This window comes from Carassius gibelio, chromosome B21 (genome assembly GCF_023724105.1).
Source record: "Carassius gibelio isolate Cgi1373 ecotype wild population from Czech Republic chromosome B21, carGib1.2-hapl.c, whole genome shotgun sequence".
Lineage (NCBI taxonomy): Eukaryota > Metazoa > Chordata > Actinopteri > Cypriniformes > Cyprinidae > Carassius > Carassius gibelio.
Window position 1 is genome coordinate 27,180,918 of NC_068416.1, and position 70,528 is coordinate 27,251,445.

General features: G+C 38.2%; 6 protein-coding genes and 1 long non-coding RNA gene across 11 annotated transcripts; 3 read left to right on the forward strand and 4 right to left on the reverse strand.

The window, feature by feature from the left end:
* Nucleotides 1-2,987: 2,987 nt before the first annotated feature.
* wdr91 (WD repeat domain 91) lies at nt 2,988-16,236 on the forward strand. The gene is made up of 16 exons (XM_052587996.1): nt 2,988-3,116; nt 3,375-3,540; nt 4,326-4,505; nt 6,019-6,225; nt 6,329-6,412; nt 7,386-7,492; nt 8,018-8,183; nt 8,980-9,135; nt 10,875-11,053; nt 11,160-11,310; nt 12,201-12,295; nt 12,411-12,570; nt 12,968-13,076; nt 14,152-14,264; nt 14,346-14,543; nt 15,589-16,236. Exons 2-16 carry the CDS (start codon nt 3,418-3,420, stop codon nt 15,751-15,753), a joined length of 2,193 nt encoding a protein of 730 aa, XP_052443956.1. The 5' UTR covers nt 2,988-3,116; nt 3,375-3,417; the 3' UTR covers nt 15,754-16,236.
* Nucleotides 16,237-17,194: 958 nt separating this feature from the next.
* On the reverse strand, nt 17,195-20,133 carry vmo1b (vitelline membrane outer layer 1 homolog b). Its single transcript, XM_052587998.1, has 4 exons — nt 19,851-20,133; nt 18,814-18,950; nt 17,903-18,016; nt 17,195-17,659 (listed from the first exon to the last, which is right to left on the reverse strand). The coding sequence occupies exons 1-4, from the start codon at nt 20,049-20,051 to the stop codon at nt 17,476-17,478; spliced, it is 636 nt and encodes a 211-aa protein (XP_052443958.1). The 5' UTR covers nt 20,052-20,133; the 3' UTR covers nt 17,195-17,475.
* Nucleotides 20,134-21,024: 891 nt separating this feature from the next.
* Nucleotides 21,025-34,167, reverse strand: LOC127985824 (vitelline membrane outer layer protein 1). 4 transcript variants are annotated; one of them, XM_052588000.1, is made up of 5 exons: nt 28,883-29,253; nt 28,568-28,701; nt 28,298-28,411; nt 27,896-28,077; nt 21,025-21,294 (listed from the first exon to the last, which is right to left on the reverse strand). In XM_052588000.1, exons 1-4 carry the CDS (start codon nt 29,078-29,080, stop codon nt 27,897-27,899), a joined length of 627 nt encoding a protein of 208 aa, XP_052443960.1. In that variant the 5' UTR covers nt 29,081-29,253; the 3' UTR covers nt 21,025-21,294; nt 27,896. The 4 variants fall into 4 exon arrangements, with proteins under 4 accessions (XP_052443960.1, XP_052443962.1, XP_052443959.1 ...); XM_052588002.1 differs by lacking the exons at nt 21,025-21,294; nt 28,568-28,701; nt 28,883-29,253 and adding exons at nt 27,666-27,824; nt 32,963-33,069; nt 33,279-34,166; XM_052587999.1 differs by lacking the exon at nt 21,025-21,294 and adding an exon at nt 27,666-27,824.
* On the reverse strand, nt 31,385-32,956 carry LOC127985826 (uncharacterized). Its single transcript, XR_008160690.1, has 2 exons — nt 32,785-32,956; nt 31,385-32,253 (listed from the first exon to the last, which is right to left on the reverse strand). It is a non-coding gene; the product is annotated as an uncharacterized LOC127985826 (long non-coding RNA).
* Nucleotides 34,168-36,278: 2,111 nt separating the features above from the next.
* On the forward strand, nt 36,279-39,116 carry LOC127985476 (vitelline membrane outer layer protein 1). Its single transcript, XM_052587486.1, has 5 exons — nt 36,279-36,615; nt 37,535-37,659; nt 37,815-37,928; nt 38,557-38,738; nt 38,819-39,116. Exons 1-4 carry the CDS (start codon nt 36,409-36,411, stop codon nt 38,735-38,737), a joined length of 627 nt encoding a protein of 208 aa, XP_052443446.1. The 5' UTR covers nt 36,279-36,408; the 3' UTR covers nt 38,738; nt 38,819-39,116.
* A 14,091-nt stretch (nt 39,117-53,207) lies between these two features.
* Nucleotides 53,208-54,862, reverse strand: LOC127985422 (vitelline membrane outer layer protein 1-like). Its single transcript, XM_052587427.1, has 4 exons — nt 54,340-54,862; nt 54,038-54,159; nt 53,761-53,874; nt 53,208-53,568 (listed from the first exon to the last, which is right to left on the reverse strand). Exons 1-4 carry the CDS (start codon nt 54,625-54,627, stop codon nt 53,391-53,393), a joined length of 702 nt encoding a protein of 233 aa, XP_052443387.1. The 5' UTR covers nt 54,628-54,862; the 3' UTR covers nt 53,208-53,390.
* Nucleotides 54,863-65,199: 10,337 nt separating this feature from the next.
* LOC127985424 (vitelline membrane outer layer protein 1 homolog) lies at nt 65,200-67,951 on the forward strand. Of its 2 annotated transcripts, XM_052587429.1 has the most exons (5): nt 65,201-65,541; nt 66,226-66,350; nt 66,475-66,588; nt 67,421-67,611; nt 67,709-67,951. In XM_052587429.1, exons 1-4 carry the CDS (start codon nt 65,335-65,337, stop codon nt 67,608-67,610), a joined length of 636 nt encoding a protein of 211 aa, XP_052443389.1. In that variant the 5' UTR covers nt 65,201-65,334; the 3' UTR covers nt 67,611; nt 67,709-67,951. The 2 variants fall into 2 exon arrangements, with proteins under 2 accessions (XP_052443390.1, XP_052443389.1); XM_052587430.1 differs by lacking the exon at nt 66,475-66,588 and having other exon boundaries at nt 65,200-65,541.
* The last annotated feature ends 2,577 nt before the right edge of the window (nt 67,952-70,528 follow it).

Sequence of the window (70,528 nt, forward strand, 5' to 3'; positions counted from 1 at the left end):
CACTCTCTAGCACACACTCTCTAGCACACACTATCTAGCACACTCTCTAGCAAACACTCTCTAGCACATACTCTCTAGCACACACTCTCTAGCACACTCTCTAGCAAACACTCTCTAGCACACCCTCTAGCAAACACTATCTAGCACACACTCTCTAGCACACCCTCTAGCACACACTCTCTAGCACACTCTCTAGCAAACACTCTCTAGCACACCCTCTAGCACACACTCTCTAGCACACTCTCTAGCAAACACTCTCTAGCACACACTCTCTAGCACACACTCTCTAGCACACCCTCTAGCAAACACTATCTAGCACACACTCTCTAGCACACACTCTCTAGCACACACTATCTAGCACACTCTCTAGCAAACACTCTCTAGCACACACTCTCTAGCACACACTCTCTAGCACACACTGTCTAACACACACTGTCTAGCACACACCCTCTAGCACACACCCTCTAGCACACACTCTCTAGCACACACTCTCTAGCACACACTCTCTAGCACTCACTCTCTAGCACACCCTCTAGCAAACACTATCTAGCACACACTCTCTAGCACACACTATCTAGCACACTCTCTAGCAAACACTCTCTAGCACACACTCTCTAGCACACACTATCTAGCACACACTCTCTAGCACACACTCTCTAGCACACACTCTCTAGCACACACTATCTAGCGCACACTATCTAGCGCACACCCTCTAGCACACCCTCTAGCAAACACTCTCTAGCACACACTCTCTAGCACACACTCTAGCACACACTCTCTAGCACACACTCTCTAGCACACACTCTAGCACACACTCTCTAGCACACACTGTCTAACACACACTGTCTAGCACACACTCTCTAGCACACACTCTCTAGCACACTCTCTAGCACACACTCTCTAGCACACACTCTCTAGCACACACTGTCTAACACACACTGTCCAGCACACACACTCTCTAGCACACACTCTCTAGCACACACTCTCTAGCACACTCTCTAGCACACACTATCTAGCACACACTCTCTACCACACACTCTCTAGCACACACACTCTCTAGCACACACTATCTAGCACACACTCTCTAGCACACACTCTCTAGCACACCCTGTAGCAAACACTCTCTAGCACACACTATCTAGCACACACTCTCTAGCACACACTCTCTAGCACACACTCTCTAGCACACACTCTCTAGCGCACACCCTCTAGCACACCCTCTAGCAAACACTCTCTAGCACACACTCTCTAGCACACACTCTAGCACACACTCTCTAGCACACACTCTCTAGCACACACTCTCTAGCACACACTGTCTAACACACACTGTCTAGCACACACTCTCTAGCACACACTCTCTAGCACACTCTCTAGCACACACTCTCTAGCACACACTCTCTAGCACACACTGTCTAACACACACTGTCTAGCACACACTCTCTAGCACACACTCTCTAGCACACTCTCTAGCAAACACTCTCTAGCACACACTCTCTAGCACACACTCTAGCACACACTCTCTAGCACACACTCTCTAGCACACACTCTCTAGCACACACTGTCTAACACACACTCTCTAGCACACACTCTCTAGCACACACTCTCTAGCACACTCTCTAGCACACACTATCTAGCACACACTCTCTACCACACACTCTCTAGCACACACACTCTCTAGCACACACTATCTAGCACACACTCTCTAGCACACACTCTCTAGTACACCCTGTAGCAAACACTCTCTAGCACACACTATGTAGCACACACTATCTAGCACACACTCTCTAGCACACCCTCTAGCAAACAATCTCTAGCACACACTCTCTAGCAAACACTCTCTAGCACACACTGTCTAGCACACACTCTCTAGCACACACTCTCTAGCACACACTCTCTAGCAAACACTCTCTAGCACACACTGTCTAGCACACACTGTCTAGCACACACTCTCTAGCACACACTCTCTAGCACACACTCTCTAGCACACACTATCTAGCACACACTCTCTAGCACACACTATCTAGCACACACTAGTTTTGTTCACTAATCATGAGATCTGTGAAGATCTGTGTTCACATGGCATCAGCGCTCTGTCTCCATGGGAACTGCTAATGTGGAGAGGCAATAGCTTTTAATTGTTTATCAATGCCAATTAGACTCAATGAGGAAGTAATAAAAGTAGAAAGGAAGGGTTTTGCTGGGTTTGTGTCGAAATTGGCTGGAATATTTTTGACCAAAAGAGTAAGATAATAAAATTTACGACATTCAGTGGGTTACAAAATCTGTTTTGCAACAAAAACAGCAACTCACTTTAATGCCTGACTTACTATTATGTGCATAAGCTTTTTGTGAAATTTGGAGTAACTCTTTAATTGGTTGTTTGGACTGTTCATATTTATAGTTTTCAAAGTCGGACATTGCTGTGTTTTTTGAGTGTTTTCATCAGAATAATCTTGTTTCAAGACAGCAGATTCACCAAATTGAATTCAGGACAAGTTAATATAGCCTTCAGCCTGTCTCTGACCCTCCTCTTTCCATCACTAACACTAGCCTTGTGTTTGATTATTCAACCGTGACAGTAAAATGAGCAGCATGAAAATCAGCAGTATAACATCAGCTTTCTATGCGGCTCAAACACCTCAGGTGCTTCTGCTGAATACGTTATTGTTCAGCTTTGCTCTTTCATCATGGAGCCCATTGCTGTCTAGGAGAAACCATTAAGATCATAACAGAGGCCCTATAGGATTTTATGTCTTATGCATGCATGCATTAGTTATTAAGAGTTTTATATAAGTGTCTAAGTAAGGTTATTTTAATAAAGTATTTCAGTACTCTGAGAATAATCTATGAAGACATTTAGAATTAAAAACAGCACGCTTGAGATTTATTGTATTTCATGAGTTTATTAGCGTTATTAAATTACTTTATTGAGGGTTTTTGCTGTATAGCATGCACGGCGCGCGCCCTCTGGTGGCGGGTGTGAACCGCGGCGCGCCCGAACGGCGGCGCGCCCGTCAGCTGACGTCATCCGCACAAGTCGGTCACATGTCGCTTGCAATCACATGACGACTAGAAGCTGAAAACAGGAAGAGTCGCACCAAACATTTATTAATCAGGTAAAAGCTTCGTTTGTTTTAATCCCTGTGTTTATATTCAAAATATTTTAATTGCATTTATTTATTTGTACGCGACTATATGGTTTGTAACGATGTAGTAAACACATCGTGTCATACCCGAGCTCATCTTTGCTGATAACACTATCACCTTGCATATCAACTCATTTATTGCTATTACTCGGCAAAATAATCATGCATGTAAAATGCGGTTTTTATATTGCATGTATTATGCGCATTGTGTATGTTCTGTGTTGCCAGATGTGCATTGTTTAGGTGTGCGCGCATCAGGAGACGTGTGAAGATGGCCTCTGCGGTGGAGAGGACGGATGATCTGGTCCGAGATTATCTGCTCTATCGCGGGTTCAACAGCACACTGAAGCACCTGGACTCAGAGATCAAATCAGACAAAGAGAAAGGCTTCCGAGTGAGTTCATGTGTGCAGATGCATGCATTCATCCGATCTGATCTGCAGAAGCTTTGTGTGCAGGACTGAAGAGCAACAGGACATAATAAACACACATTATATAAGGTTTAGTAGATTAGTGCATTGAAGTATGAGTATGCATGATCATGCAAACGTCAAATGCACATTATTGCTCTGTTAAAGGAATAAGTCACCCAAAAATGTAAAATGCACTCACCTTCAAGCATCTAGAGTTTGTTTCTTTGTCAGATTTGGAGAAATGTAGCATTGCGTCGCTTGGTTGCTCTGCAGTGAATGGGTGCCGTCAGAATGAGACATGATAAAAACATCACAATAATCCACAGCACTCCAGTTCATCAGTTAACATCTGGAAATGAAACAAATCCAGCATTAAGACGTTTTTAACTCAAACACATAGAGTCTATAATCCATAATAACGCTTCCTCCAGTGAAAAAGTGTTCTGGTCTGAATCAGGAGAGAAATCTGCACAGATCCAGCAGCGTTTAAACAGATCTAAACTAATATGAGAGGCAACAAGAGATGCACATTTTCACTGAATGAAGCATTATTATGGATTATGGAGTCATATTTTGGTCAAAAGCAACGGTTTGAAAGTAAAAACATCTTAATGCTGGATTTGTTTCAGCGTTTGTCTTCTCCAGATGTTTACTGATGGACTGGAGTGCTGTGGATTATTGTGATGTTTTATCAGCTGTTTGGACTCTCATTCTGACGGCACCCATTCACATCCATTGCTGGATTGTTGACTGGTGTTTTATGTCAGGTTGATAAGATCATCGATCAGCTCCAGCAGCTGATCCAGAGTTATGATCTGACCGGTCTGAAGGAGTACTGGGCGTATCTGGACCGCAGGCTCTTCTCCAGACTGGAGGACGTCTACAGACCCACCGTCAACAAACTGAGGACCAGTCTGTACCGCTTCTACGTCATTCACACCATTCAGGTGCTCCGGCTCATATTTCACACACAGATCAACAGAGAAAAACAAGAAAAATCTATTCTGCATTTAAAACAATTAAGCCTATTTTGGTCAAATAGTATTGTTGTGCCATTTTCATGACATTACACAGATTTCGCTTCTGGTTTTGTTAATGTTATGCAATAAAGCACTATATTATTTCCGTGTAGTTCTATATTTAATCTATGCAATACTGAATTCATACAGATTTGTAATTAAAAATATAATTGAAAATAATGTACCTAAATGTACCTAATATATAAAAATAAGTTACAATAATATATAATAATAAATAATAATAATTATATTATTTCAGTGTAGTTGAAAATATAATCTATGCTGATAATTAAGTTAATAATTAGCTAAATTATTTCAAGGTGATACTAAATTTAATTAATGACAATAATGAATTTATACTGATCTATAATTACAAATATTTATATGTATAATATCATTAATATTCACTAGTAAGTATTAAATAAATAATATATTCAGTATTAGTATTATTCATCCAATACATTTATATGTATTATGTCATTCATTTATTAATATAATATTAATTAATACTTAATAAATAAATAATATATTAAGTATAAGTATTATTCATCCAATTTTAAATAACAATAAAAGTTGCATTACATATTATTAATAAAAGGGTATTAATATAAACATATCTACTATTAAAAGTGTATGAATAAAATCAGCGTAATAAAAAAGCTATATTATTTCCTAGTATTAAATCTAATTTATGCTAATAATAAATTTATACTGATCTATAATTACAAATATTTATGTATAAAATCATTAATATATTAATATAATATTCATTAATACTTAATAAATAAATAATATATTCAGTATTAGTATTATTCATCCAATTATAAATAATAATTCAAGTAAAATTAAATATTATTAATAAAATGGTTTTCATTGATATAAACATTTCTAATCTAATATAAAATAAATTAATGAATAATAACAGCTTAATAAAAAGCTATATTATTTCCAAGTACTACATATATACTAATAAGGAAATACATCATTAATAATATTAATAAACATCATATTTGAAAATATATGTTTAACATAAAATAATAATACATATTTATACAAATTTAAAATAATATTCGTCAATATGTACTTATATTTTCTCATATAAACAATAAATTAAAAAAGAAACACTAATGATAAAAAATAATAATTATGCAATAAAAAAGCCGTATTATTTCCAGGTAGTACTAAATTGTTGCTAATAACAAATTTATACTGTTCAATAAATAAAAATATTATTTATGACTATAATAGGTAACATAAATAGCATTAAATAACATATGTATCAACTATGAAATAATAATAATAGTAATTTTTAAAATGATAACATTGAATAAAACAATAATAGGAAATGAAAGTGTCCTGTGTCAGTCTGTTCTGCTCAGTATAGTTTCTCAGTGGAGGACTGATGTCTTATATATATATCTCTATATCTCGTGTGTCTCAGACGAAGACTCCGGAGAAGACGCAGGAGTTTTTCCAGAAGCAGGCTCTGGAGCTGCAGACTCAGCCGGAGTGGCGTGATTGGTTCGCTCTGCCCTTCATCCCAGCGCCGGAGCAGAATCCCTCCTTCTCTCCGTATTTCTCCCGGCAGTGGGCCGACACGTTCCTGGTGTCTCTGCACAACTTCCTGAGCGTCCTCTTCCAGTGCATGCATATCCAAACACCTCAGCTCTTTCAATAGCATTAATGTGACCCCGATGCCTAGAAATGACACTCATGAACAGATTGTAGATGTGCATTCCTTAACATCTTCACCCCAGCCTGTGCTCTTGAGCTTCGACAATGAAGTACAGAGAATCAAAACTGTGCAGGAGGAGAACGAGGAGCTCAGGCAGATGGTGAGGTCTTCACTGTTCAGTAGTTTAGAGAGATAGAAGTCCAGATGACTAGAATGAAAGGCAAATATATAACGAGTGCACTTAAACGATGCTGAGAATACATTTATACTGTTCAATAATTAGAAATATTATTAATAATTAATATAATATTCAGTAATATAAATATATAAAAAAACTAAACTTAAATGCTAAATAATTAAATGGTTATATAATTATTATTAATAATAAAAGTGCTGTTAATAAATAGATAAATTATAATAAAAATTATACTGACGATTTGTACTGAATTTATACAAATGTACAGTTAAAAATAACCATTAATATATTAATAAATATAGTATTCAGTGATATGTAAATATATAGATCATGTAATGCAATAGTAACAATGATATAAGCAATAATAAATTAAATAATAATAATACAAATAATAACACCGTAAAAAATATATTAATTTAAGGCAGTCCTACATAATTTATGCTAATGATGTAATTCATATATGTGTTATGTTCTTAATAATTAAATGCATTTTATTTGTAGTGAGCCTTTTTTACACTCAAGACACTAGAAGTATTACATAATTTATGCTAATAATGAATTCAAAATGATTAATAATTGAAATTGTTAAAATATGCATTAATTAATAAATTTGTTTATACATAAATCTATATTTAAAAATAGTCATTTGTAAATATTTTTTAAATAATTATATAAATATTATATAAGTTTTGGTTATTTAAAAAACAAATCATATATATAAGCATATATTATTATATAAAATAAAATAATAATACTATATTATTTCAAGGTAATACTAAATAAATAAAAAATATTTAACTATAACATAATGTAAAATATGATTGTTCAGCTCACCGCTTGGTTTGCAAGCATGTGCAGTGATGCACTCCCAATGGAAACAGGGTAGTATTTGGTAGAGATGCATTTGTGCGTAATCTTATATCTCCATTGCTTCCAGTTATTTGCTCTTCAAGTAGAATGGCGACAGAAGAAAGACGAGGAGATGGTCCATCACAAGCTACCACCTTACGTCCAGCACATGGACCGACTGGGCGACACTGAGCTGTGAGGAGACTTTAGGACCTCAATCATCCGCTTTTAACCACTTCACACAATACAGCTATATTAACTTATTATAATGAGACTGACCGAGTTTGATTAGTGAATAAACGTTCACTTGAAATGTCACTTGATTTGACGTGTTTGTGATCTTTTCTCTGCATTCACTGCGATTCAGATCATCACGGGATCAGTGCATTTGATTTGAGGAAATCATGTGACAGTATGAGTCAAATATGAAATCAAAGCTTCATTGTATAGATTTGAAACAATGTATTTGCACAATAAACATCTAAATGAGATGTAAAGGTAATTTCTGCAAGCTCTTTGTGAAAATTAAATCACATTTTATACAATCAGACTGCAGCGATTCTTGACAAAAAGCCTCTTTGTGTGATTTACTGGAGAATCAAGGCAATGAAACCAGGAACAGGGTAAACAGAGGAGGGGAAGTGAGCGGGAGATCAGCTAGTGTGTGTGTGTGAGTGTGTTTTCAGAAACGTGAGCGATGTTTCGTCTGTTTTCTCTTAGAGATCTCGTGTTCAGTCAGAGGAACGTCAACATGACCACGCCAACCAGAAACTTCTTCTCCACCTTCCTCCCTCAGACCCGACGGGCCCCTGGGAAAACGGCCCCGGGGCCACAATCCTCGCCCACACAGGCCTCGCTGGGCCGGAAGGACCCCACTGCCACCCAGGTAAAGCACAATCTGTATTTTAGAAGCATTGTTGGTTTGGTATTTTCTGTTTTCATTTTAACATATATATATTTTTTTTAAAGAAATGTTGACTTGGGCAATTATAAAGGGTTATTAAAAGCATTATAATTATTCATAATGTGTGTTGCAATACATCATATTGTGCCGTAAATAATTATAACCAAATTTAAAATGCGTATTGTAGCAATGAATTGATAAGTGTTATATTATTAATTGTGGTTACAATTATTCATCCATGTTTAGATGAAGGACACCACTCCTAAAATGTAAAAGGCATATATAAAGATGTAAATAGAACTAATTTATACTGTGAAAAAATATATGTTATACAAATATTATTTAGGAATTATTTAGTTTCACTTAATTAAACTTCATTAATGTATTGTAGTGTTAGATGTACTGTAATTTTTATTTACTATAATCTAATTTTAAAGTTTATTTATTTTAATCTTATTTTATGTATTTTATTTTCATTATTATGAAAATCATTTAAATATTGTTAATTTTTACTGTTAATGATAACTGTATTATTTCTTTTTTTAAACTAATTATTTTTTTTGTTAAGTTACATTATGAAGCTCTGTGCAGTTTTTTTTATTATGTATTTTAATAAAATTTTTATATTTTTTTTAAGTTAATTATTTAGCTTTGCATTACTTTTTTTGTCTGTTTGTTTTAGTTTTTTCTTGTAACTATTCCAGAGAGCCCAGCACTTCGTTGCAGTATGTTTTTCTGCTAATCTGATGGTTTTTCTGTCTGTGTTTTTTTTCACAAGCCTGTGAAAGCAAAAGATCTCCCTTCTGCTAAAGACTTGAAGATGCCCTCTGTTTCCACTGCGACAGTGGATTTGGCCACAGGTCATTCCCTAAAGAGACGACAGCATGACCACGAGAAAGAGAGAAAAGAGCTGCTCTCCAAACTCCCACAACAGGTCTGAGAAAACATCCACCAGAGCCAAACAAAGGCCCTTCTGTCTTTCTGTCTTCAGTGTCTGACACTGGCACAACAGTAGCCACACACTATTTCAGTGCTTTTGGTTTGAGAAGAACATTTCTTGTTCATTTTCTCCATAAGGATGTTAAATGTTCTGATCCATAACTCAAACTAACCAGCCTTCAGATGAATCATGATTGTAACTTTGATCTAAAACAATAAAATCTATTTGAATCTCAATAAAATAACAAAGAACAAAGATACAAGATGATATTTTATGAGGAAATGCACTACTAATCTCACAAAGAAATCAAATTTTTAGATTTTTGGATATTTTGCTTTGATAAAAAATTGTTTAAAGACAAGTGAAAAGAAAACATCCGAAATGCACATTTAAGTGTTTATTTTATTGCACTTTATCTATTTGAGCATGTCAATTTAAATTCTAATCCATATTTTTACAAGTTTTTTTCTCCACTTCAGAACCTACATACATCAAACTTTGCAGTTTTATTCCTCTCTATATTCTGAAGGTTTTTACTGTGGGGTTTGTTCATATATCATTCACACTGATGAATATCACACTTTATTCCTAAAAAAGTGGCGAAAAAGCATATTTTTAATGGTTGTGAGTTTGTGTCTCTACTTTAGCAGATTTTACATACACCAAAACTTAGAGTTTTATTCCTGTCTATATTATGAAGGTTTTTACTGTGGGGTTTGTTCATATATCATTCACACTGATGAATATCACACTTTATTCCTAAAAAAGTGGCGAAAAAGCATATTTTTAATGGTTGTGAGTTTGTGTCTCTACTTCAGCAGAACTTACATACACCAAAACTTAGAGTTTTATTCCTCTCTATATTCTGAAGGTTTTTACTGAGGGTTTTTTTGATATATCAATCAAACTGATTAATATGACATTTTAATTCATAAAAACATGGCGAAAAAACATATTTTTAATGGTTGTGAGTTTGTTTCTCTACTTCAGCTAAACTTACATACACCAAAACTTAGAGTTTTATTCTTCTCTATATTCTGAAGGTTTTTACTGAGGGGTTTGTTCATATATTAATCATTTGATAATTTTTTTTTTTTTTTTTACATTTTATCCCTAAAAACATGGCAAAATGTGTTTTTTTTTTAATGTCTGTTGACAATACTTTCTGATTTATGGAGTGATAAAAATAGATATCCAAAAACCCCTATGTAAAAATCTTTAACTCTTGTCAACAAAATTAAACAAGAATTTTAAGCCTAGGTTTGTCCGTTGTTCAGATTAATTTCCTGGAAAATAACATGCTATACATTGGGTTGAAATATACTTTTATCTTTAATCATTTTTTTAAAGATATAACAAAAACCTAATTAAGTCCTTTAAATAATATTAACAGATAGAACATTTGATCTTAATAATGCATCAGTAGATGTTGAATTTAACATTAAGTTTAAGAAATGCTTTAGAGGTATTTTTATTTGTTAGTAATCTTATGGCAGTATGGACTTTAACTTATTGTAAAGTATTTCCAAAAATATATATTTATAGATTATAACACAATATTAAGATATATACAAATATAAAAGAGGTTTGAGAATGAAGGTTGAACTTTGTTTCTTTTGTAGTGCATCATGGGAGTGCGAGGTCACTGCTGTTATCTCAGGTTGGATATTAAACATGCCAAAAACATCATGCCGGGTCTGTCTAGAACGTTATCGTGTTTCTGATCTCCACAGAGCATGGAGAAGAAAACTGATTCTGATCCAGATTCTCAAACCGAAGCTCTTCCTGATCAAACAGACTCCACCAATCAGACGCGAGTCTGTGAAGTGGGCGGAGCTGCAGTGGAGCAGCCCTTCATTAAACTCAGTCAGGATGAGTACGGAGAGCATCACTCATCCATCATGCACTGCAGGTGAGTGTTGACAACTAACATCGAATATAGCTGTTCATGCAGCAGAAGCAGTTTTTGAACTATGTCAGTCCTTTTTGTTTTTTTAGTCTCATGTTTGTGTTTTCAGGGTGGACTGCTCCGGCAGAAGAGTGGCCAGTCTGGATGTGGACGGTGTGGTGAAGGTTTGGGCTTTCAATCCCATCATGCAAACCAAAGCAACTATCATGTCCAAGTCCCCTCTGCTCTCTCTAGAATGGGCAGCCAAACCCGACAGACTGGTAATTACTTTTTTTTGGTGAACAAACACTGGTAAATAGATTTAGCATTTTTTGATTTTAGCCTTTAAGGAGTGCAAATAAGCATATTAAATATATTTAAGCTGTAAATGTTTCTATTAAATACAATTACACTCTACCAAAATGTTTGGGTTTGATGAGATTGTTTGTTTTTGAAAGAAGTTTCTTTTGGAATAATGTTGTGAAATATTAGTACATTTTAAAATAATGGATGTTTTATTTTAATCTGTTTATTTTATTATCATTGATGTACTATTAAAGTTTTTGTTAACAATATGAATTAGATTTTATTTTTTTACATTTTGTTTAAATTTTTGTTGGTGTTTAGTCATTTATGTATTTTATTTTTTTTAGCTTTTACATTTTTTATTTAAGTTTATCTACCTTTATCTTTTTTAGTTCTTCAGGTTAAACTAAACAAAAACCAAGTGATGAAAATGTGTGTTTCTTCTTTTAGTTGTACTGTTATAACCCTGATTTGAATATATTTTTAAATGTAATTTATTTCTGTGATGCTCTGCTGTATTTTCAGCATATTCCTCCAGTCTTCAGTGTCACATGATATTCAGAAATCAGAATAATATGCTTCTCAAGAAACATTTCTGATTATTATCAGTGTTGAAAACTGTTTTTGTGGATAGCATGGTGCATTTTATTTTTCAGGATTCTTTGATGAATAGAAAGTTCAAAAGGACAGCATTTATATGAAATATTATTTTTTATTTGTAACATTATAGATATCTTTACTGGCACTTGTGCAATTTAATGCATCGTTGCTGAATTAAAGTATTGTTATTATTTTGAACAGTTCTGGTAAAAACTACTAGCATTTGCTTGATTTTATTGGTTTATGTGGTGTTTTCCTCCTATAGCTGTTGCTCGGCAGTGGCGTCGGTACAGTAAAACTTTACGACACAGAGGCCAAGAAGAACCTGTACGAGATGACAATAGACGACGTCCATCCACGGTGAGCCCTCACAGATTACCCATAATGCACCAGGATTTTTGTTTTTAAAAGTAGATGACAGTATACAGTAAACATGCAGTAGATTCCTCTTCCACTGAGCTTCCTGTGTGTTTAGGATCCTGTCGCTGGCCTGCAGTCCGAGCGGAACGTCGTTCGTTTGCTCCGCCGCGGCTCAAGCTGCTCATTCTGGTGTTGTGATGGAGGGCGATGCACGAGTTTCGGCTCCCGTATCCGGACAGCTGCTGCTGTGGGACACCAAAACCGTCAAACAGCAGGTACTGGAGCCAAATGACACTAACAAAGAAATGCAATGACTGAAAACTCAATGTATGCAGGTGCGAGTATGCAACTTACATGCAACTTGTATGTAATTGTAAATTAGCAATATAGCAATGGCATAGAAGAACCATTCAGTCAAAGAACTTTCACCAACATTGGGCTCTTTTAAAAGAAATTTGAGATTGTATTGATTAGAATTAGCTTTTGGCTCAACAGATTGGTCTAGCAAAGGGGTCCTCGTTTTCTCCTGTGATGTTTGTTTTATTTGCTTATTTATTTATCAGTCTTTTTCCTCTCAGAGATGTTGGTCTCATTTTTTATTAGCTGTTGGTATTGTACAGCACATTGGTAAACCTTATGTTGTTTTAATGATGATTTTCTTGATGCGTTCAGCTGCAGTTTGCGCTGGAGCCGGGGCCGGTCGCTATAAACTGTACGGCGTTTAACCACAACGGAAACCTGCTGGTGACCGGAGCCGCAGACGGGATGATACGACTGTTCGGTGAGACGCTGTCTAATTTCAGCTGTTCAGCTCTACAGAAGACAGTAGTGTCATTATTTTTATTTCAGCTCAATTCAGTTAATTGTTAGTGTTCCAAAGTTCCAAATTCTGTTCAGTTCAATAGCAGTGTGTCGATGTTCCAAAGTTTTATAAATTGTAAATCAAATTCAAAAACATTCATTTTTAAACTCAGTGTAGTGACAATGTTACAAAATTGATAAATTATGAAATTGATCAATTTCAGTTTTTAAAGCAGCTCTACAGTAAACAATATTCACTCTTCTGATCAGTTCAGTTCAATTTTGGTTCATTTCTGTTTATTGTTAATTCGGTTGAGTTCAATAACTGTATCAGTCTTGTAAAATTAATCAATTGTGTTGCAATTTTAAAGCTCAATTTTAGCAGTACAGCAGCTTAACGGATGACAATAATTTAATTATTTAGCTTAATTTAGTTCAGTATTGATTCAGTTCAGTTTAATAACAGAGTTGATATCTAAAGTGCATTAATTATAAAACAAATTCAAAAATAGTCATTATTCAACTTAATTTATTTTAATGTTCAATGCTGATTCAGTTCAGTAATAAATTCATTGCAAAATTAATTATTATGAAATCAATTCCATTTCAGCAATAAAGCAGCTCTTCAGAAGACAATAGAGTGATTTTCCACCTCGGGTTAGTTCAGTTGCAAAATTAATCAACTATGAAACATATTCTATTTCAGCTATTAAGGAGCTCTGTAGAAGACAATAGAGTAATTTTTCAGCACAGTTTAGTTGAACTTTGTTTCAGTTCATTTCCATGTTGATTCAATTCAGTTCGATAACAGTATCAGTGTTTCAAAGTCCATCAGTTATGAAACAAATTAAATTGACAGAGATGTTCGTCAGTTTATTATATAGATATTCGGCTCAGTTCAGTTTAAAATCAGTTATATTTTGTTCTCATCCGATGGTGTCAAGTCAATGCAGTTCAGTTGATAATATCACTGGATATGAATCCTTTTTTAATTTCACATGTCTCACATTTATTGTGCATGTTGAAGTGTTTGTTTCTGCTGTGTTTCTCTGTAGACATGCAGCGCTATGAGAGTGCATTGAGCTGGAAGGCTCATGATGGTGAAGTGTACAGCGTGGAGTTCAGCTACGACGAGAACACCGTCTTCAGCATCGGAGAGGATGGGAAGGTGATGGGAAATTTGGGATTTTTGTAGGAATATCTAGAGTTAAGTGTAGATTCATCGCTAAACGTCATGTTTTGTTGTCAGTTTGTTCAGTGGAATATCCACCGCTGTGGCGTGAAACAGTCGGAGTACTCGCTGTCCCAGGATGCCGTGGGGCCGTTTGTCCTGTCGGGTTACAGTGGTTATAAACAGGTTCAGGTTCCACGAGGTCGACTCTTCGCTTTCGACTCTGAGGGGCAACATGTGCTCACCTGCTCCAGCAGCGGAGGAGTTATCTACCGGGTAAAAATACATTACCAACCTCTCACACCTGTCAGACCAGCTTAAACAAGTAGCAAAACAAACTGTTTGCTTCAGCTAAAAATAGAGACCGGAACCCAGACCCATAGAATTAAAAAATTGGCAGCTCCCACTTTAACGGGAAGAAAACGGTGGACAAACCAGGGTTGTTTTTAGTATCATTGATATAGTTTGATAGAATAATGAGGTAATTTTTTTGTGTTTTCATATTCAATTTTTAGTCATTTTGTTGGATTATTATCTTTTTTTTTTATTATTTTTTGCTTTTTTATTTAGTCTATTTAGCGTTATTTTTGTTTATGTTTTAGTTATCTTAGTACTTTAACTTAAACTAAACAAATTGAAAAATGCTGCCTTTACTTAACTTTTATATTTGATTCAATTGATTCAATAACATTTATTTTTTATTCTTTAGTTTTATTAATTTTATTAATTTCTTTTTTTAATATGTCTAATTAGTTTTATCAAGTTTATTTCAGTTTTGGTTTCAGTTATTTTAGTACTTCGACAAAAATGAGAAATGCTACTTTAGCAGCTAACTGAAATAAGTTTATTTTTAATTTTATTTCAGCTAACATTTTTTTTATTCCATAGTTTTTTATTCCATAGTCCATTTTTATTATTATTATTATTATTATTATTATTATTATTATTATTATTATTATTATTTTAAATATCTAAATTGTTTTTATTAAATTTGGTATCTGTTTTAGTTATTTTAGTATTTCAGCTAAAATAAGAAATGCTGCCTTGGCAACTATAGCTGTAATAAAATATGTTTTCTCTTAATATATATATATTAAACCTAAAACCATGAGTAAACATTCTGATACATGAACTAAGATAAAAATTAACTGAAAAAAAAAAAAAAAAATATATATATATATATATATATATATATATATATATATATATTTTTTTTTTTTTTCAGTTAATTTTTATCTTAGTTCATGTATCAGAATGTTTACTCATGGTTTTAGGTTTAATGTTTCTGATCTAACCTCATATCTGCTCTGTTCTTGTCTAGTTGAATAAGGCGGACACTGGTCTGGAAAGCGTCTTGTCTCTCGGGGGTCATAAAGCGCCTGTCGTCACAGTTGATTGGTGCACGGCGATGGACTGCGGCACCTGTCTCACCGCGTCTATGGACGGCAAGATCAAACTCAGCACGCTACTCGCACAGAAACCCTAAGTTCACCAATCAAGTACAGCAGATCTGAAATGAGCCAGTTCTATAGTTTAAATCACATGATGTCTTATGAACCAATCATCCCTGACTGGTGACCATTAGAATATCAAAACAATGTTAATGATTCAAAGAAAACAAAGTCTGTATTTCCACTGAATGATAAAACGGACCATAAAGTCCCAGAGAGTGATGACGTATTATATTTTTCATAAATCATTTATGTTTCTGTGTGAGTTAGTAATGTCTGAGCACGTGGAGAAATGTTACTTGAGAAAGAACAAATGAACAAATGTTCAGTCAGGTCAGTGAGGAAGGGCATTACCTACACATTAATGTTTCTTTTCTTCTAAGATGATGTTTATTTCTTACTTCTGGAACCATAAAATAGAGCTTAGCCAAGTAATAAACTATTTGAATGATGTTCATAAACTTTTTTTTTTTTTTTGGCATCCTGTTGAACAATAAAAACAAATATAATCAACTAAAGTTCTTTGTGTCATTTAAAGTGTCGTGTCGAGGTCCTAAGTTAATTTATAAAAAAGGGGAAAAACTATTTTTGTATAAATTAATTCCAAATATGTTCACAGTAATAGTACAATTACAAAAGTAAGTCACTTTAAGTCAAATGTCTTAATTTATAAAAGCAAAAATAGCCACTTAATTTAATTATTCTGAGCTGTTATGAGTGACCTTCATATAAGCACAGAATAGTTACCCCAGACCCTTTACTGGCATCTTTGTTTAGAAGTTAAACCTGGTATACTTTTTAGTTCATCATGATTGTATCATGTTAATTTGTTAACATTGTCCATTAGTGCATTGATGGTTCAGTTTTACAATATGAGGGATAAGTTTGATTATTTGTGGTTATTGAAAGGGATAGTAGGCTACGCACACAAGTCAGTACCCTTGATGTTCTGTAGTATTGATTTTTGGCTTTTTCAGCGCTTTAAATAATAGTTGGTAAAACAGACTGAAATGTTAAAATACTACTAGCGAAAATCTCGACCGTTGCACTAGTGGCGCGTTCATAACAGCGGAGTTTGGCGCGACTAGAATAATTCGCGCCCATTTTTAAAAATCAGTGCTCGCGTCAAATAAGAACCGACAAAAGTAACGGACATAACTTACTTCAGAGAACCAAAGCCTATTGTATGTCTAGCACGTGTAGCAACGGAGTGTATGAGGTGTTTCTTTATTTATTTTCAAGATCTTTTAAAATTAGATTATGTTGTTGCCTTCTTTTAAATATGAATGATTAAAAAAAAAAAAAAATCTATTTTAGATCTGCCCAGTTCATTCTGGCCAAAACCGTTTAAGAACTATTTCACATCAACAATATCAAGGTGAGTAAAATTACAGATTTTTTTTTTTTTTTTTTTTTTGAGGGAACTAGTTTTTTAAGTTAACACCGGTAAGAACTGACCCATGAGGAGGCCTTAAATAAATTCATCATCTTTCACCTTTTTAATGATATCCTTTAAAAAAAAATCACAAGTAGTAACTTTATATAAATTGACTACTAGTCACAAAACATATCTCATGACAAACCTGAGGAATACATAAGTAAATTCTTCAGTATGTTCAAGATCTATGCAGTTGCTGTTGTCCTTTAAATGTGAATGGGAAGAAGTCTCACTCTTAGATCTGCCCAAAACTAGCTGAGCACTACTTTAAGGTAATATAATTAAACCAAATGATTTGTTTCTGAAACAACCAATCAGTTCAATCACAGCAGTACATGCGCAGATCATTGAGGGCCGTGTCGTCTCCGACTCCCTGCGGCTGCTCAACCATCGTCTCGATGCCACAGATTCCCTTTCCTCCACACTTCTCGCTCCAGTCGCCCCATTCGCCCCACGACATCCCGGATCCCTGCAGCATTTCGGCATTTCCACTGCAGTTAAACCTGGAAATACAATGACCACACAATAATCACAACCAGTGCTAGCCTATGGGTCCAACTGTGCATCTCTAAGCATTTCAATAGCTCTAAACGCTTGACCGGGTGACTTCATATCCATGTCAGATGAGTCTCATGCAGTGGTGTGTTTATACAGCTTGTTATGGGATGCTGCGAGAACCACATTCTTGCTCCAGAATCCTGTGGCTTTAGAAAATCTGGTTGCCATAAATTAAATAAGTTCATCACCTGATATTGTTTGCGGCCGTGTCGTCCCAGGTCCCTTGGTAGGGTTCCACTCTCAGCTGAAAAGATGTCAGAAATCCACTTGAGCACCATTTGATATCTGACCATTTACCCCAGCTAAGGAAAGAACGTGATAAGGAACGTTAGCGGTATAACCAATTATTTGTTAGTTTAATAAATATGGAGTTTCCATTTACACTAAGCGCAAATAGCCCACCTTGTTGACAGAGGCTATATACACTAATTCGCCCACTAACATGTGATTGGTTTAGTCAAAAGTCAAAACACGGTTAGCTAACAACAGTCCCTGTGACGTACATGGCTAGGTATACTGCAAATTTCTAATATTTTCAATATCACATGGGAATGGCCATTATTTTCAATAAAAATTAAGGAAATAATCACTGAAAATAAAGTATTGGGTAGAGTTAAAGTAGGTGTGGCGAGGGCTTTATTGTCCCAATAAAGTGGCATCCATTTAATAATTTGAATTAAAATTATAGTTTATATTCAATACGTTATTATTGCATTTGGTTTATAATGTACTACAATAATGAGGCACAGATACTATTTGCAATAAATAGCAGTAAATCCTGCTATTTTACCATAGTGTAAATATAATCTGTCTATTTGCACTTGTGTAAATGCTCTTTAGACTTAGTGCAAAAAGACGCTGCCTTATAAAAAAATCCATCTTAAAAGAGATAGCATAACACTTTGACGATGCCAGCTCTGTTCGAAATACGAATATGCTGTCTTGCACACGGCTGCATCTAATTGAAATGATCCTCATTAGTGGCTGATTTGATGCGCTCTACATAGGCAGCAACTCTGTCAAAAGATGCTCTCTGTATAGAAAGCTCACTAGGTTTTGGCACAGAGCTTCTGTATTACATCCAGTTCAAACTCTTCACCTTCCTACGTCGGACTGAACTGTGGCGTAGTCCTCGTATGGGCCCGATGAGCCTTTGGACGGGTTGATGCAGTGAAGACGAATCCCATTGAGCGCTGTGTTATCACCAACCAGCAGAGATTCCCACTTACCTGCCACCTTTAGAAAAACAACAGCACTAATAACTTCATGGTTTATAGTCACACTGAGCAGTTGATGTTATTATGGTTAACTAAAACAAAAACTAAGAACTTACATTAACTCAAATGAAATCAGTCAAACAGTTACACTTTAAGAAAATATTTCTCATTTCTATTAAGTTTCAGTACTAAAATGACACAATTAGAAATAACTATAACCTAACATAAAATCTAAATGAAAACTGAAAATCAAAAAAATTAAACGAAATACATGAAAACCATAAAACTATATATATTATCCTAAAATGTTTGTAGCTGTGTGAAAGGATATTTTACATATGGTGTTTTACTAAAATAAATTAGTTGAGTTTTGTTTTTTTGTTTTTTATTTAGGTTGCGAAGTTGGATATAAATGTAATAGTTGTCAATTGAAGTTAAGATACTGAAGATTATGAAACCTATATGTTTTTTTTTTTTAATTTATGTTGTTTTGGTGTTTATAAAGCTACCATGGCTGTTTTCATGGCAAGAAAAAAGGGTCAAATGTAGCCAAATTTAAAAATAAGAAAACAATTAATTACAATATTTTTTTTTTTTTTTTACAATTTATTGATTGAAAGATCTAACATTTCTGGTCTGCAAATATCTGACTTAATATTTTGTTCCCATGAAAAATGAATAACTTTTAGATGTGTATCAGTGCCATGATAAAAATATCGCACACATACCATATTATAATAATATCATATAGTGTGCTACTGTAGAATTCACTATTGGTTATATATTAACTTTAACATGACCTATAGTCTGGTATTAGGTGAAAACTTCACAATAATCAATTAGATCAGAAACATTAAGGAAGTAAATAGTCAGTTTTGGTTAACAACCACTAAACTGTATACCGGTAATAGTTACTCACCTTAAGACTAAAACCTGTGGCGTACATTCCAGTTGGACACATTTCTTTCTGACCCCATGTGCCCCATCGCATCCCATTATGGACCTTCAGCACCGACCCAAAAGGTCTGCTGATGGTTCGCCCGAAGCGTCCTCCTGCGATCACATACTGCCCGAAAACAGCCAGCAGTGAAATCAGCGTCAGAGAAAGAAACCTGTACATGGTTTGAGAGCCGTCTTTATGTCTCCTGCTGGAGATCCGAACAGATGTGTGTGTGTGTGTGTGTGTGTGTTGGTTCGTCACAGAGCTCAATGTAGGACATTGACCCTCCACCAACAGCTGGATCCAAGTCCAACCAGCACAACAAACAGAACCTCTCTCCAAAAGTAAATAGAGGCAGAATACAGTAAACTGACCATTCGCTCAAGACATAAGACCTGATCAATATTATGATTCTCTGGTTCAAGACAATTATGCAAAACTGTGGCACAGAAATACATATATACTTAGATATTAAAGTGAATGACCTGCATGTAAACTCACAATAACACAAACACAAAATAGGTCAAATGTCACTCAGACAAAGTTTAGCTCATTTAAAACTGCGTTGCTCTGCATTTGTATTCAATGTATTTTTTTATTTTGATATCGTAGTAGTTCACAGAAATACTTTAAATATATATTGTAAAGATCTTCTTATGATTGGACTTCTACAGAAATTAAAGTTACTGTTTTATTCATTGTTTGATTAGTCATTCAAATCCAAATGCATTTAGAGAAGGCAGTGTGATGCAAAGATACATTTAAATGTGAGTGAGTTTAGTGGGAAGGGCATCATATAAGGGCGAAATAAAATATAAGACGGTATTTCTGTCCTTCAAAGATTATGTTAATTCTTAGACATGGATGTTCTGCTAAACCAAGAATGCCTCAAATATTAAAATGTTGTTTGTATACATTTTTGCATCCCTTTCCATGAACATTTTTGTAAGACATTATTGTCAATAGAGTGCATTGTGCCATTTCAGGCTAACTGAATACATTTTAATACACTGCTACATGATGCATGTATGATATTAGGTTTACTTTGAATGCAATGTAAGCTTGTATAGAAACATCTGCCATATATACTACTGTAATAAAAAATGTATGTACAGTAAGATGTTACAGTAAAGGATGTGAAACTGCAAGGTGCTTCTTAGAAAGAAACTTTAATGCTGATATTTGTTGCCAGATCAGGAGTCTTCAAGCTAAAGAATTACACGAAGGAATTAAAACTCAAATCATTATTTCATTATAAATATTTTTATAAATAGCTGTGTGATAAGTGAGAGGCTATCTAGTAAACTTTATAATCAGCGGACTGCACATTAAACTATACTGTATGATGCAGTTAATACTATAGTTCATTATAGTATGATGATCAATTATGATCCGTCTCGCGTTTCTGGTCGTCCTCTTACACCTGAAAGAAAACAGATCTCAGCTCAGCCAGCACTTCTGTTGTGTAATCAATCAAACGGACAAACAGTGATTTAAGTGCCATCCGAGTGTGATTTTGTCTGGATTGAGGAGCTGTTAATGTCAGAGCGCTTCTGTCATGCATCCAGTTGTTCCAAATCTGCATTTATTTCTTCTTCTTCTAAAAAAAAAAGTCTTCTAAGAAAGATATTTTGAAGAAAGTTGGCGAGAAAACAGTTGATGGTAGCCACAATGTAGTCAATGGCCACCATCATTCTTGAAGGTGAGTAGATGATATCAGAATTTTCATTTTGGGTTGAATTGGCCCTTCAACACTTTCTCGTTAGCCCCAAAACAGCTTTCAGTAAAACCAAAATGATTCATTTTCTACTTTATCCTCTTTATAATGTAATAGAGATTGGCAAAGGATTGCTTGCATGAACAGATAAATACATACTTCATCATTGCTAGGCAAAAAAGCAATCCATGACCCCTTTAATTTATTGTTTATTGAACTGTTGTATAAAAACAATATCACGCAATCATGCTGTTGTTCTGAACATCAGTTATGTGATCATCTACAGCCTTGTGCACAGTCACAGCCACGCTCAGATTAACATACGTGTTTAAAAAAAAAAATATATATATATATTATACTAGCACTTACTTGATGTTTGTGATCATGCCGTCTTCAAATCTTAGCTGAAAAGCAGTTAATAAGGACACACAGGAACAAGATCCATCCAGTCCATTTAATATCCACTGACCGGAGCTGTGGACAAACACCATTTTAATGATCAAACCAGTTATTATTTTCAAGAAAATACTTTTTTTTTGCTAGCTTATGAAGATGCTTTTTCCTAAGTATTAATGTAAGAATTCTTAATATAACCTGCTATAGTTAGTTTTATTACTTGTAATGTGAGCGCTTTACCGGTCGACTTCTGACTGAACTGACTGTCTGTAGTCCACATATGAGCCCGTAAAGAGATTTGATAGGCTGGTACAGTAAAGACGAATCCTGGTGAGTACTCTGTTATCATCCCCAATAGCAGAGGGCGGTCTATACACCTTAAAAACAAAACACGACAATCCTCCATTTGAAAGATGGAGCCACAAGCAATGTTTTAGGGTTAACTTGAACACAACCCACAGTGACTTGAGCTTCATGTTCTTTAGTATTAAGCAGGTACTTAAGGAAATCTTAAGCAGACGCTGTTCATTACTAACAGTGACTGAACCGTCAATTACCAATTACATGTTTAATCACTTTTATTTCATCCCAAGTCCCCCACCAGACCCCATTCGGCACAGTCAGCACTGATGTGGACTGAACGCTCAAATGTAGCCCAATAATAACTAACAGTAAAGAGAGAAAGCAATGCATTGCTGAAGATTGATGAAATCGGCCAAAAATACTGATGGAATTATTTCTAAAACTTCAGAGTGCATTTATATGGTTCTTCGGTGTTGTGATACCCTGGTTCTAACCAATCAGTGAGCAGGAGAACAATAAAGTTTAGTACTCTATTCTTCGTCCAGTTCAAAAGCCCATTACTTTCATGTATTTCGGAAGAAACTGAGGACTTCAAGTGCTGTACGTTTAATCCGGCTGACAGGACTCTGAACTGCAGCGCTCATCTCGTTATAGATCAAGATAATTTATAAAGGTTTTTAAACGAAGAATCAGAATATCAGATAGTTGTGGGTACCTGTGGGTGGCACAGGCACACCCTGGCACACCCTGGCACACCGGTGGCTACGCCACTGTAACAATGGATGAAAAGTTTAGAGCCCTACTGATGATTAAGTCTAGAGTGTGTCCACCTTTGTGTGTGGGTCCATGTACATGCTGAATCGACAGGTAAAAAAAAAAAGCCTCAAGTTCCGATCTGAATCAACCGAGTCGCGAACAGGCTCTGAAGTCCCGATCTGAATCAACCGAGTCGCGAACAGGCTCCGAAGTGCTGAATCAACCGAGTCGCGAACAGGCTCTGAAGTGCCGATCTGAATCAACCGAGTCGCGAACAGGCTCCGAAGTGCTGAATCAACCGAGTCGCGAACAGGCTCCGAAGTGCCGATCTGAATCAACCGAGTCGCGAACAGGCTCCGAAGTGCTGAATCAACCGAGTCGCGAACAGGCTCCGAAGTGCCGATCTAAATCAACAGAGTCGCGAACAGGCTCCGAAGTGCTGAATCAACCGAGTCGCGAACAGGCTCCGAAGTGCTGAATCAACCGAGTCGCGAACAGGCTCCGAAGTGCTGAATCAACCGAGTCGCGAACAGGCTCCGAAGTGCTGAATCAACCGAGTCGCGAACAGGCTCCGAAGTGCTGAATCAACCGAGTCGCGAACAGGCTCCGAAGTGCCGATCTAAATCAACAGAGTCGCGAACATGCTCCGAAGTGCCGATCTGAATCAACCGAGTCGCGAACAGGCTCCGAAGTGCTGAATCAACCGAGTCGCGAACAGGCTCCGAAGTGCCGATCTAAATCAACAGAGTCGTGAACATGCTCCGAATCGCGATCTGAATCAACCGAGTCGCGAACATGCTCCGAAGTGCCGATCTGAATCAACCGAGTCGCGAACAGGCTCCGAAGTGCCGATCTGAATCAACCGAGTCGCGAACATGCTCCGAAGTGCCGATCTGAATCAACCGAGTCGCGAACATGCTCCGAAGTGCCGATCTGAATCAACCGAGTCTCGAACAGGCTCCGAAGTGCCGATCTGAATCAACCGAGTCTCGAACAGGCTCCGAAGTGCCGATCTGAATCAACCGAGTCGCGAACAGGCTCCGAAGTGCCGATCTGAATCAACCGAGTCGCGAACATGCTCCGAAGTGCCGATCTGAATCAACCGAGTCTCGAACAGGCTCCGAAGTGCCGATCTGAATCAACCGAGTCGCGAACATGCTCCGAAGTGCCGATCTGAATCAACCGAGTCGCGAACATGCTCCGAAGTGCCGATCTGAATCAACCGAGTCGCGAACATGCTCCGAAGTGCCGATCTGAATCAACCGAGTCTCGAACAGGCTCCGAAGTGCCGATCTGAATCAACCGAGTCGCGAACATGCTCCGAAGTGCCGATCTGAATCAACCGAGTCGCGAACATGCTCCGAAGTGCCGATCTGAATCAACAGAGTCGCGAACAGGCTCCGAAGTGCCGATCTGAATCAACAGAGTCGCGAACATGCTCCGAAGTGCCGATCTGAATCAACCGAGTCGCGAACATGCTCCGAAGTGCCGATCTGAATCAACCAAGTCGCGAACAAAAAATATATATATATATTCTAAGTAAACAACAATAGCCCAAGTTTAGTAAACATTTTTTATTGAGACTATAAAAAATAATTCTGCATCTATTTTTAGGTGTGCCAACTGCCACTGTGGGTGGCACAGGCACACCTGTGGCTACGCCACTGCATGTAATTTTCCTAACGTAAAAACAGTGCTTGCAAGTAAGAAATAGTTTTACTAACAATGTAAATTCAGTCATCATTTACTTTCCCTCTTTTCGTTTCAAACCTATGAGTATCTTTCTTCTTACAATGATAATTTAAATATTATGATGGATTTGTTTGACTGCTGAATAAGTCTTCTTATATTAAAGTCAGTGATCTGCATGTTAACACAATCACCTCTGATCATTGCCAGTAAAAGCATGTGCCCTTTGATCGATGAGTTAAATTAATAAATATCTATCTGAAAATTAATAATAAATAATAAACAGCAGAAATCAACACTGAACACCAGCTTGAGTTCATGAAATGAGAGCAGTGTGGTGACATGACTCTCCTCTTCCCAGGTCATGCTCTTCCGTTTCCAGCTGATGAAACTTAAAAACAATAACATCAAAAATATAGCCCCAAGCACCAATCATCTGGTTCCAGTCACAAATATCTCATGTGGATGATTAGATGATATTAGGGCTGGACAATATGACCAAAATTTATATCACAACATATTTCTTAAAAAAAAAATAAAGCCTTAGAAAAACTGCAACTACAGGTACATCTTAAAAAATTTGAATATCATGGAGTAGTTTCTTACAATTCTAGATTCATTGGACAAACTGAAATATTTCAAGAATTTTTTGTTTAATTTCTTAGTATCCTTAGTATCTCAAGAAATTAGAATATTCCAATTTGAGCTTTATTAGTTTGATTAATTTTGAGTATATATACTAGTTCAGTACATGCAACAAAAATTATGGGAAAGACCACTGACTTGACAGTTGTCCAGAAGACAATCATCAACACCTTCCACAAGGAGAGTAAGCCACAGAAGGTCATTGCTGAAAGGGCTGCTGTTCACAGAGTGCTGTATCGAAATATAATCATAGAAAGTTGACTGGAAGGAAAAAGTGTTGTAGAAAAAGGTGCACAAGCAACAGGGATCACCACAGCCTTGGCGAAGATTGTCAGGAAAAGCTGATTCTAGAACTTGGGAGAGCTTCACAAGGAGTGGAGTCAGCGCATCAAGAGTCTCCACACTCATATATCTTCAGGAAAAGAGCTACAGCCGTCACTATAACCAAGCAACTCCTGAACCAGAAAAAACGTCAGAAGTATCTCACATGGGGTAAGGAGGTGCTCAGTGATCCACAGTCCTCTTTTCAGATGAAAGTAACAACAATTCATACAAACAAGACGTGAAATCATTGTCAAATAAATAGAAGACTCTCAACTTTAAAAATATTAATATCCTTAACTTTAAACTATAAATGACTATTCTTATAGATTTAAACTAAAAGCTTCAGCCAGAATAAAGTATATGAAAAGTACTAAGAGTTGTAGCAAAAAAAAACAAAAAAAAAACAAAGAGTGAGCAACCACAAACAAAAAGACCAGCTTATTAAAAATGCCAATTTATTCTCTGCCAGTAGGAGGCGCTTTTGAAACAGCAGAAACAGAGGTTTCCCTGATAATAGGGTGTAAATAAAGCAGGGCACCGCTCATGAACGTTACTTTATTAGATGAAAATGGCATCAAAACTTTCTGAAGACAGTCTGTTCAGTGGCAGAGCCAGGGTGGCAATGAACATCTGATCCATGTTTATTGATACACTATGTCTCCTGTCATGTTTCAACTGTGGAAAGACAGCAGCTTGAAAACACTGTCACATAGCAGAATCCATTCACTGTCCATAAACTAGAAAAGTGTACACTAGAGAGGATAATTTTATATATTTATCATGGGCGAAGGTTTGGTCTCAGCTTTGGTGGGGACACCCCGGGAAACACTACCGCCACCCCCGGTTTACTGGCCTTTGTATGTGGGACAGAGACAGCCCTGGTAAGTCACCGTCGGCAGTCGTCAACATGTGCGCGCACACTCACACACACCACCCGCTCGCTGCGTGTGCCAGCACAAAAATAGTCCCGGCCCGCGCAACAGAGAACATTGCTTAAAAAAGGTTTGCTTATATCTCATTTTCCTGAAGAAAGATATGTTTATCCTTTTTTTATTTTTTGTTCCAGCCAGTATTCAGACAGATTATACAAAGTTAAAATGTTGATGATCTGCATGTTAACAGAATCAGCTCAAATGCTGCTCATTGCCAGTAAAAGCGTTTTTTTCTTTAAATGGAACAGCTTTGATTGATGAGTTCTCAATATTAATATTTAATAGAAACTGTAAACATAAATCAACACTGAACTTGAGTTCATGATAGGAGAGCAGTGAGGTCACATGACTCTCAGTTTGCCGTTTCCAGCTGATGAAACTGTCATACAAAAAAAAAAAAAAAAAAAAAGTAATTGGCCTGAGTAAATTGTACCATTGTAGAATTATTAATGCACAGGTGTAGTAATTTAAGAGGTGAAAATACAGTGAAATTAAATACAAATGGCATGAAATCTGTTGGCTAGCCTACTTCTGGTGCATGGATTTGTATTTCATTAATGCGGTCCAAGAATACGCTAGTATTTAATTTTTCTGTATTTAACAGCATGAACTTACAATAGTGAAAGATGTCTTCCCTCAGGAAGATTGAATGTTTTCCTGCATGTTGGGTTCATGATCAATAAGTTGTTTGCATTCACCCAAACTGATTTGGAAAAATTTAAACGCAGGCAGTAAAAATATTTATGGTAAATGTTTTGTTACATTGCACTGAATAAGCAATTACATGAGACATTTGAGTTGTACTGGGCTATCTTATAAAATAGCCTACGTTTTGATATTCATTCATGTTCTTATCAAAGTATAAAAAGAAAGATGAGAGTTCATGAGTGTTCCTGTAGAGTTCACTGTTCATTTCCAAGAAAAGCATTAATGGATAAGACTTTGAATGCAGTGTAAGTCACTTTAGGTCGAACCGTCTGCCACATGCACTAATGCAATCAAACATCTGATGTAAAATGTTTTGATAAAGGATATGAGACTACAAGATTTTATTTAGTTTTGTGATAATGACCAGTTGAATATGCATTTTCACAGTGTCATACCACAGCTTTGTTAGCTCATCATTGCATTCGATCAGTTATTACAATCCATCTGATCTTTTAGCTGTTCTTTGCTGTCGTCCTCTTACACCTGAAAAAAAAAAAAAACTCAGTTGCTCTGCAGTATGTGACAATCCGAGTGTTTGATTGCGATCGCATCACCTTAATCGCAGCATAACATCCAGGCATCATTGAGAGCGGTGTCGTCTCTCATTCCCTGCGGCTCTTCCACCTGTGTCTGGATGCCACAAATCGCTTTTCCTTCACATGTTGTGCTCATATATCCCCACTCGCCCCAGCCTGTGCCATCACCCTCCAGCAAAGACCCTCGACTGCATCTGAATCTGAAAATAGAAGAAAAATATTATTCGAAAACACCGACAGAATCTGGGAACCCAGTTATTAAAACCGATTGCATTGTATAACATGGAATACCACAGAACTTTGCCCGTTCTGGATGAAGAAATCAAGTAGGGCTTAACATTTGATCAAATTAAAATGATGAATCTAGTGTTCATTAAACCGCAAAAACTTCCTTTTAAAAATGTACTTCTGCATACTCACCTGATGTTGTTGACGGCCGTGTCGTCTTCAATTCCTTGGGAAGATTCGACTCTCAGCTGAAAAGCTGTCAGTAATCCAGAAGGACACCATTTGATTTCTGTCCACTTACCCCAGCTGAAGAAAAAACAGGTTTACTACTGAAATTTCAAGAAAATTGATTTGTTTACTGTTGCTTATGATAAAGCTGCTCCTAAACCTTAACGTAAGAATCCATAATAACCCCAAACCTGCTATAACTAGTATTACTACTCTTTAGTCTGAGCCCATTACCTTCCTACTTCTGACTCAACTGTGGCGTAGTTCTCATATGAGCTTGATAAGCCTTTGGACGGATCGATGCAGTGAAGGCGAATCCCGTTCAGTGCAGTGTTGTCATCCCAAAAGCCTTGGGAAAGCTGTTCCACCTTAAAAAGCAGAGCTATGATCAATCATTGAAAAGTATACTGTAACTTCCTATAGTAACATTCATCTTAGTGTCCTTAGTATTAAGCATGTGCAGTTCCCTGGAGATACCTGGGATTAAATAACTAACTAGTAATGATAAGCCTCCCCATATGACTGTAATGTATTTAAAGCCAGACTTACCTTTAGACTGAACCCTGCAGCATACGTTCCATTTGGACAGATGTCTTTAACCCCCCACGATCCCCAGTTCGTTGTATAGTACACTTTCAGCCACCATCTGTTTTTTCTGTTGATGTCTGGATCAGAATGCATTACATATGACTGAATGCTCACATGGAGCCCAATAACGACTAACAGTAAAGACATAAAGTGATGCATTGCTGGAGCTGTGGCCTGATTGATAAAAAATACTGATGAAATTAATTCTGTTTGATTTCTACACTATGAACTGAACTAAGGTCAGTAAAACTGCTCAAAGGAACAATAGTTTCTTCAAACCCAGAACAGAAAACCTGATCGACTGCAGTCTGTCCGCAGAATATGCCTGATTTTTCAGAATGCATTTTCATGGTTTATAAATATCATGATATCCTGGTTCTAGCCAATCAGCAGCCAGGAGCGCAGAGTGCACATCAACAACCTTTACGCGACTGAAAACACAAAAATACAAACACTGATCCAGCAATATATCTGTATGCTTAACCCTAAATGTCCCTGAAAACTGATTTCTTGGGAAAATGCCTAGAAAATGTTGAGCTGCTTGTTTGATTTTGTGTTTTTGATGAGTAAAATATTAAGCATGCACTGCAACAGAAAATATAAGATCTATTTCCTCAAGAATGATTGCGAAGAAGTGATCTGCTAAAATGATCATTCTGTCATCATTTAATCAAGCTAATGTGATTCCAAACCTGCGACTGTCTTTCTTCTAAGAGGCAGAAGGAGAATTTAAGTATCATAAAAGTATGTTCATATACACTGTAAAATCGAATTAGTTAACCTTACTTTAAAATGCATGCAAACCGATTGCCTTAAAAAAAAACTAAGTCAAGTAAAAACATTTTAGTGTGACCTGCTGATCCCAATTTTGCAGATTCAGAACTTTTTTCTCTAAGAACAAAAATTGACAGCACATACAAACAAAAATCTAATTATTCAATGCAAAAAAATTATTTACATAATTAAATAAATTATTCAACAGTATGTTTCCCCGTCACAGTCATGGACTTCTATTCTCCTGTTGAGTTTTCCTTATTTGGTCATGTTCCTTTCCTTGTTTAGTTAATTGATTACTCCCCACCTGTTTCTGTTCTTGTGATTACTTTCCATGCATTTATATACCCTGTCTTTTTAGTTCTGTTCTGTCAGTCCTTAAAGTAATGTAGCGTAAAGTAATTATTTTTTTCTTCACCATTGTTTTCATTAACATCTCACTTCTTTTGGACTTCATTTGAAGACACGAGCTGTTACATCCCTCATTGAGGACTAAGTAACACTTGAACGTCTCTCAAAATAAAGTGCTCTGTTACTGGTGGAAATTAGTAGCTTTAACAAGACCGATTCTCGCTATGTTTATACATTTTCCGTCACTTTATTATGTTTCATCTTTCACATCAAATTCTTACAATGTTTCGGTTAATTCAGTTAGAATGATTTAATAACTTTAGAGTTGTTGTTCAAATGAAATCAGCAACAAACTCCATCTTTCCACTGCAAGAAACACAGAAGCTGAAGCAGAAAATATTAAACTGTATTGTGTCAAATGTAAGTCACTTAATTTTAACTTGTTTTTTGAACCACTAGCTGATGCATAAAATCATTGTCACGTTGCAATTGTGTTAATATTCACAGAAACATTTTGGTTGTGTGATGTAACTTACAATAATCCCCTGTAGTGTGCATCTAATACTTTCTGTGAGTGCTTTTGCTCTCATTCATCTTGATTTCTGTACAAGTCTCTCTCTCTGCGTGAGCCTCATCTGGCGTGACATCATTAAATTATCAGTCGCGATTAGACTGAATGCAATAATATCTGGATCATTCTCATACAAGAAATTTGATGCATGTAGAAAGATATATTTGAGAATCAGTGTTTATTTGTGTTATTGCTTGATATTGCTAGCTAGACAACTATGCAAATCTAAATGAACTCTGATATTAAAGTCAATGACCTGCATGTAAACACCCTTAATACAAACACTGACTGATTGGCACAAATGCTGCTCATTGCCGGTAAAAGCATGTGCCCTTTGAAACAGCTTCACTTATTTACTTTTTTTTGGTAACACTTTATAATAACTTACATTTCTAAATCATTAACAAACATTTTTGTCATAACAAATCATTAGTTAATATATATTAACATGAAAATATGAGATAATATGCTTGTCGATTATTACTTCTGTACTTATTAAACATTACCATTAAACTTTCAATTCACTGTATTCACATTTAATGATTTTAACATGATTTTAATGTTGTAACACTGGTCATTTTATTTTCGTATTTAAAAGTATTAATCTGTTTTCTGTCATTTTGAATTTCTATATTCCAGTTTTTACATTTAAAACATTAATCTCTTAACATTATTTATGCTTTCTTGTGCTAGAAATATAAAGAAAAAATAGTAGAAAGTAGAAAGTGTCACCTCTACGGTGAATGAAACGCACAAAAAAGATGACAAACAATGCAAATAATCTTTAATAATTTATAAAAGGCAGAACACAGGTCGGACGTGCAGAGTCACATGTAATAGACTGGACCACAAACAGTGAACAGAACACAACTGATATAGTGGAGCAAATAATAATAATTAACTAGACATACCTGAACATAACTACATTAATCCGACACAGACGGGAAACTAGATCACAGAGTGCATGGGAGAAGAAAACACAATGCTTGAAAAACATGCTTGATAGTTTATACTTTTTATTTAAAGACAAATTCATATTGTAAAGCAGATTCATTTTAACCCCTTGTGTTGGGTTTTAATTCAACACAATTACACAATTTGTTAAAACACTCCACAGATGTTTACTTTATCCCAGTTACAAGCAATATGAACAGCATATATGGTTGATATTTGCCTTTTATCTTTTTTAGTATCACATTTATGAGTTTAAAGGTGTCAAGGGATGTTTTTTCCACAAGTTGATATGATTCTTTAGGGTCTAAAAGGAAAAAGTCTGTAGCATAGTTTGATTAAAATTTATCAATGGTAGTGTAAAAAAAAAACATCTTTTTAACCTTGTCAATGAGTGTAAGTTGAAAAAATAATTAATAGTATAATTTTTCTTTTGACAAAAAGTCTATACAAGGGTTAAAGGAACAGTTTGTCCAAAAATGGACATCTGCTGTAAATGTGCTCATCCTCAGGCCATCAGAGATGCTGATGAGTTTGTTTCTTCATCAGATTTTGAGAAATGTAATTATCCATCACTTTCTCATTAATGGATGCTCTGCAGTGAATGGGTGCCATCAGAATGAGAGTCTAAACAGCTGATAAAACATCACAATAATCCACAGCACTCCAGTCCATCAGTGAACATCTGGAGAAGACAAAAGATGAAACAAATCCAGCATTAAGATGTTATTAACTTCAAACTGTTGCTTCTGGCTAAAATATGACTCCATAATCCATAATAATGCTTCCTCCAGTGAAAAAAAATGCATCTCTTGTTGTCTAATCATAGGTCAAAATATACCCAATTTGGATATTAACAACACTTAAGATGTGTGTATGAACATGAGTGTGTGTGTGTGTTCTGGGTGTCTCAAATATGAAGCTTAAGAAAAAAAAAAAAAAAAATGTGCACATGATTACGCAGTACCTTAGGGTTGTAATCTAAAGCTTTACTAAAAATAGATACTGTACAACAGAAATCAGACCTTCAAGCAAAAAGAAACCAAAATTGTGTAAAGAACATTTGAATATTAATAACGTTTCTGAACTATAAAGTAACTTTTATGCAATGGAAATATGTCATGGATGTTAACGGTTCTTTAAGGTAATTGATAAAATATTTAAAAACAAAAAGAAAATATTTTCATTTTATTTGAATTCCTTACGTTCATCTTACCATTTGATTTCTGTCCACTCACCCCAGCTGAAGAAAAAAACAGGTTTATTACTGAAAATGTTAAGAAAATTAATTTGTCTACTGCTGCTTATGAAGAAGCTGCTCCTAAACCTTAATGTACAAATTCTTGATAAGCCCAAACCTGCTCTAACTACTATATCTACTCTACAGACCTTACCTTCCTACTTCTGACTGAACTGAGCCTTTGGACGGATCGATGCAGTGAAGGCGAATCCCATTGAGTGCAGTGTTATCATCCCAAATCACACAGAGTGTCTCTTCTACCTTGAAACAACAACACAACATTCCTACATTTGAAAAACCTACAAGCAATCCTTTAAAATGAACTCTAACCATCCCATAGTAACATTCATCTTCATGTCCTGTAGGGTTAAGCTTGTGCATTTCCCTGGTGATGAGTAATGATCAGTCACCAGCTCACATGTTTAACCACTTAGCCACCACCACATATAAATCTAATAGATTCAACTTACCATGAGACTAAACCCTGCTATGTTTGAGTTTCACTGGACACATTTAGCTCCGATCCTTAATATATGTTGATGTTCCCGTGGACTCAATGCTCACATGTAACCCATTAATGACTAACAGTAAAGAAATTAAGTAATGCATTGCTGCAGAAAAAGCCTGATGGATTAAAATACTGATTAAATTTAATTCTGCTCACATCAGGAACTGTTTAAAGGAACTGCTGCCTTATTCTTTCAGAGCTGCTTCAGAATACATTTATACGTTTTATCAATGCGGTGATATCCTGGTTCTAGCCAATCAGCAGCTAGCAGCACTGAGTCAACGTCAATGACCTGTATGTGAACACACACATATATAAACATCTGTATGCTTAACCTCTAAATGACCCTGGAAACTGTTTTGCTGAAGTGAAGACTGAAGACAAACCCCAATGATATTATTGTTATCCCATAAAGCATAGGAAAGTGTCCATTGGGAACAGAGTCAACCAACCAATAATAATCATCATGGCACGTGCATTGGAGATTAAACATTAAACAAGTGAATAAACATAGTTCATTCTTACTGCACTGCAAAAAAATATTATTTTGTCCTTGTTTTCCACTACAAATATCTAAACATTCTTTGAACAAAATACATTTACTAGCATTTACTTACATTCATGAGAGAGTTGCATTCAAGCAGATGATGTAGGATGTATACATAGTTTAAACTCTATGCTAGTCTCACGAGAACCAAGTTTTCTTTGCAGCAAAGAGAAACCAGTCTCCTCTTGACTAATATCGAAATGAGTTGTACCAGTCCAAGTTTTGCACTTCTACTTCATGACCGGTGTTTTGTTTTGCTCCCATTCAATGCCATTATAAAGCTTGAAAGAGCCAGGAATTATCCCTTTAACCCAGGATTAAGCCATAGTTCAATTATGACAGCTTTTATAAATGTGCCTTAGGGGGAAAAAAACCTTACTGAAGTGCATCTTTAGAAAAGTAAATGACACTTACATTTTTAGGAGATGTCAGGGCAAATTCAAATTTCTTTTAGGTAAATCAACTCAAACATGATTTTTAGTCTAGGACTTAAAATACAAGGTAAGATGTAATAAGATTTATAGGGAAGATTAAAGCCACCTTGAGACTGAACTCGGACACAATTCCCTGTGACCCCACGACCCAAACTGCATCCCATTGTGTTCCATCAACGATGTTATGAAAGATCTGTCAATGCTCCTCTCAGGACATCTTCCTGTGGACTGAACGCTCACCTGCAGCCCAATAAAGGCTAGCAGTGAAAACATGATGGAAATAAAGTGATGCATTGCTACAGCACTGGTCTGATCGATTAAAATACTGATGAAATTAAATCGGTTTGGTTTCTACACCAAAAACTGACCCTGGCTTGCTGAGCTGTCTGTGGTCGCTCAGCAGAACCTGCCTGTTTCTTTACTGAGCCAATCAGAAAAATACATTCATGTAGTTTATCAATATTTCAGCCAATCAGCAGCCAGGAGCACTGAGCACACTTCAGTGATCGGTCAATAAACAATCATACCGAAGTGGAAAGAGTTTTGTAAGAGTTTGGTAAAATTCCCATAAAGTGTTCAGTTGCAGCTTTGATTTGGTAATTTTGGAGAGTACAGAGAGAAATGCTAAGCATGTTGAATTGAATTGATTTTTTTTTTTTTTTTTTTTGGACAAGTTTTATACAAGTTTATAAAAGAAATTCCATACACTTTAGAAAAACTGTCAAGGTTAAAAACACAATAAAGCCCATGGCTTATTTCCATTGCGGCCCTCAATGTTGATATAAAAGTTATGTCTACATGCAGGACAAAGCAACAGTATCTCATAATCATATTATCATAGTGTACATAATTCAACAATTAAACAAATACAAATCACAATTGACAATAAAAGCACAGCTAATTGACATACTAAAGACAATACTTTATTGAACCTTTTCAATAAGTGTGCGCTGCAAAAACAAGCATTTTGTCCAGTTTCCTCTCTGCTTTGCTGCCTCCAGTTAGCGCAGTGACGTCCGCTGACGCTAGTTCCCTGTGGTTGGCCTTATACAACAATCCAGAACACCACTACAGCCTATCTTTGTTGAGTTAGATACCAATATACATCTATAAGGGAATTAAATATTTTCATAACAACTTGACTACTGAAATTATAGTCATTTGCATGAAGAAATAAATACACACAGCTTCAAAATCAGTGTTTGTTCATATTATCATTCAAGATGATTATGCAAAACTAGATGATTGTGCAAGCCAATAAACACACTTTAGACAAACACTGAGTAATCAGGTCAAGTGCTGCTTAGTACCGGTAACATGTGCCCATTGCTTAATAGTTTACATTTTTATTATCTTTCATGAGGTTTTAAATACAAACTGATCTTGTAATGTGGATTATTTTAAATGAATAAAAATTAAACACTGAAAATGTCTTCATCCTCAGGCCGTCTGAGATTAGGATGAGTTTGTTTCTTCATCAGATTTGGAGAAATGTGTCCTTCCATCTCTAGCTCATCAATGGATGTACTGCAGTGAATGGGTGCCGTCAGAACGAGAGTCTAAACAGCTGATAAAACATCACAATAATCCACATCACTCCAGTCCATCACTTAACATCTGGAGAAGACAAAAGCTGAAACAAATCCATCTTTAACATTTGCGTCTTGGCAATTATTCTTATTTAATCAAATGCCTGTTTTATTCTCTGTGGTGCAGTTCATGCTTACCATATTATTCACTAAAAATACAAAATCAAACTCAGGTAACGCAACATTTTGGTATTTTACCAAGCAAATCCATTTCCAAGGACATTGGTTAATCATACAGATATTTTGATTGATCATTGTTTGTATTTTTCTGTGTTCAGTCACGTACAGGTTTTTTGACGTGGGCTTTGTGCTCCTGGCTGCTGATTGGCTAGAACCAGGAAACCACAATATTGATAAACCATATAAATACATTATGAAGCAGCTCTGAAATAATCAAGCAGATTCTGTTGAGAGACCACAGTCGGTTCAGAAAGATTTCCTGTCCTGGATTTGAAGAAACTGTTCTTTTGAGCAGAAATTAATTTCATCAGTATCTTGATCCGTCAGGCCAGGTCTGCAGCAATGCATCGCTTCATTTCCATCATGTTTTCACTGCTAGTCATTACTGGGCTGCAGGTGAGCGTTGAGTCCGCAGGAACTCGTTCTGAGCGAAGCGTCGACAGAGATTACAGATCGCTGCTGACCGTGACGAATGGAGGGGGCTGGGGGTCGTGGGGTCAGAGGGAAATGTGTCCAGCTGGAACGTACGCCGCAGGATTCAGTCTAAAGGTAAGCTAAGAATTAAATTAATTAAAGTAGTGTAGAGCTGACACAACTGGCCCAGTGGAAGTATGCAATGGTGGTCTTTTCAGTGCACAAATTTAAGCAATTTAAGTTAAACTCTAATCAGACTCCATCTCATTATGACTTTGAATTTAGGTTCCCTTACCAAAAAGTAGTATACTTCAAGTTTATTTTATTAAGTATACTTAAGTAAAGTTCAAGTATATTTCTAAGTATACTTTATGCATCAAGTATACAAATATCAGTGTTCTAGTAGTATACTTGTAAGTGTACTGTTTCAGTACTCCTTGGGACTAAACTGGCCCACTTTCTAGTATATAAAAGTATACTTTTAAGTATACTATAAGTATAACAGTAGCAAACTTTGAGTACACAAGTAGTTTACCTCTATGTTTGTAATTGGTACTGCAATTAATCTGCTGAGTCAGATTTCAACGACACACCGGAGTGAGAATTAGTGTTATTTCGGGTGAAACGTGATTACAGATAATGGTTGAATACACTTAAGTCAAAAACTGCATTAGCTGACTTTAATAAAACAACCGAGCATGGTGGATAAACATTAATCCCAACCAGCTGGGTCAAAATAACCCAGCATGTGTTCTGTCCGATATATATCGTACCTACTGCCTGGTTGCCAAATAAACTAAGTTGTGTTGTTTTTAACCCAGCATTTTAAAGTGTATGTATTGGATTAGTCCAGGGATCCCCAGCTCTGTTCCTGAAGGCATTTCAACAGGAAAAGTTTCTGAACACACTTGATTCAACTCATCAGGTCTTTAGTAGATATCAGAAATGTGTGATGTCGATGTACCTCCAGGAACTCTGGAAACTAAAGTTCAAATTGCTTCTTTTCTGTTTCTAATTTGTCTAAAGTCTTGTTGTTTTTTGTTTTGTTTTTAAGGTGGAAGATCCTATTAATGGGGATGATACTGCACTCAACGGGATTCGCCTTCACTGCATTAACACTATTCAAAGCTCATCACACTTGCATCACAGCTACTCCTCAGTTTCGTCAGATGTAGGCAGGTAATGGGTTCAGTCTAAAGAGTAATAAAGGAGCAGGTTTGCAGTTAGTAAGATTTGTTACATTAAGAGTCAGAGGCAGTTTTTTCACAAGCTAGACAAATGAATCTCTTAAAAATAACATTTGGTTTGATCAATAAAACCGTTTTTTTCTTCAGCTGGGGTCGGTGGACAGATATCAAATGGTGTCCTTCTGGATTCTTGGCTTCTTTTCAGCTGAGAGTCGAATCTTTTCAAGCAGATGGTGACGATACGGCCGCAAACAACATCCTGTGAGTTTGTGCTGTGCTAAAAATACTTTAACCCAATTTGGTGCTCTTATTCAAAAATGACCTTCAGCAAATTGCTTGTAAATCACTCATTATTATCCTTTATTATTATCACCAAATCATTTTGGAACTGACTGTAGAGCTCCAGACTGTTTTACAATCACATCATTTGTTATGTTGACGTAATAAACTGAGATAATGCGCATTAAAGTTTTGGTGAAAAAACACCAGCGCCGATGGCCACCTGCTTAAAACAGCTCCAATTGTGGTAGCGTGAGGGAGACCGACAATGAAGGAGATGTACAAAGAAAAAAGTGCAGAAAATCAGTAATTAGTTAACATAAACTGCTAATGGAAATTGATTTTTATACAAACTTAAAGACTCAGGATGTGTAACCAAATCAGCCAAATCAATAAATCTTTTTGGCTTCAGACTAGTGTGTGTTTGTATTATGACAACATCTATTTGCAAAAAAAAAAAATCAATAATCGTGATAATACTGTGTACCATGATAAAAGCTTTAGCATTTTATCACTTGCAAGTTCAAAGAGATTGGTTTGTCATGTATTGTTACTATTGATTGAAACAACATATTTTATCGTAATATTGTCACATCCAAACCTCTTCTAGGTTCAGATGCAGTCGAGGGTCTTTCCTGAAGGGTGGCGGCACAAACTGGGGCGATTGGGGCACCTGGAGTGACTCATGTGAAGGAAAAGGGATTTGTGGTCTCAAGACACGGATAGAAGCGCCTCAAGGACGAGGAGATGACACCGCTCTCAATGACATGATCATGTACTGCTGTGATTAAGGTGATGTGAACACAATCAAACTGTTTGGATGATCTCTGTGATGTCAGTGCTCTCTTACCTGAGTTTGGCTTTTCTTTCAGGTGTTACATGGGACGACAACAAGAACAGAAAGATCAGATGGATCATAATTGATCAGCATACTGTTATGAGCTCAAATTAACCATGTGATACAATAGCTAATCAAAAAATGAAGCCTGAGATGTGATCAGGATCTTAACACAAAGCATCACAGTATCTCACTTTTTGTGTCTTATCAGTTCATGCATTACACCATCCACAAACTCCATACTCTACATTAACAGTTAAGCTGTCAGTTCGCTTTTTTCTGAGTGTATAATTATATCCTAACATCTATTAAAAGATCTATTTAACTAGAAATGACTCTAGTTTTTGTCTGTTTAATGTGCTTCTTCTTTGGCCTGATTGAAATCATTAACAATTGAATATTTCTTTGCATCTCATTCATTCATTTTTTTAGTTTTCATGATTGACTAATCAAAAACTGAGAAATGCCTTGTGAAGAACTGGCACATCTCCAACAACTTTCATTCAAGCATCAAAGCATGAGAAGAGTCTTCACAATAAATAATTAAATGATTTCTGTGAACCCACAAATATAAAAATAAAAATCGCATTCAATAAAAACTTTCCAAAAAGGTCCAAGCAATTTTATTTGAAATGAGTTTTTTTATGGTGTCCAAAACAGCTGATAAAAACATCCCAATAATCCACAGCACTCCAGTCCATCACATAACGTCTTGAGAAGACGAGATAAATAAATCCATCAAGATGTTTTAAACTAAAATATACATAATCCATAATAACACTCCGGTTGTCGGATTTTGATGTGAGAGACAACAGGAGATGCACTTTTTCACTGGAGGTAATTTTATTATGAATTATGGACTAGGATTTTAGTTAAAAATGTCCCTCGCATACACCTTTCTAACACAAATCATGTCTTACAAAAGTTAAATCAATACATTGTTTTCTGTGGAAGAGTGCACAGGATGATTTTCACATCATTTTGTAGCAAAAACTCTATCTATAAGTCTATCACATCAAGTTCTCAAATGTCTTGTGAACAAATGTTCTGTATGTGTTTTATGGATTTATTTCAGTGACTTTAACATTAGTTTAACATTAGTTTTTCACTAACCATGCATAAACATTGTTTTCTCAAAAACCCAAACAGATATATTCATGCTGATCACATATTATTGCATTCCAGTTTGTGCAGATTACAGTGTTTTCAGACTTTAGTCATAAATATGTTTTTTTTTTTAAAAGATATGTTTACACACACAAGGAATTTGACTTGACTAGACAGCCAGCTGCTCAGCCTCCTGTATGTAAGCAGACTTGGCTGTAGTGTCATCTGCAAACTTGACAGAACACAGAGGGGTCATTTGAAGTGCAGTCATTCATGTAGAGAGACAAAAGCAATGGGGAGAGAACACATCCCTGGGGGGTGCCAGTACTGATGGTGATAGTCCTGGATGTGAGTTTGCCCAGCCTCACTAGCTGCTGCATGTCTGTCAGAAAGCTGATGAATCCACTGACATCAGGTGAGCACGGAGAGCTGTGTGAGTTTGTCTGAGAGAAGGTGAGGCATGATGGTATTAAAGGCCGAAACTCTGTGAGCTCATCTAGATCGGTGGCTGCAACTTCAAAAACACTCCAATCATTGATGTCAAAACAAGCTTGTAAATCACTCTCTGCTTCATTAGTCCATCTTTTAACAGTCCTTCACTCAGATTTAGCTGATTTCAGTTTCTGCCTGTAGGTCGGTATAAGATGAACCACACAGTGATCAGACAGCCCCAAAGCTGCCCTTGGGACAGAGTGATATAGATCTTTTCTAGTCGTGTAACAGCGATCCAATATTTTACGGTCTCTGGCGGGACACGTAATGTGCTGATTGTATTTTGGCAGTTCACGGGACAGATTTGATTTGTTTAAATCTCCAAGAATGATTCAAATAGAGTCCGAGTACCTTTGCTCCATTTTAGTTATTTGTTCGGCCAGCTGTTGCATCGCAGCACTCATGCACATATCCGAAGGCACGTACACATTCACGAGAATGAAAGAGGAAAAGTTTACAGTTTATGATGAGTGACTTCAAGTTAGGACAGCATACATTTTTCAGCGTTGTTGCATCTGAACAACAACATTCGCTGATGTAGAAACACAATCCACCACCTCTCGTTTTCCCAGTTAACTCCACGATGTGATACGCTCTGAACGGCTGGTAGCCCGGCAGATAGAGCGCGTTGTCCAGAATGGCTTTTCTCAGCCAGGTTTCAGTGAAACACAGTGCAGCAGAGTTTGAAAAGTCCTTATTGGTGCAGGTGAGGAGAAGTTGTTCATCCGTTTTGTTAGGAAGGGAATGGACATTTGCAATATGAATGCTTGGAAGCGCAGTCCGAAAGCCGCACGTGCAAAGCTTCAGCAGGGTACCGGCGCATTTCCCCCTTCTGCATCTCTTAATTTACAGATATTAAATACTATTAGCATGATATACAGATAGGTGTACTATGAACATACTATACAGATGGATTATGTAAAAGTGTATGTACACTATAGGCAGAACTATGAACATAATTTACAGTATTGCAATGGACAGTAAAGTGCATCGAAAATATTTCAGTGTGCAAATGGATTATACAGTGTTCCTGGATGAACAGACAGTAGTGCAAGTAATAACAAGTTACTGTTTTTTGCTTGTTGTGAAGAAATAAATAAATCAGTCAGAGTGTTGAAGAGGGGGAGGAGTCCATGTGTGTGGTGTGGGGGGGTGTTGAGGGGTGTCAGAGGGCAGAGTTCAGCAAGGAGACAGCTTTAGGGAAAAAGCTGCTCCTGAATCTTGTGTTCCTTGTCCGGAGGCTCCTGAAACGCCTCCCGGAAGGCAGGAGGTTAAACAGTCTATGGTCAGGGTGAGAGGAGTCCTTAAGAATGCTGCGAGCTCGACATAGACAGCGTTTCATCTGGATTTCCTCAAAAGCAGGAAGTGGTGTCCCTGTGATGCATTGGGCAGTTTTCACCACCCTCTGCAGTGCCTTGCGGTCAACCACTGAACAGTTCCCATACCAGACTGTGATGCAACTGGTCAGGATGCTCTCGATCGCACACCAGTAAAAGTTCACCACTATGGCTGAAGACTGCTGGTTCTTCTTCAGTGTCCTGAGGAAGAAGAGGTGCTGGGGAGCCTTCTTGACCAGGCTGGAGGTGTTTGTGGCCCAGGACAGTTCCTCCGAGATGGTGGTTCCCAGGAACTTGAAGCTGGAGACACGTTCAACAACCATCCCGTTAATGTGGATGGGGTCATGCGTGCTTCCTTTCTTCTTCCTGAAGTCCACAATGAGCTCCTTTGTCTTATTGGTGTTAAGGAGAAGGTTATTGTCAGCGCACCATGTGGCCAGGTGCTGTACCTCTTCCCTGCAGGCAGACTCATCGTTGTCACTGATGAGGCCAATCACCGTGGTGTCACCTGCAAACTTAATGATGGAGTTGGATCCATGCACAGGCTTGCAGTCGTGGGTGTAAAGGGAGTAAAGGAAAGGGCTCAGTACACAGCCCTGTGGTACGCCAGTGTTAAGTGTGATTGTGGTGGAGTGGGTGTGGCCTGACCGCACAATCTGAGGCCTGTTGGTCAGAAAGTCCATAATCCAGTTGCAGAGGGAGGTGTTAATGTCCAGGTCTCCAAGTTTTGTGGTCAGCTTGGAGGGAATGACGGTGTTAAATGCTGAACTGAAGTCAACAAACAACATCCTAACATATGTGTTGTTATTGTCCAGGAGTGTGAGTGCAGAGTGCAGCACTGTGCATACTGCATCCTCCGTGCTCCTATTTCTGCGGTAGGCAAATTGGTGTGGGTCCAGTGTGGGTGGGAGGCAGTCTTTGAGGTGTGCTAGGACCAGTCGCTCGAAGCACTTCATAATGATGGGTGTGAGTGCTATGGGGCGATAGTCATTGAAGCACATTGTTAAGTTCATTTAGGAATTGAGTGAGATGTATTCCTCATTAAGTAAGGAAGTGTCCATCTGATTAAATTAACCTTGATTAAAAGCAGTAAATCTATTGGTTGTGAACCCGCAGTATAACCTGGAGGAGTTCCGGAAGCTGATTGGCCATCAAAACTTCACATGTTAAATAGAACCAGGTGTGCTTTGGTGATTAGTAGTGAGCAGAGGGATCTCTGTTGGGAAGGTTAATGTGCTTCTCCTACCCAAGTTGGTGGTGCTACTGATACTGGAGAAAGATTGCTAAAGCATGTTTGGAGTAAACCAAATGCTGAGACGGCGGTGAAAAGCCACAATGTGTTCATCAACTTTATAGAAGCTACTGGTAGGATAAAGACTCTTTTATTGACTGTTTAAGAGACCAATTGTGAATGTCTTGCAAGTTGTTTATTAATTCTAGCAGGTTTAGCATTTAAAATGCTATCTGGTCATGTGCAGTAAATGCATTTGATTTAGTGTTGTTAAACCAGTTTGCAATGTATTTCTGATTGGTGCGTATTCTAGTAACATTGGTTGTAATTTAAATAAGTTAAAACCTCTTTAAATGACTGTATTACTGTGTGTAGTGACTCATATCTATATATTCTCTGTATAGGTTATTAAGCTAAGCATCTGAATTGAACTCTGAAAATAAGCAGAAGAAGACCAAGTTGCTGTTGAAAGATTTTAATAAAGTGCTTCAATGAAGAATCCAAATCCGATGTTTTGAGTTATTCCATGCATCCTATGAAGTTGACTGGAGCCTTGTTCAAGTTGGGGCAGACATTGAGGCTGAGAATCTCTAGATAACTTGACACTTAATAACCAAGCTTGTGGATAAGAAGATTAATGGCTTCTGGTGGTCCAGAGAAGGAAGCTGGTTCAAAGAACAACAATTAACATTGTTAATATAAGTTTAAGACAATATATAATTTGACTTAAAATGGCAGAAGAAGCCTTGGGGAAAACGGTGGATCAACTTAAGAGAGAAAGAACCACTACAAAGATGTGTTTTACCAAGCAAGTAAACCTTCTCACTCGAGAGTCAAGTCAAATGATTGAATCTGAACTCAGGAAGGAATTCCAGAAACTATCTTCTATTGCAAGAGCACTTTTTGATGCAAATGAAGATTATAAGATGGGATTGGTTGCAGAGCTGGAGGCTAGTGCAAAGAGTGATGAGAAAGTAGAGCTTGAAATTCAGCAGGTAGCAGATATTGAGAAGACTGTGAGCAACTGTGAGACAAAGCTTGAAGAGGTGAGAAAAATTGTTCAAATTAACTTGTGGCAGAGATATGGCCAAGAGGAATTAACAGCTGCAGTCCAAGAAGCTGAGAAGGCTTGTGACCATTCTGCTTCAATACCCGTTGCTGGTGTCAATTGTGAAGGATATGAAGTTCAACTAATTCACTTGGAAAGGCTTGTGAGCAGAGCAGTCAAAACTCTATCCAGCTGTGAGCGATGGATTCCTACAACAGAGAAGAAGGACTTTGAGAGCAGAGTGAGGCAGGTAAAAGTCCAAAACAGTGGACTCATTTTGAGAAACCGTGAGTTTATTACTGCACGTAATATGAAAGAAGTTCTCAGTTTGTAAGTCCCACATACCCAAACACAGCTCTCCAAACTATGCCGATTACACCAGTTGTGAGGATAAAACCAGCTAGTTTGCCTAAATTTAGTGGTATGAAGAGGGATTTCTTCCATTGGAAGAAGGATTGGGTCAGTTTGCAGAAACAAGGAGAACCAACTGGCTCAGCAGCTCTCAGATTGGCTTGTCTTTATGATTGATCCTGATAATGGTGTAACTCCAGAGAATCACTTTGATGTCCTGCTGAAGTTTTTAAAGAAACAGGAAGATGTTCTTGAGAAACTCGAACAACTCCGAATCACTGACAAGGTAGAAAGGTTTGATAAATCAGAAAGAAGATTTGAGAAGAAATATGCATCTACAAAAACTACAAAGAAGTTTTCTGATATTGGATGTGGTGTTTGTGGAGCTGTAGCCCATAAAGACAAGATTTTCTTTTGTAGGAAGTTTAAGGACCTACATTTGGCTGAAAAGAAATCTGCTGTGAGGAAGATTGGAGCTTGCAAGAAGTGTCTTGGATGTCATGAGGTTGATGCTGATTGCAAAGATGCGTTCTTGTGCAAAAACCGAGACTGCATGAAGGAAAATGGATCTGATCATCATTATTTCCTCTGTCCAAGAAGAGAACTCATGAATGGTGGTGAGAAAAGGTCTCTAAAGGAGAGCAGGAAGGTAAATGTGCTAACAGCAGAGCAAGAGGATTTTTTAGCTGAACTTTCTCCAGAGCTGGCTGAGCGATGTAGAAATGCTTTCACCAACAAAGCAGCAACAGTAATCTGCACTGGAAAGCCTCAAGTTGGACTTTTAAAGGAAAGTAGAGTAAAGGAACTGCCTGTTATCATGATGCTCTTGGAAGTTACAACTAACGCTGGGCAGAAGATTGGAACTCTGGTTGATCTTGCATCAGACACCAACTATATAACCCATAAAGCTGCAGCAAGACTGAGGTTAAGATGTGAAGATGTCACTTTAGTTGTGCATGGAGTTGCTGGTATGACCATAAAGGCGAGAACCAAACGATATCTTCTCAGAGTCAGAGTCCGAACTGAGGAAGGTAAAGAAAGAGCACATGAGCTCCTTTGTTATGGCTTGGATGAAATTGCTAAAGTGCATAAAGTCATCAGACCTAAGCAACTGCAAACGTTTTTCCCAGAAGTCAACCCTGAGGAGCTGGTAAGACCAAAAGAGATTGAACTACTTATAAGCCACCGAGAAGGAAAACTAGCCCCGCAAAGAGTGAAGATTGTAGGGGATCTTGTCTTATGGGACAGTCCTTTGGGAAAGACAGTGGGCGGTGCACATCCAGACCTATTTGAAGAAATAGATGTAGCTGCATATGAGTCAAAGACACATTTTGCTCGCTCAATGAGAACAGCCGCAGTAAAATATGAGGAGACAGTGGGAGGACCTGAATTGCAAGTAGAGTCTAAGTCTGCCCAACTACTTCAGGAAGCCAGAGCTGAGACACATATTGCTGCTGCTGGCAACCGTGAGTTCTTGGAATGGTGGAAATGGGATAGCATTGGGGCAGCTTGTGAACCGATGTGTGGAGCCTGTCGCTGTGGAAACTGTCAGCCAGGTGGTAAGGAGATGACACGGGCAGAGGAAAGAGAACTTGAGATTATAAAAGAGTGTCTTACCTATGTAGAGGGAGATGTGCACAGCAGTTCTCCTCATTGGCATTCAAAATACCCCCGGACGGAAGATCCAGCTTCCCTTCCCAATAGTAGGAGTGGAGTTGAGGCAACATTTCTGAGGACAGAAAAGCAGCTGATGCGGGAGCCAGAGTGGCAAATTGCTTATGCAGCTCAAGTCAATGAAATGGTGGAGCGAGGAGCAGCGATCAAGTTAACTGAGGATATGATCAAAAGCTGGAATGGACCAGTGTGGTATGTGAGCCACGTAATTGCACCAAATCCTCACTCAGTTACTACTCCAGTGCGCCTGGTATGGAACATCAGTCAGAAATTTAAGGGAGTGAGCATGAATGATCTTCTTCTGAAGGGTCCAGATGTTCTTTATCCAATCAGAGCTGTTCTTCTAAGGTTTAGAAGAGGAGTTTATGCTGTGCTTGGAGATATCAGGAAAATGTAAAATTCTGTATGGTTGGAGGAGAGAGAATTGCAACTACATCGGTTCCTGTGGAGAGATGATAAGAGTGAAGAAATAGGAGAATATGCTATCACTAGAGTTAACATTGGTGATCGACCAGCAGGGTGCATTGCACAGCTAGCCATGCGAGAAACTGCAAAATTGACAAAATTCTCTCATCTACATGAAGCACGCAAAGTTATCGAAGCAGATAGGTATGTAGATGATATTTTAACGTCCCACAATGATCTGGAAGAACTGGATAAAATAATTGAAGGTGTTGAGGAGATCCTAAGAGCTGGAGGGTTTTTCTTGAAGCACTGGGTTCGGTCAGAACAAAGTTGGAACCCTGCTGATGGTGAGATAAAGTCGGCAGCAGAAGACCGAATTCTGAAACTACCAAACCAACTGAGGGACAAGGACAACAAGGCCCTAGGACTTGGGTATCTAGCAGAGGAAGATCAACTTTACATCATGACCTCAATTAATTGACAAAACCTCCTTAAAGAGGAGATTAGGGCCAAGACTCCTAATCCTTTGACTAGAAGAGAACTATTGAGTCAAGTGGCGGGGCTGTATGATCCGATTGGCTTGGTCACACCTGTTAAACAAAAAGGGGCTATCCTTGTGCGAAAGGCATTTCCGGAAGTAGGATGTGGAAGCCTGACCAAAGATACATGGGATAAACCACTGTCAGAAAGTCTCAGAGGAGAAGCCATTAAATTGTTTGAAGAGTATGTTCAGCTTGGCAAGATAAAGTTCTTCAGAGGTTTAACACCTGCAGGCTGGAAAGGAAAACCACTGGCAATAACATTCTCTGATGGAAGTGATAAGACCTATGGAGCTGTAACATATTTCAGGTGGGAAACAGACCAAGGCACTGAGGTGAGGCTAGTTGAATCCAAGGCCATTGACCAATGGTTCCATCTGGTGGACAGCCAAACAGTGTTGGGAGCTATTCAGCGGGTTAGCTATGGCTACCAGTCCTTCTTTGCAAATAGAATTGGAGAGATCCAGAGAACTACGCCTGTTAAAGACTGGTGGTGGATTCCAGGTGACTTAAACATTGCAGACATTATCACAAGGGGATGCAGTCCAAAAGACCTCAAAGAAGATTCTGCATGGCAGAGAGGGCCAGTGTTCCTGAGATGGCCAGTGGAAAAATGGCCAATGAAGTCAGCTGCTGAGGTTGCAATTGCAGCAAGAGAGAGTATTAACAAACTTCAGAGGAAAGCATTTTCTTTAGTTCTTACCAGGAGCCTGGCCAAGGAAAAAGAGGGTGCAGTTTCCTTGGAGGAATGTAAAGTAATCGATCTTATGGATGGAGGAAAAGCTGAATCATGGCATCCCACTGTAGACTCCGGTACCTCTGCTAAGGGAAAGAAAAGGCAGAAGGATGTTTCATCAGGAGGGCTGTTTGATGGTGTGGTAACAAGTAAGTTAATCCATGTGGAAAAATTCAGCAGATTGTCCAGATTTGTAAGAGTTACTGCTTGGGTGCGTAGAGCGGTCAAGAAGTGGTTGGAAATGAAAAGAACGACCATGAGTTCCTCAAAGTGGGAGGCAAAGTCTCTGGAAGAAGGGCTTAAAGAAGCTGTCTTGACAGGACATGAACAGGAAAATGCTTATGCAGACCTCTTTCTAGCTGCCCAGGAGAATGTGATATTTCCTAATACTACCCTCAGCAGGTTGGCAGTGTACAAAGATGGAAACTCTGGACTGTTAGTTTGTGGAGGAAGAATTCAGATCTTCAATGAGGATAAAACTGCAGTCCCAATCTTACCATATAATGCATATGTGTCTAAGCTTCTGGCTCAGGAAGCTCATCAAGTAAACCATGAAGGAGTGGCTGGAACTTTGTTAAGGATGAGAAGAAAAGCTTGGGTGGTAAAAGGCCGCAGATTGGCCAAGAAATCTGTCGACTGCTGTGTGACCTGCAGAAAGGCAAGGGCAAAGCAATGCCAACAGATTATGGGAGACCTTCCATCAGAGCGGTTTGAACCGGCTGCACCTTTTGAGTTTACAACTCTGGATTTGTTTGGGCCTTATGTAGTAAAAGATGAGGTAAAGAAGAGGACGGGACTGAAAGTTTGGGGAATTGTCTTCTGTTGTATGGCATCAAGAGCTATCCATACTGATCTTGTTAGTAATCAATCAACAGAAGGATTTATGCTGGCATACCAAAGATTTACAGCTTTAAGGGGACATCCAAGGAAATTGTGGTCAGACTCTGGGTCAAATTTTATTGGGGCCAAGTCTGTTCTTGAAGATCTTCACAGGTTCCTAGAACGACAAGACAAGGTAAAGTTAGAAATTGAAGCAGCCAAGTATAGCACAGAGTGGTCTTGGAAAATTCATCCTGCAGATTCCCCTCACAGAAATGGAGCAGCAGAAGCAGCTGTCCGTCTGGTTAAGCGAGCCCTCCAGAATCTGGGGTGTAATGGAGTTATGACATGGGGGGGAATTTCAAACCTTTCTTTACACTGCAGCTAATTTGGTCAATGAAAGACCAATTGATGCAAGGACACAAAGTCGAGAAGACTGCGTGGAATACGTAAGTCCAAACTCTCTTCTTCTGGGACGTACTGGGAAAAGAGGAGATCAAGGAAGTTTTGAGTTTGAAGGTTATCCATACAAAAGACTAAGAGTTATCCAGGAAAATGTCAACAAGTTCTGGAGAAGATGGTGTCAGTTAGCAGGGCCTAACCTATTTGTAAGAAACAAGTGGCATACTAAGGAGCGAAATGTTGCTGTGGGAGATGTGGTATGGCTGGCTGACCAGAATGCTTTAAGAGGCCAGTACAAGTTGGCCAGAGTCATCTGTGTAAATGTAGACAAGAAAGGAATAGTAAGGGATGTCATGGTGAGAGCATTTCCCAGCTACCCAGTATCAATTGTTAAACCAAGTCGAGCAGAAATGACTAAGGATGTCAAACTGGCGAAGAAACTTTGTAACAAGATCCCAGCTACAATTCTGCACCGAGATGTTAGACGCTTGGTGGTTTTGATTCCTGTTGAAGAACAAAGAGATTCCAGTCCTGCCAAAATGGGTGTTTGACCTCCTTGGGTCATCTGACCAGTAGGTCAAGTGGGAGGTGTTAAGTTCATTTAGGAATTGAGTGAGATGTATTCCTCATTAAGTAAGGAAGTGTCCATCTGATTAAATTAACCTTGATTAAAAGCAGTAAATCTATTGGTTGTGAACCCGCAGTATAACCTGGAGGAGTTCCGGAAGCTGATTGGCCATCAAAACTTCACATGTTAAATAGAACCAGGTGTGCTTTGGTGATTAGTAGTGAGCAGAGGGATCTCTGTTGGGAAGGTTAATGTGCTTCTCCTACCCAAGTTGGTGGTGCTACTGATACTGGAGAAAGATTGCTAAAGCATGTTTGGAGTAAACCAAATGCTGAGACGGCGGTGAAAAGCCACAATGTGTTCATCAACTTTATAGAAGCTACTGGTAGGATAAAGACTCTTTTATTGACTGTTTAAGAGACCAATTGTGAATGTCTTGCAAGTTGTTTATTAATTCTAGCAAGTTTAGCATTTAAAATGCTTTCTTGTCATGTGCAGTAAATGCATTTGATTTAGTGTTGTTAAACCAGTTTGCAATGTATTTCTGATTGGTGCGTATTCTAGTAACATTGGTTGTAATTTAAATAAGTTAAAACCTCTTTAAATGACTGTATTACTGTGTGTAGTGACTCATATCTATATATTCTCTGTATAGGTTATTAAGCTAAGCATCTGAATTGAACTCTGAAAATAAGCAGAAGAAGACCAAGTTGCTGTTGAAAGATTTTAATAAAGTGCTTCAATGAAGAATCCGAATCCGATGTTTTGAGTTATTCCATGCATCCTATGAAGTTGACTGGAGCCTTGTTCAAGTTGGGGCAGACATTGAGGCTGAGAATCTCTAGATAACTTGACACACATTGGGGAGGAGTGTTTCGGTACTGGCACAATGGATGTGGACTTAAAACATGTTGGCAATGTTGCTTGGGTGAGGGACAGGTTGAAAATGTCTGTGGAGACCCCTGCAAGCTGCTCTGCACATGCCCTAAGCACAAGTCCAGGAATGCCATCAGGGCCAGCAGCCTTGTGTGCTAATAACTGCAAACCTGCTACTTAATTACTCTTTCGCTCATTACCTGCCTACATCTGAGTGAACTAAGGCATTGTCTGACAAGCCTTTACTATTCTTTTTAACGCAGTGAAGGCAAATCCCCAAAAAATATAGCTTTGGTCCACCTTAAAAACAAAACAATACAACACTAAGTCAAATTTGAAAGAGAACAGGAGTAAACTCCAACCTCCACTGTTTCTGGAGGTACATCAACATCAAAAATTTTGGATGGCTTATTTCTAACAGCTCCTCCAGAGTTCATCTTTTCCTAAGGGTTTTAACCTTCAACTTTCATTCACCAGTCTATACTTTAAATCATCAAACCACCCCCTGTACTACTGTAAGTCAATTCTCAGTTTACCTTAAGACTAAACCCTGATGTCCTATGGTGACATAGTACTGCTCTGTCTGTCGATATGTTTGTGAGCGTTATGTTTTCGAGTGGATTATGTTTTTGGGCAGATAAAATACGAAAGGCTGGCCCTCCTTCACATACGAGACAATATGTTAAACTATCAATTAAAGTTGGACTACACTGAAGATGTTTTCATCGGATCTGCAGACACCAGGGTTAGGCGGGCGCATGCCAACCACAAACTTCAGCGGAAGCCCAGGAAACTGGGGAAAAGGGCTGGTGCTCTGGTCCGGTTTAAACGACGTAGGCATCGATCTCCACTACCAAGCATTTTAATTTCCAACGTTTGCTCACTAGCTAACAAATGTGATGAGCTTGCCATCCTCATCAATAGCAGACGGGTAATTGCAAACTGCTCTATCTTGTGTCTTACCGAAACCTGGCTTGATGCTGGCATTCCTGACTCGGCAGTAAACCAGAACGGCTTCACCCTCCACCGCGCTGACCACACCGAGGCTTCTCAGAAGGCCAAAGGTGGCGGTGTATGTTTTTACGTGAACGAGAGGTGGTGCACGGACACAACCGTGATCGCACAGGCCTGCTCCCCAGTTCTCAAGACGCTTACTACAAAATTCAGGCCATTTTACCTACCAAGGGATTTTACTTCTAACATACTGGTCTCTGTTTATATACAGTACCTCCTCAAGCTAGTGGGTTTGAGGCAGCCCAACAACTTTCTGCTCTGCTCGGATACTCAGGTGTTGATTCTAGGGGTCTTTAACCACCTCAACTTGAAGCAGTCTCTGCTCAGGTTTAAGCAGCAGATTTGGGTACCCACCAGGTACGATAAAGTATTGTATCAGTGTTATTATATTATTGCTAATGCCTTTCATGCAGTAGCCTGGGCTCCGTTGGGGCAGTCAGCTATTATATTACTATAATAATGACTATAATAATTTCCTTTAGATCCCTGTCTATCGTCAGAAATTTAAATCTGTAAAAACAAAAACTAAGTTAGTTAAACAATGGTCTTCTCAAGCCATCTGTGCACTCAAGGACTGTTTTGTTAATACAGACTGGTCTGTTTTTAAAGAGTCATGTTGTGATCTAAATGAACTAGAGGCTAATGACAGTAGAGGGGTATGGGAGGGTCTGAAGCAGATTAGCAATTATACTAGCATAGCGTCAGTGGTCAGTGATGATCCTAAGCTGCCTGATAGTCTCAATGAGTTTTACTGTTGCTTTGACAGAAACTATGGTGATGACATCACAAAATTGTTGAACATTAATACCCCCAGCCCTCCTTTTGTAATAGAGGAGGATGAGGAAAGCGAAAGCAGAACTGCAGGAAAGCTGCAGGTTCTGACCTGGTATCCTCTGCTATTATTAATCACTGTGCAGATGAATTGGCCTCAGTCCTCACAGACTTATTTAACTGGTCTTTGAGGGAATGCACTGTCCCTCAATGTTTTAAGTCCGCTGTCATAATTCCATACCAAGCTTGGATCCCATGCCTGATTAGACTCTAGAACAGCATGGTAAAACACAGTCATGATTTTATAATTGACACCATAAAGGCGGAGTCTCCTCAAAAAGTTAAATCTTTGTTGAAGTTTGGCACATGACTTGTCAACATGAATCTGTTGTCAATATGGATGGCTAGGTACTTGTAGGAACACACTTGTTTATGTTTGCAAAAAGTCACAGCAATAGAAGAATAAAGCTGTATTGATAAGTTTGTGGCCTAATAAAGCAAGAATATGTGTAAGCTCTGTTAAAATGATAATTTTCTTTGTATTAATGTATTTTGTTTTAGACATGGCCTGTCCTGTGATCTTGTACATATAAAAGTATGAAAAAATAATTGTACTGTAAAGTGTTTTTTGACTAAATATTGTCCCTTTTTTGGTTTTGTACATATATTTGCTCATGTATAATTATTTAAAAGACCTAAAGAGTAAGTAATTAATTGCTTATTTAAATCATATTATTACATTAGCCAGAAACAAAAGTAAATATGTATAACATACATTAAGTGGAAATTTTAATTATTTTATTTTTTACTTGTTTATTTTGGTGTGCCACCCCAAGATTTACTGTGGCCTCATCTAGCAAGACCTATTAAAATCTTCTGGGGGCGCCACTGATTATGCCCTCAGGAAAAAAGCAGGTTTACAGCTTTACAGTTAATGAAGGGTATGGAGTTCGTGGATGGTGTAATGCATGAACTGATAAGACACAATAAGTGAGAAACTGTCAGCCTCTGCTTTGTGTTTAGGTCCTGATCACATCTCAGGTTTTATTTTTGATTAGCTATTGCATTACATGGTTAAATTGAGCTCATAACAGTATGCTGATCAATTATGATCCATCTGATCTTTCTGTTCTTGTTGTCGTCCTCTAACACCTGAAAGAAAAGCCAAACTCAGATAAACTAGATCTTCCAAACAGTGTTGCTCTGATCCGAGTGTTTGATTGTGTTAACATCACCTTAATCACAGCAGAACATGATCACGTCATTGAGAGCGGTGTCATCTCCTCGTCCTTGAGGCAGTTCAATCCGTGTCTTGAGACCACAAATCCCTTTTCCTCCACATTGTTGACTCCAGGAGCCCCAGCCGCCCCAGTTTGTGCCGCCACCAAGTAAATACCCTTCACTGCATCTGAATCTGAAAAAACAATGGATGTAACAACATTATGATAAAATATGTTGTTTCATCAATACTAACAAAACAAGGCAAACCAATCTCTTGAAACTTGCAATTTGACCAGAGGCATACAATCAATCAGTTCCAAAAAAAAAAAAAAAAAACACAATCAAGTTAAAGGATTTTCAGCACACCACAAAAGCACAAACTCACATGATGTTGTTTGCGGCCGTATCGTCACCATCTCCTTGAGAGCGTTCGACTCTCAGCTGAAACGCAGTCAAGAATCCAGAAGGACACCATGCGATATCTGTCCATTGACCCCAGCTGAAGAAAAATAAAAAACAGTTTTTTGATCAAACCAAATGTTATTTTCAAGAAAATTAATTTTTCTAGCTTATGAAGAAACTAACTCTTATCATCACAATTTTTAATAACTGCAAACCTGCTACTTTACTCTTTAGAACCATTACTCCTAATGAACCATTACCTGCCTACATCTGACTGAACTGTGGAGTAGCTGCGAAACGAGTTTGATGAGGCTTTAGACGCAATGCAGTGAAGACGGATCCCATTGAGTGCAGTGTCATCACCATCAATAGGTGCTTCCACCTTAAAAATAAAACACAACAACAACGCTAGGACATATTTGAAAGAGAAAAGGAGTAATCTGAACTCCAATCTCCAGAGTTAATTATATAAGGGTTTGAACCTTCAACCTTCAGTCACCAGCACCAACAGAGTCAAGCATTAAACAAACACCATACTACTGTAAGTCAATTCTTAGCTTACCTTTAGACTAAATCCTGCGGCGTACGTTCCAGCTGGACACATTTCCCTCTGACCCCAAGACCCCCAGCCCCCTCCATTCGGCACAGTCAGCTCCGATATATAATATCTGTCCATGCTTCGCTCAACACGTTTTTCGACAGTCTGAATGCTCACCTGCAGCCCAGTAATGAGTAGCAGTGAAAACATCATGAAAATGAGGTGATGCATTGCTGCAGACCTGGCCTGATGGATCAAGATACTGATGAAATTAATTAATGGATCAAGCAGACACAGAGAATGCACTACCATAAAATTCTCAACTTTATAAAGGAAGACGGCTCATATTTATACAAGACAGATTCATACAACAACATACAGGATGCCCTTGGCATCCAATCAAACTAATCAGAGTAAAAAAATACCCTATATGGCTATTAAGAAATATAACAACAAAAATGTGTGTATGAACATATGAGTGTGTGTGTGTGTGTGTTCTGGGTTTGTGTTCTTGGTTGCTCTTATCATACAGGTGCAAATGGTGTCTGGTGTCTGAGGTCTATTTCTCATTTTGTCTAGTTGTGACCATGATGTGCACATAATGAAAGACAGTTACACAAGAGCAGTCAAACGTGAAGCTTAAGAAATAAGAAAAACTATATAAGAAATGTCAGCATTTATTAAAATTATTGTTCCAGTCAATGATCAAGACAATAATGCAAAACCAATGAGAGAGAGAGAGAGAGAGAGAGAGAGAACTTTATTAATCCCGAAAGGGAAACTGGTTTGCCACCAACTTAAAACATACAGCCAACAAGCACACCACATAGCTAACACACATAAATAAATAATTCAACATTTAAAACCTATGAAAAACATGATTAAGAGACCAATGAGACATGATTATAACAAGATACAGTTGCACAATTCAGAAATGCAGGGCAAAGAACAGACAGTTCAACAGTTTGACAGTCAACAGTGTTCATTAAAATATCTGACCGCTGCAGGAACAAAAGTCCTTCTCAATCGCTCACTGGAGCACCGAGGCATAATTAAACGCTCGCTGAAAGAGCTTCTGAGTCCGTTAAAAACACTATATAGTGGATGGCCTTCAAAAAACACACAATTTTTTATTTTCGACCTCATCCTCTTCTCCACAATGACCTCAAGTGACTCTGGGATAAGACCAATAACTGAACCAGCTCTTTATTAAAACATTAGTATTCTCTTTCCAATTAAATTTTTCATCCAAATGGACACCTAGAAATTTATACGACTGAACAATTTCAATCGGCTGTCCATTAATTGTGACTGGGAGGACCTTCTCCTTTTTCTTTCTAAAAATCAATCACAAGTTCTTTAGTCTTCCCTATATTTAGTTTTAGAAAGTTTGACTCACACCAGCTAGAAAAAGACTCCCTTCTATAAGCAAGGTCATCCCCCTGATTCAGTAGACCTACTAAGGCAGTGTCGTCAGATAATTTTTGTACCAGACAGGATGACTGACTATGCCTATAGTCCGCAGGGTAAAGTGTAAATAAAAAGGGAGATAGAACTGTGCCCTGAGGTGCTCCAGTATTAGTTAAAATAATGGCAGACTGTTTGTTACAAAACCTAACAAACTGTGGTCGTAATAACAGATAATCTAAAATCCAGGCAATAGTTGTATTATGCAATTTAAAATTAATTAATTTGTTAGCTAAAATATGTGGCTGTATAGTATTAAAAGCACTCGAAAAATCAAAAAACATGATTCTAACAGAACTAGCAGTAGTTTCGAGATGTCTGTAAATATTATGTAACATAAATAATAGTGCATCATCTACCCCCACATCCTTCCTCTATGCAAATTGCAAGTGATAATGAAAAACAGACACCTGCCTAGTGAGATGATCAAGTACAGCCCTCTCAAAACATTTCATAATGTGTGATGTCAGAGCTATAGGCCTCAGATTAGCAAGACTATTTCACACCTTGGCTTTTTAGGAATAGGAATAAGGCAAGATGTTTTCCACATAACCGGTATTTTAGCAGAGGACAGAGACAAAGAAAACAGTGAATGAACATTCTCATGGACATTCTCATGTACAGAAGAGAAATCGCATTCATCAAACCTGGCAAAAAAAGTATTGGCATCGTTAGCCTGTATACCCAATTTACATAAACTGGGATTACTAGTCCCATATCCAGTTATACACTTCATACCATTCCATAGACCTCGTGTGTTGCTAATGGACATTTTACCTTCAACACTTTCCTTATGTTTTTGTTTCCCCTGTCTGATGATGACTTTAAACTCTCTTTGGGCAACTTTAATCCTTTCTTTATCACCACTATAAAAGGCTGCTTTCTTATTAATAGCAGCTTTAATTTCTCTAGTGACCCATGGTTTATTATTGGGAAAGATTTTGATTTGTTTACACGGAATTACAGCATCGACACAATAATTAATATAACAAGTACCTTTGTCAGAGATACTGTCCAAATGTAACTTTGACTAAATGAACTTGAATATTAAAATCAGTCGCCTGCATGTAAACACACTTTAGACAAACCCTGAGTGAGTGTAGACAATCAGATCAAATGCTGCTCGATGAAACAGCTTTGCTTGATATTGTATAACATTTTTTACTGTAAAACAGAAATAAGACCTTTAAGCAAAAATAAAACAAAATTTTATTACTCAAGACAATTCCGTCCTATAGGAACTTTTATGTAATGGAAATTTTTATAGATGTTAGTGGTTCATTATGGAATCATTCATGTCAACAAAGAACCTTTAATTTGAAGCCTGTATTAAACAATTCAATTTTGAAGATGTCTTGGGAAGTGGGAACTAAATGTCTTTTTTGAACTTGAGCACTATACTGTCTCATATAATTGTTTATTACACAGAGACTGTGCCAATATCACATCACTTGGCCATTGAGTGTAGTTAGTTTGGGCTCCTCCTGAGTGCATCTTATTAATTAATGTTGTCAGTATATTAAGTCTTCAATACTGCACGCTCAGAACGTTTTTCTCCAGTATGAATGCTCACCTGCAGCCCAGTAATGACTACCAGTGAAAACATCATGAAAATGAAGTGATGCATTGCTGCAGACCTGGCCTGATGGATCAAGATACTGATGAAATTAATTAATGGATCAAGCAGACACAGAGAGTGCACTACCATAAAATTCTCAACTTTCAACTTTCTCAAAATGTTCTTGGCATCTAGTCAAACTAATCAGAGGTAAAAACATTACCTATGTGGATATTAAGAAACATGACAACAAAGATGTGTGTATGAACAAATGAGTGTGTGTGTGTGTGTGTGTGTGTGTGTGTTCTGGGTGCGTGTTCTTGGTCGCTCTTATCATACAGGTGCATCTGGTGTCTGAGGTATATTTCTCATTTTGTCTAGTTGTGACCATGATGTGCACATAATGAAAGACAGTTGCGCAAGGGCAGTCAAAAGTGAAGCTTAAGAAATAAAATAAAAAACTATATAAGAAATGTATAACTAGAATAAGAAATAAGAAAATTGACAGTGTTCATGTGATACTTTGCAGGAAAAAAAAATTATATTTGCAAAGCAAACTCAGATCAGTTACCTGAAGAATCAGTGTTTATTCATATAATTGTTCCAGTCAATGATCAAGACAACAATGCAAATCTAAATGACTAAATGAACTTGAATATTCAAATCAGTCGCCTGAATGTAAACACACTTTAGACAAACACTGAGTGAGTGTAGACAATCAGATCAAATGCTGCTCGATGAAACAGCTTTGCTTGATATTGTATTTACATTTTTAAAAATTTTTGTGATGTTTTAAAGAAAAATAGATACTGTAAAACAGAAATAAGACCTTTAAGCAAAAAGAAAATATTTGAATACTGAAAATATTTTTCTGCACTATAAATGAACTTTTATGTAATGGAAATATTTCATGGATGTTAACAGTTCATTATGGAATAATTTATGCCAAAACAATAACCCTTTTAAGCCTGTAATAAACAATTCAGGGCTCCAGACAAAAAAGAAAAGAAAAATAAATCAACTAAGGAGCCATTGGCTCCTATAAGGAACTAAATTAGGCACCAAATTATTATTTTAGATGCCAAAAAATCAATTTGTTTAATTTGACATTAATATTCAAGTTTTTCTTATTTCTTAAGCCTCACGTTTGACTGCTCTTGTGTAACTGTCTTTTATTATGTGCACATCATGGTCACAACTTGACAAAACGAGAAATAGACCTCAGACATCAGATGCACTTGTATGATAAGAGCAACCTGTAACAGTTCGATGACCAGTGAAAACACAGTGAGACGAGAGATCCAATCGCAGGTATGTTTATTGGGATAATCCAAATTTGTCGTCAGACAAGCCAGGGTCATAACAAGAAATGCAGTCCAAACAAACAAAATAACAAAACGAGGAAGGGAACAGGAAAGGGAAGGAAATGGAACGGGAACTCAGAATGTGAGAATAAAGGAATCTCAGGGAACGAGAAGACTGACACATCGAAGGGTCAGGACTCCATACAAACAACAGGGAAAGACAGGTATTTATAAGGAGACTTATGACAATAGATTGCCTGCACCTGGTGCAATTAACTGGAGTGCAATTACTGTGAAGACAGGACCAGACTAGAGGAATTATAGTGCCCATGGTGAAGTGCCTAAGGAGAAGTGAGCTCACTAGTGGACACCCAGGGAAACAGAGACTGACAGCGTGACATTACCCCCTCCTCCACAGAGCAGCTGCCAGATGCTCCACCCGAAACCAAGGGAAAACCAACAGACAAAGAAGCTAGGAGGGAGGTGGAGCAGCGGAGGACTAGGGGGTGGGACGGAGGGCCAGATAACATGGTACACAGAGACAAGAGGACCAGGTAAAATGGGGAGACAGAGACAAGAGAAGTGCAACACAAAACAAGGAGTCCAGGAGGGTAGTGGACCGGCAGAGGATCAGGGGGAAGGACGGAGGGCCAGGTCCAAAGGAGGAAACAGACAGAAAAAAAAAAAAGAAAAAAAAAACATAAGTCCATGAAGGACATCACGTGATGCCCACCAGGGCGGAGCAGAAGATCACCACAACCGTGTGGTCAGGGCGGAGCAGAAGACCACCACTTCCTCGTGGTCGAGGCCGGAGTCCCCCAGGGCGGAGCAGAAGACCACCACCACCATGTGGTCCAGGCAGAAGCCCCCCAGGGCAGAGCAGAAGAGCACCACAGCCATGTGGTCGGGATGGATGCCCCCCAGGGCAGAACAGAAGACCACCACCTCCTTGTGGTCGAGGCCGGAGTCCCCCAGGGCAGAGCAGAAGAGCACCACAACCGTATGGTCAGGGCGGAAGCCCCCCAGGGCGGAGCAGAAGACCACCACACAGACTTGACTCATTCCTTGAAGATCACCGGTGACTTGACGCAGTCCTTGAAGATCACCGGTGACTTGACTCAGTCCTTGAAGATCACCAGTGACTTGACTTGACTCTGAAAGGTCAACGGTGACTAGCCTTGTCTCTGGAAAGTCCATGGTGACTAGTCCTGACTCTGGAAGGTCGATGGTGACTAACCCTGACTCTGGAGGCTCCATGAGCACCTGACTCGACTCTGGAGGGTCAACCTGAACCTGACTCAACTCTGGAAAGTCAACAGGAATCTGACTTGATTCTGGGGAATCAACTGGAACGTGACTCGACTCTGGAAGGTCAACAGGAACTAACCCTGACTCTGGAAGGTCAACAGTGACTAAACCTGACTCTGGGAGGTCAACAGTGACTAAACCTGACTCTGAAGGGTCCATGAGCACCTGACTCGACTCTGGAAGGTCAACAGGAACTAGCCCTGACTCTGGAGGGTCAATGGTGACTAACCCTGACTCTGGAAGGTCGACAGTGACGGTGACTAACCCTGACTCTGGAAGGTCGACGGTGACTAACCCTGACTCTGGAAGGTCGACGGTGACTAACCCTGACTCTGGAGGGTCCATGAGCACCTGACTCGACTCTGTAGGGTCAACCATAATTTGACTCGACTCTGGAAGGTCGACAGGAACTAGCCCTGACTCTGGAAGGTCGACGGTGACTAACCCTGACTCTGGAGGGTCCATGAACACCTGACTCAACTCTGGAGGGTCAACCAGAACCGGACTCAACTCTGGAAAGTCAACAGACACCTGACTCGACTCTGGAAGGTCAACAGGAATCTGACTCAACTCTGGAGGGTCAACGGGAATATGACTCAACTCAGGAAAACCCACTGTAACTGCCATCCTCTGCAGTGGCTCCGGGCTCATGGCCATGTTGTGCAGTGGCACTTGGTTGGTGGCCATCTTATACTGTAGTGCTGGCTCAGCAGACGTGGTGTGAACAGTTTTTGGAATCTCTAGGATCTTTGACAGCATGGAGAAATAATCCAAAAATGTCTCTGTGGCCATCTTGGGCGTTGGCACTAAGCTGGCGGCCATCTTGCACCGTGGCGCTGGACTGGTGCCCACTTTGTGCTGTGGTGCTGTGCTGGCGGCCATCTTGTTTCGTGGCACTGAGCAGGCGGCCATCTTGTGCTGTGGTGTGGGGCTGGCTTCCATCTTTCCTCGTGGTGCTGGGTTGGCGGCCATGTTGCCTCGTGACACTGAGCTGGTGGCCATCTTGTGCTGTGGTGTGGGGCTGGCTTCCATCTTGCCTCGTGGTGCGTGGTTGGTGGCCATGCTGCGTAAAGGCACTGGGTTGGCGGCCATCTTACACAGCAGCACTGGCTCAGCTGATTTGCGCCTCCTCTCCTCTCTCTGTCCACAATGGGGAAGCGGCGGCTCCCATCCGAACCCCGGGTCAACGGGAGGGCACAGTGGAGATCGCTGTCGGACCTCCTCTTGACTACTCCCTCCTGAGCGACCTCCCCTGGTTCCATGGAACACTACCAGACAGGTACCCTCAAACCCATTCCTCACCCGCAATCTGGGAAGGAACTATGGTTAGACATACCGCTGGATCCTCTTGGATGGAGTCCTTCAGTAACAGTTCGACGACCAGTGAAAACACAGGGAGACGAGAGATCCAATCGCAGGTATGTTTATTGGGATAATCCAAATTCGTCGTCAGACAAGCCAGGGTCAAAACTAGAAATGCAGTCCAAACAAACAAAATAACAAAACAAGGAAGGGAACAGGAAAGGGAAGGAAACGGAATGGGAACTCAGAATGTGAGAATGGAGGAATCTCGGGGAACGAGAAGACTGACACATCGAAGGGTCAGGACTCCATACAAACAACAGGGAAAGACAGGTATTTATAAGGAGACTAATGACAATAGATTGCTTGCACATGGTGCAATTAACTGGAGTGCAATTACTGTGAAGACAGGACCAGACTAGAGGAATTATAGTGCCTATGGTGAAGTGCCTAAGGGGAAGTGAGCTCACTAGTGGAAACCCAGGGAAACAGAGACTGACAGCGTGACACAACCACACACCCAGAACACACACACTCATATGCTCATACACACATCTTAGTTGTTATATTTCTTAATATCCATATAGGGTATTTCTTTTTAACCTGTGTTTACTTTTATTGGATGCCAAAGTATTAATCTGTGTTGTATAAATTAAGCTTTATAATTGGAGCTGACTGTGCCGAATGGAGGGGGCTTGGGGTCGTGGGGTCAGAGGGACATGTGTCCAGCTGGAACGTACACTGCAGGATTCAGTCTAAGGGTAAGCTAAGAATGCACTTACAGTAGTTTGGTGTTTGTTTAATGCTTGACCGTGTTGGTGCTGGTGACTGAAGGTTGAAGGTTCAAACCCTTATATAAATAAACTCTGGAGTTGCTGATAGTGATTCAGTTCCAGGTATTTCTAAGGAAACTGCACCTGCTCTAGTTTTAGTATTCATCTTAGCGTTGTTGTTTTTGTTTTGTTTGTAAGGTGGAAGATCCTGTTGGTCATGATGATGATACTGCATGTGGTTCGCTTTCACTGTATTGCATCTAAAGCGTCATCAGACTCGTATCATGACTACTTCTCGCTTCTGACAGATGTAGGAAGGTAACGGGTTCAGTCTAAAAAGTAATAATGTAGCAGGTTTACAGTTATTTAGAATTGTTATATTAAGAGCTCGGTGGACAGAAATCAAACGGTGTCCTTCTGGATTCTTGACTGCGTTTCAGCTGAGAGTTGAAAGCTGTCAAGGAGATGGTGACGATACAGCCGCAAACAACATCATGTGAGTTTATGCTTTTGTGCTGTGCTGAAAAACCTTTAACCTGATTTGGTGCTCTAAAATGACCAATCTTTTAAAAATTGCTTGTAAATACAAAACATTTGCCCCAAACTTTTATTTTAATAATCTAAAACAGTACTTAGTCATAAGTCATAATACATATTTTAAGATTTGGTTCATTTAAGTGCACTTTAATGTGATACACACTTTTTGTATTGTTTTCTTGCAGTTCTGTAATAGAATAAAGTTGTAATATTGTGATGTAATGGTGCTTGCGTGCTCCCCTTTAATTCACGAAATATACATCGGAATATCATGACCATCTTCCTCGGTTTCACTATACTAAATTAATAATTCTTTTCATATAATAATTCACTTTAAAACTTTTTTGCCTTGAAGACAGAGTCGGGAAGGGCATAACTGACAAGCATTTACTTTCTCGTGGTGGGGGGCACTTATCTGAAGTTTAAAATCATTGGTGTACCCGTAAGCCAATCATAAAGTTTGTTTATGATGTGTGTTATGTGCCGGCTCAGCCACATCGATCTCCCCAGTTTCTCGCTGACAATCGGTAACAGTTGATAAATTAAATGCCAGAAGCATTCTTCCAAACTGCAAATAGCATGTCCACTGTCATTTTCGATTTTCCTAAACTACAATCTTAAATTCGGCACTTACCACTTAGCACTTAGCGTATACGTCACGGCTCTCTGGCAGCCCTCTGTTCATTGATTGGATGGCTGTTTCAGAGCCGGGGAATATCTGGGAGATGGTTTGCTATCTCAGACTGAGTACAGAAGTGAACTGAAACTGAGCGGAAGTACAAAGTCTGAATAGTTAGGATACATAAAGTCTACTAAATTGAAACAACTAGTCAAGTCTGCTTTATTGTCAATTCTTCCACATGTACAGCATACATACAGAGAATTCTAATTGTGTTACTCTCAGACCCCTGTTGCATACAGAAACACTAACAGTAGAGCATAACAATACAGCTTAAATATGAAATAAAAATTAATACTTGTAAATATAAAAAAGTTAAATAGCAGTACATGGCAGATAGAGTGCAAAACAGTGAAGTAAACAAACAGTGCAGATAAAATGATTGTAGTGCAAGAGAGCTTATTCAGTCTGATTAAAATGACTAAAAGCCTAGAGAACAGTTCTTTATTAAACTGTCTGAAGAGGTAGTTAGCAGACCAGTGTTGCACAAAGTGACGGGTACAGGTCACAGTTTGTTAGTGGGAGGCGGGAGTGGAAGGACCTGGGGATCTGGGGGGGAGGCGGTGCATGGTGCAAAAGAGAGGAGCTTCCTGACAGCCTGATGGATGAAGCTGTCCTTCAGTCTGCTGGTCCTGGCCTGGAGACTCCGCAGTCTCCTCCCTGATGGCAGCACACTGAAGAAGCTGTGTGATGGATGGGTGGGTGGGATCACCTGTGATGCAGAGGGCTTTACGAGTGAGAGGGGTTCCATAAATGTCTTGGAGGGAGGGGATAGAGACACCAAAGATCTTCTCAGCTGCTCAGAGTCTTTCGGCAGGACGCATTGCAGGCGCCATACCACACAGTGATGCAGTTCGTCAGGATGCTCTCGATGGTGCCTCTGTAGAAGGTGTTCATGATGGGGGCGGGGCTCTGGCTCTCCTCAGTTTGCTGAGGAAGTAGAGACGCTGCTGTGATTTCTATTACTTTACTCTGATTACTTTGTTTAATTATGTTTGTTTTGTTGCCCCTGTGAAATAAAATAAAATAATAATGAAAAAAATAATTTCACGTCATACAAAAAAAGAAACTGGCCTGAGTAAATTGTAGAAATGTATAGAATTGTGACTGCAAAAGTAATTAAGGAGGTGAATATACTGTGAAATTACATAGATAAAAATGGCACGAAACTCGAAACAATGGAATGTCTATGAAAGGTTTCTTGTTTTTTAAACAATGGCACTTAACTCAAATTTTAGTTTTAGTTCATTTTCATATAGCCTATGAAACTGCAGCACCCGGAAGAGGATTTCTTAAAGTATATATATTTTTTTGCAAAAATAATAATTAGTTATCAACTGAGAATTTGTTATTCTTATGGTCTGGTGGTCATATGGCTTAAATTCGAGAATTCTATATTATACAGCCCTATCGCAGACTGGACTCTGTGAATTGTAATTGTTTAAAGTAATGTACAGATATGTTATTTACAAGTGTGCTAAAAGACTCAAGATAGGCATACAGAGATTTTGCTGGATCAGTGTTTATGTTTTTGTGTGTTCATTTACATACAGGTTTTTGTGTTCAACTGTGCTCCTGGCTGTTGATTGGCTAGAACCAGATATCACAGTATTGATTAACTGAATAAATGCATTCTGAAGCAGCTGTGAAGAATCAGGCAGATTCACGAGATTCAACGTTTCGAGCTATCCCTAAAACGGGATGAGAAATAGAATAAGAGTGAGGAGTTGGCGTGGAGGAGAGATGCTGGAAAACTGTGGTGGGACAGAGGTAAGTTGGCTGTATAAATGTAGGCTACATATTGTGCTGTTTAAGGTAATTAACTAATGAGCTCCTCCTGTGCATAATTGATTGATTACCTGATCGTGCTACTACCGAACTTTGTTAATGAATCTGGCTACTGATTGGCTAGAACCAGATATCACAATATTGATAAACTGTATAAACGTATTCTGAAGCAGATTCTACTGACAGATAGTTCAGAAAGGTTTCCTGTTCTGGTTTGGAAGAAACTGTTCTTTTGAGGAGTCTTGGTTTGTAAACCGAATACATCTCCTCAGTATCTTGATCCATCAGTCTAGGTCTGCAGCAATGCATCAGTTCACTTCAATAATGTTTTCACTGCTAGTCATTACTGGGCTGCAGGTGAGCGTTCAAACGGGAGAAAAACGTTCGGAAGGAAACCTTGACAGACCGTATAAATCAGAGCTAACTGTGACAAATGGAGGAGGCTGGGGATTTTGGGGCGAGGTGGACATGTGTCCAGATGGAACGTATGCCGCAGGGTTCAGCCTAAAGGTAAGCTAAGAATTACAATAGTATGGGGTTTGTCTAATGACTGATTGTTTGATCTCTTATTCATATAAAAAAATGTAGAAAAAAAAAAAGCGGGGGCAGTCGTGGCCTAGTGGTTCGAGAATCTGACTCCTATTCCTAGGGATGTGGGTTTGAGTCTCGTGCTGGCAATACCACGACTTGGGTGCCCTTGAGCTAGACCCTGGTCCCCAAACTGCTTCCTGGGCACTGCAGCATAAATGGCTGCCCACTGTTCCTTGTGTGTGCACTTTGGATGGGTTAAATGCAGAGCATGAATTCTGGGTTGCCATACTTGGCTGAGTGTTCCATCCCTTTCACTTTTGACTACAGGCTTAAGGTTCAAACCCTTATATGAATTAACTCTGGAGTTGCTGATAGTGACTTCAGTTCCAGGTATTTCTAAGGAAACTGCACCTGCTCTAGTTTTTGACTCCTTTGCTTAATACTGAAGGAAGCTGAATGGTACTATGGATTGGGTTGGTCATGGATTCCCAGCCCTGTTCCTGAAGATCCACCAACAGTGACCGTGTTGGATTCAAATGACTTTTTTTTTTTTTTTTTTTTTTAAGTAGACGTCAATGTGGTGTTTACCTCCAGGAACACCTGGAGGATTGGAGAAAAGCTTATTCCTTTAGTTCTTCTAATGGGTTGGGTTTTGTTTTTAAGGTTGAAGCTCCTGTTGGTCAAGCGGATGACACTGCACTCAACGGGATTCGTCTTTACTGCGTTGGATCTGGAAACTTAACAGACTCGTATCCCAGCTACTGCAAAGTTCAGTCTGATGTAGCCAGGTAATGGTTCTGTCTAAAGAGTCATGTAGCAGGTTTGCAGTTAAGAATTGCTACATCAAGAGTCCGAGGCAGTCTTTCATAAGCTAGACTAATCCTGTTGAGGTGATCTAAATTATCTCTTTAGCTGGGGTCAGTGGACTGATATCACATGGTGTCCTTCTGCGTTGTTGACTGCTTTTCAGCTGAGCGTTGAACCACCTCAAGGAAATGCTGATGATACGGCTGCAAACAACATCATGTGAGTTTATGCTGTGCTAAAGATCCTTTTAATTTGGTGCTCTATATGACCATCTTCGAAATTGTTTGTAAAACACTCCTTATGCTAAACTAAATCCTACTGGAAATGATTGCAGGACCCCAAACTGCAACTAAAATGGTTATATTTGTGACTAAAGTTTAGTACTTTTTGCGAGGGTTGCCACTGGTGACTAGAAGTGGACTTAATTTTTTTTTTTTTTTTTAAATGTGCATGTAATGCCTTTTACGATTACACTTGTTGATGTAACCGCGAATCAGTTTTGGCAGGAAAAATGGCAGTATTGATGGCATCTGCTAAAAGCAGTTCCGGTTGTTGTTGTATTGGTGGTTTTCTGATTCCGTATACCATTATAGGAGCTTCTGCAATAATTGCAACAAGAAAACCTGGCGTCACATGCCTAGCTCCCACTCTAAGGGTACCTTGGTTCCCAGGAAATCTAAAGCACAAATTGGATTAAAATGCTGCTAAAGATGTGAGAAGACAAGACTAACATGGAGGATTAAAATGTTTGTTTAAAGGACCAACTCAATTTGTTCTGTGGCACCTACCTTCCCTTATGAAAGGAAAATATATTTACCAATATTTCTTAAAATCTATTGTAATATAATATTTTCCCTTTTTATTTTCTAACATTTTATGTATTTGAATACATTTAATAATATATTGACGATACATATATTATAGAATATACAAATGATTGCCACTTTCAATATATTGGAAAAAATAAATGTATTACATGATATTTTCCAATATACTGCAATATATTTTTGTTTCATAAGGGTTAATGTTGTTTCTCCCAAACTTCTCTCAGGTTCCGCTGCAGTAATGGTGTTTCCCAGCTTGGTAATGGCACAGATTGGGGTGATTGGGGTGATTGGGGCGACTGGAGTGACACATGTGAAGGAACCGGGATTTGTGGTCTGAGGACACTGGTAGAACTGCCTCAAGGAAATGGAGATGACACCGCTCTCAATGACGTGATCATGTACTGCTGTGACTAAGGTGACGTGAACAACAAAACTCTCGGATCAGGGCAACACTGTCTGGACCATCTCCGTAATGTTCGTGGTGGCTTCTCTGAGTCTGGCTTTTCTTTCAGGTGTCCGAGGATGACGACAACCACAAGCTCCGATGGATCTCTACTGTTGAGCTCACATTAACGATGTCCTGCACCTAGTCCAGATATAAAGCCTGAAATGTGCTCTGAACCTCATCACTGAGCAGAGGCTGATGGTACAACTCACTTGTGTCTTAATTAATGCACTTCACAATCCATGAACTCCATATTCTACATAAACCGTAGGGCTTCATTATATCCTAACATTAAAATATTCAACTCTGACATCAGTGTTTTTGTTCTGCTTCATTGATTGAGAATTAACAATTGAATATTTTAGCATTTTATTTCTCGGGCTCCTCACAACGAACCACTTTGAAGAACAGCCACATTTCCACTTTTTTTTTTTTAAGTGTATCTAAAGTTTCAGTATACAAGTATGTTGGGTACTTAATACCCTGCAACTGTATTCTTAGTCTTCTAAACCGGTATAAAGTCCACGGAGTTGAAGCAGCTCATTTTGTACTTCAGGGACTTGTAGTAGTGCTGAAATCCAACTAAAGATGTGCTGAAGTATATTTGTGCTGAAGTGGAACTGTTGTAAGTATATTTCAGGTGCAATTGAGACACTGCACTTAAAAACGGGTTTTCAAAGTTCATTCAACTGTTTTCAAGTGACATTAAAGTGCATATTAGATTTAAGAAATGTTGTGTACAGTGAGGAGTCTTTACACTTTTTTTTTTTTTTTTTTTTTTTTTTTTTTTTTTCTCTCCCAAGAACCTGTCAATTTTTGTTTTTTCATAAAGTGCTTTTCCAAACTAGTGGAAGGAAAACATCCAAAAGACACTGTTAAGTGTTTCTTTCTTTTATAGCACTTTATCTGTTTGTGTCAATCGATTTCAATTATACTTGTTTTTTTTTTTTAAGGCCGTTTTCTCAAAATGAGTTTTTTCTTCAACACTGACCCATAAGTCTCCACTTCAGTAGCACTTACACACACCAAACTTGACATTTTTACTCCTGTCTATATTCTGAAGGTTATTACAGGGGGATTTGTTCATAAAATCAAGGAAAATATATATACAACATTTTATTCCCCCCAAAATTGTTAAAATATATTGTTTTCTGGCTGTTCAAAGTATTTTCTGAATTATGGAGTGACAAAAAAAGATAACCAGAATTACCTCTGTAAAAACATGTGACAAGAAACAGACTTCATCTAGTGTTCAGATTTTTGTACCAGACATTTATGCAAATTAGCACATTTCATTAAATAATGCCTCATTTGCATATTTAAACGTAACATTTTTGTAAAAAATGTTTGCAATAATCAATCAACTGGGTAAGTAAGGTGATAACTATTAGTTATTTATTTTGCTCTATTCACCTGCAGTGTCTCGCCTTTAAATAAATCCATTAAGAATTTCCCGAAAGGTCAGAGAAATGCCATTTTTTCATGGTGACCAATTAACTGAAAGCATCACCATTCACAAATCTACACCCCACCACTCCCACACATTAACACCTGGAGAACACAAAAGCTGACACTACTCCATCTTCAAGGCGTTAATTAAAATTTGGGTCCATAATGCTTTCTCCAGTGGGAAAAGTCATCTGAATCAGGAGAGAAATCTGCACCAATCAAGCCAAAACAGCGCGGAAATATGTGGCTGGATTTTGATATGAGACAACCGGACATTCACTTTTCACTGGAGGAAGTGTTCGTATGGATACATTTCTTGATGGGGTTTGTTTCAGCTTCTGTCTTCTCCAGATGTAAACTGCAGCAAGTGATGCAATACTACATTCGGTTCATTTTTAAAGGAATGTGCTTTAGTGTATTTGTCATTAAAACCTTATGAAAGGTAATTAAAACGTAAACCATCAAGGAAAGCAGTTTCAAAAGGCCACATGCTTTTACTGACAATGAGCAGAATTTGACCTGATCAGTCAGTGTTTGTCTAAAGTGTTTATTGAATTTTGTGTTTGCAGACCGTTATAAAAAGAGGGGATGCCACACCGTGGTAAACTACTTTTAACATGTGTTGATGCCATGAAATTTAAAATCAACTTATTTTTCTCCTTGAAATTATACATTTTCTCAGTTTAAACATTTAATACGTCCTGCATTTTGAATACATTTATTGAAATTTGAAAATTCCACATGGCATTCTGTTCTTATTCACAATTTGTACAATGTCCCAACTTTTTTGGAATAGAGATTGTATAAAATATATAGAATACAAAGGAAGTAAAAATAGCAATAGCATAAAAAGAGAGTGATGAAAGCGAAAGAGCCCCAACGTTACCAAATGGTATTGTTTGCTTCTTGCAGGGCTTTTACAGATCTCTCTTAGGAAATGCGGGAATGCATGGGATGCAGCCTCCAAAGGTTTTTTGACACGTTTGATAAAGTAAACTAATTTAATCGAACATAAAAGTACAATACACAAACGCATACATTCATTACTCCAGTATTATGTTTTCTGTTTGTGAAAGATGTTTTCTGTTTTGAAAGAATGAAGACTGTACAAGTATACCATAGCCTGTTTATTGTATTGTTAATACTTACTATAGGTTAGGGGTTTATTATTCGTGCAACAATCCATATTACCATTAATAATAATTGCTATATGATAAATTATTCTTATCCTCTTTTGAATGTTTACTTGATAATCATATTAATATTATCATTATTTTTGCGTTTCCATTACCAAATGTGGTTTCTTGCCAGCAATAACATGTCCGTGGGCTCTATTATTAACTTTCTAAAGTGTCAAATTAAGTGGAAAAGACCAGTCCAGAAACGCCTCTAATAGCTGGATCTGTGTGCGTCTGTGCCATCACTCACTGTACTCTAT

Bases quoted from the DNA above. Each gene is read 5' to 3' on its own strand.
- wdr91 (XM_052587996.1), top strand. From the start codon at position 3,418: ATGGCCTCTGCGGTGGAGAGGACGGATGATCTGGTCCGAGATTATCTG. The intron at 11,311-12,200 runs GTAATTACTTTT...TTCCTCCTATAG, and splicing joins CAGCCAAACCCGACAGACTG to CTGTTGCTCGGCAGTGGCGT. The intron at 12,296-12,410 runs GTGAGCCCTCAC...CTGTGTGTTTAG, and splicing joins ATAGACGACGTCCATCCACG to GATCCTGTCGCTGGCCTGCA.
- vmo1b (XM_052587998.1), bottom strand. From the start codon at position 20,051: ATGTACAGGTTTCTTTCTCTGACGCTGATTTCACTGCTGGCTGTTTTC. The intron at 18,951-19,850 runs GTGAGTAACTAT...GTTTTTCTAAAG, and splicing joins CCACAGGTTTTAGTCTTAAG to GTGGCAGGTAAGTGGGAATC. The intron at 18,017-18,813 runs GTGAAGAGTTTG...TTCTTTCCTTAG, and splicing joins GTTCAGTCCGACGTAGGAAG to CTGGGGTAAATGGTCAGATA.
- LOC127985824 (XM_052588000.1), bottom strand. From the start codon at position 29,080: ATGCATCACTTTATGTCTTTACTGTTAGTCGTTATTGGGCTCCATGTG. The intron at 28,702-28,882 runs GTAAGTCTGGCT...CTGCTTTTTAAG, and splicing joins CTGCAGGGTTCAGTCTAAAG to GTGGAACAGCTTTCCCAAGG. The intron at 28,412-28,567 runs GTAATGGGCTCA...TTTTTTCTTCAG, and splicing joins GTTGAGTCAGAAGTAGGAAG to CTGGGGTAAGTGGACAGAAA.
- LOC127985476 (XM_052587486.1), top strand. From the start codon at position 36,409: ATGCATCGCTTCATTTCCATCATGTTTTCACTGCTAGTCATTACTGGG. The intron at 36,616-37,534 runs GTAAGCTAAGAA...TTTGTTTTTAAG, and splicing joins CCGCAGGATTCAGTCTAAAG to GTGGAAGATCCTATTAATGG. The intron at 37,660-37,814 runs GTAATGGGTTCA...TTTTTTCTTCAG, and splicing joins GTTTCGTCAGATGTAGGCAG to CTGGGGTCGGTGGACAGATA.
- LOC127985422 (XM_052587427.1), bottom strand. From the start codon at position 54,627: ATGGTAGTGCATTCTCTGTGTCTGCTTGATCCATTAATTAATTTCATC. The intron at 54,160-54,339 runs GTAAGCTAAGAA...TTTATTTTTAAG, and splicing joins CCGCAGGATTTAGTCTAAAG to GTGGAAGCACCTATTGATGG. The intron at 53,875-54,037 runs GTAATGGTTCAT...ATTTTTCTTCAG, and splicing joins GTTCAGTCAGATGTAGGCAG to CTGGGGTCAATGGACAGATA.
- LOC127985424 (XM_052587429.1), top strand. From the start codon at position 65,335: ATGCATCAGTTCACTTCAATAATGTTTTCACTGCTAGTCATTACTGGG. The intron at 65,542-66,225 runs GTAAGCTAAGAA...TTTGTTTTTAAG, and splicing joins CCGCAGGGTTCAGCCTAAAG to GTTGAAGCTCCTGTTGGTCA. The intron at 66,589-67,420 runs GTGAGTTTATGC...AACTTCTCTCAG, and splicing joins ACGGCTGCAAACAACATCAT to GTTCCGCTGCAGTAATGGTG.